Here is a 72,089-nt window from a genome sequence, read left to right as displayed (position 1 = left end):
ACGTGAACAGTGCATTTAGACCAGCACAGAAAATTAGTAATAAATGCAAAAGTTACAGTCTGCAAAACTAGGAATGACAAGTTACTATCTTTCAAAGGATCACCACAAACAAACTTGAATTTTTTTTTCAAGTTTCTAAATTCAAGGTTCCTACTGCTACAAAATTATTTCTTTCACAACTGTTTTCTGAATAAATAATGAGGTTAATAAAAGGTTAAAGGACAGAGACTGCTGGAAGCTGAAGTCCTCATTTTATCCTCCAGCAGCGAGGTCCTCTGGGCTGGCCTGCAAACAGGCTTCCCTCCATCAGCTGTGGTGGAGAGCCTGGCCAGAGCTTCTCCTGCAGGTGGGGACAACAGTGGTCACAATTATTACTTCTGGGCACATTATCAGCCTTCTTGGACCCAACAGGGAGAGGTGAGTCAGCTCCTTTATTTATTCAGTTTTGTCTACTGCTCATGGGAGTGTTGCCTGTGAAGGCTGAGGCTGGACCCCACTCTGCACTTCATTCCTTAATTCTCCCAGAGCTGTTGGGGCTGCACCTCATCCCCTTCACCCACATGATTTCCTCACTCCATCCAAGTCACCCTTAAAAACATGTGCATTTTGCTGTGGAGAGCTGGGGTCAGTGACACCCCCACTGCAGGAGAGTTTGATGACAATTATTTGGTTACCTGAGCCATTGGCAGCACTGCAGGGAGGATCGATGGACATTAGGGCATGCAATGCATAACATTTTATAACCACTATTACCTTAGTGACCAACTGAAACTATTAACAATGGTCATCTGAACTACCCTGTATATAAAACAATAGCCTTGCTAGTGCTCTAATTAATCACAGTAATGTTTCTCTCAATGAGTAGCTGATGCATTTCTCTGTTGAAAAATATTTAAAAATATACGTTGTTATCTACTTTCACCTTCTTTTTTTTCCCTGCAGAGTATGTAAAGATTAGATTTTCCACGTTGATTTAACATGTGGAAGTTAAGCTAGGGCATCAATAGTTAACCTGATATTACCCTCTGCTGAAGAGACACAGTATCAATGTAGGGGTTTAACTACCACACCACTGAAAACACATATTCCTGCAGTTTTAGACTAGGCGTAAGAATGCTGTGTATATGTTTTCCTCATTATTTGGATGTGCTGTTTGAATGTTGTGATCAGTGATTCAGAGCACATGATTCATCAGGAAGACATTTGCTAGGCAGACATGTGAGGAGCTGTCTGCCTCTTCAATCTCACTGACAGGGCAAAAATGCTGATTTATAGTAAATCATTAAAATCTGCTTATTATTGCACTGCTTGTTCCTCTTCTCCACTTCAAGCCAGCATCTTGATCTGCATCATGTCTCTTACAATTTTATACTACAGCAAGCAGTTATTTAAACAAGAGAGAAATGATCCTTAGTCTTTATTAGTGCATATGAAAGGATATTTTGTTTAAAGAAGACTAATTAAGAAAGCAGACTCTATTTTCTTGCTCAGTTTAGGGAAAAATAAAGATTTGAAACATGTAAGTGCAAAGAATTATTGCAATAAAACATTATTTTAAAATGATTATTGAATAGGTTGGGTTTTTTTTGAAAAAATAATCGTAAAGCAGCAGCTCAAACACCACCAAAAATATTTGGAAGAAAGGAGATGTTGGATGATTATTCAGCTCGTGAGAGATCTCAGGGAAGACACAGCTAAATGCTATGTGATTATTGATGGAAAGGGAAAAAACCCTCGAAACTAGAACCAGGTTCCAGTTGGGTACAATGACAATGGGAAAATTAAAATAATTTTCAAGAAGGGGGGGAAGTTTTGTTTACTTTGAAAGAGGTGGTTTTGTGAAATAATACAATATGTAAATATGTTGTCTGATAGAAAAACAAAGAAACAATACAAAAAGGTCTATATTATGTATGTGTTACTTACAGTAAAAATTTTAATTTGATGCCTGGGGACAGAAATTCTTGCCACTGAATTACAAAGAAGTGAATAAACTGACTCAAAATTAATCCATACAGATCTGTCCCCTTAATAATACTAATTCCAGAGAACAAAGCAGTGCATAATGCATTTTAAATTAACTTGGAAAATGCATAATTTATATTTGTTTTATTTCTTAATATTTGAACACAGGTACATTTTAGAATGCTAAGGACAGGAAAGAAGAGGGCAGATTTTGTCCATATACGCTCAATTTGAAAAAAAAATATATATAACCAGATAATATGTTTCAAGCTCTCTTAGAAAAGGACTTCAGCTGTGAAATATTACGGAGAAAGGATAAACACAGTTAGGAAAGAGAAAATGATTTTAACATGCTGTGAAATGAATATGTTTGGTTAAAATATAAAAAGGGTTCTAATTCCTAATAAAACATTCTGAAATAGATAATTACATATTAGTTTGGATCAAAAATAATGTCCTTACTCATGAGAAGCAATTGAGAGATACACGGCGGGGTGCCCTGTCGGGCATGGCAGGCAGCAGGAACAGGGATGGGAGAGGGCAGGGGAAGGCACTCCATGGAACAGCACAGCCTGCACGGGAAACACAGCACTCCAGCCTGCTCCTTTGTCAGTGCTCCTCACCTGCACATGTAACAGGGTCACCTGTCCTTTACAGACCTGCATCATTGACCATAGGGGTGTGCAGCTGGGAACCCAGGCACCCTGTGCCTGACCCAGGAGAGCCGTGCCTGGAGACAGACGTGCCCTGAGCCTTCCTCTGCTGGAGCAGCTCAAAGTTGGCTTCACCCCCTCCAGCCCAAAAGGTGAACCTTCACGCACCTGGGCACCACCTCACCCTGGGGAAGAGGAAACAATTTCATTTATTGGTATATCAGTGTCCTTCAGGCCGTGCCTTTTGGAGAAACCCATTGGCACTTCAGTGCCCCACCAAACGGCTGTGCTGCTGGGCTTAGGAGTTTGTTCTTCAGTTTGAATGAAAGAGAAAGGAAGAAACAAAAGGTTTTCTGTTACAAGCATAGGTGCAGATGGTATTGTAATGCAAGGACAGAGTATCTGGATTTAGAGGTCCTTAGTCTGGAAAATTAGTCCTCACTGTTTTCCTCTCTCCTCTTCCAGTGTAACTTTGGATCTAATAAACTGAAAGGGTGTTTGGAGTGCCAAAAGGCAATGGGGTAGCTGTGTGCCTTTTGCCTGTGTGTATGCAGAGATGGGGCATATCTCCCTGGCGGGCAGTGGTGTGCCAGTCTGGGCTTCTCCTGAAAAGAAAGACCAGCTGTAATAGAGACCAGAAATTTTGCAAGCCTTTCCATTCCTGTATCATCCTGATGCTAAGTGAGAATGGAAACCTGAGTGAGAATTGAAAGAATTGGACCTGCCTGGCTATATATACTTAGGGGAATGTTGGCTGACCCAGATTTTAAAAAAGTGGTGGTACATGTGCAGCTGGTTATCTGTAAGTATTTTGAATAATTTTACTGGTGTGGATTTCAGTTATTAATACTGCTGATTGTTAACTCACCCTAAGTGAATATTGTAGGAGTACACAAAGGGTAAAGAGCATCTTTTACGGAGATTTTTCTAAATAAACTTTATGATGTTCAAAGGAGGTGAAATTTCCGTGAGACCAGACTTGCTTACAACACAGAAATTTAGCCCCCAGTTGCTAAGTTATAAATCTTTCTGCCAGATTGGGTAGAACATCACATTACCTTGAACTAAATTTGTAAAGAATGACCATTGTCCTCACGGCTGTAAGAGAAAAATGTAGAGCTTGTCCCAAACCATGGGTTTTAATAGGCTGTTCACTTGAAACTAAAAAGTGGGGAGATAAAGCCCAGCCAACACAAATTTATCCAAACTGATTACTTCCATAGTGACAATTTGTTAAAGCATGACTTTACTAGAAAACTAAATTGATTACATTTTGCACACTTTTAGTGTTTTAACTACCTGGAAAAAAATATCCACTTATGTTTATAGAACAACATTCCCAGTTAATTCCTTCCTTGGTGCTATGGTTGCGAGTTATTTTCAATAACTCAATTTACAGACTAGCCTTATCGTGGACTAATGCAAATTAATGCTTTGAGTCATAAGTGTTTCCCTTGGAAACAGTAATTTCAAGTTAATGTCTCTTGATGTGAAATGGAGTGCAGTGTCACAAGCTCTCTCTCACCAACCTACAAATTAACTTCTGTTCCCTCTGTACCAGAAGTATGGGTGGCTTCCTCCTCTGCTTCCCATAAAAAGTTATATCAGTACACGTGTGTGTGTGTGTGTGTGTGTGTGTTTGTGTGTGTGTGCCAGGTCTCTCTTTAATGTGGTGGCTATCCTGGATTTTCAACTGGTGCACCAAAACTCTGTGAAAAGGCCACACACAGCCATTGGAAATAAAACAAAAACAAAGTTTTAGAATTTACAGCATGCTAGTACAATGATGACTCATGAAAGATAAATGTTGATCCCCAAAGCAGCCCTGTTTGGGCTGGTGGGTTTGTACACAGGGTTTGGTAAGAAAAAAATTGCAAGGAGCAACCCTGAAAAGAGGATAATAGAATTAAAGTAAGAAAGAAAACAAAGAAAGAAAACAGAGGGGAAAAAATGTTTCTTCATTATATTAATGGCTTTTTTTGTGACATATTTTAAATTACTCAACAGTTGAAAAATTCTCCAATCCAGCATGACTTTGTCCTCTGCACATATATTTGATTTTGTATTTTCAGTCCAATCGTTTTAACAGTGTGCAGAGCTCCAGCCTTAGAGCCAGAATTGCACAGAGAGAAATCCCAGCACTTCTCTCTGTCCTTCCAGCCTTCTGCACATGTTGGACCATGGGTGCTTTACTTCATAGCTGGGGAAGACTCAGACCAGGGTAAAGTCTGAACTATTAACAGTGAATTCAGTCACCATGGAGTCAAAGTACACTAATCCTCTTGGCTGGGCTACTGATGGTGTCTGACTCTTTTATTACTGAAGGCAAATGTGGCCCCAACTGTTGGTTGTTTCTCCTTGCAAAAACCCCATTTTTTCTTTGCCTTCTTATTAGTCCTGAAGTCAAACCTCTGATTTTATTTGCATATACCTTCTGGAATTTATTTAAAAATAAATATTAAACCCAACCCCCCCAAATAACAATTATTTTCCTTTGCATAAGGTAACCAGGTTATACAAAGGAAGCTTTGTAAACAGAGAAATTACAAAAATCTGATCTTAAATATAGAACATTTTCTATGTTTGCATGATCCTGTACTTTTGTTAGGAGATACCCAGAGTGATGGGGAGTTATGTGGTGCTGCCTCACAGCACCAAACCCTGCCCAGGCTGTGGTTCTTTAATGCACAGAGGAAGGAAAGCTGAAATTCACAGGTAGGATATGTTCAGTGATAAGGGAAAAAATCTGAATTGCATGCAGCTCTTGCTCCTGAGAGGAGCAGTTCTGCATCCTTGGAAACACCTTCCCTCATCTTGAGTACCAGCTGGAGAATGGAAGTAGAAATGCCCATCAGTAGCCAAAGGCAGATGTGGCACTTCAGAGAAAGGGGAATCCAGGGCAGTAATCAGATCTGAGAAAGAGAACAAGGCAGAATCCTAGAAAATGAAAGGGAAGGAAGAAGACATGAGACCACAATAAAAGGAATGAAGAACAGAGGGCAGAGCATTCATAAACTGAGATGAGCGTATAAGATGGTAAAAACTAGGCAGGAAAAGAAGCAGCATGACTGAGTTTTAGGAGCTAAGGTCATGATGTATGTAGGAGGAGGAAAGGAATCCAGACTTTGGGGGAGAAAAAAGGAAATAAAGACAATCTGGGAGATGTAAGTAGCAGAAACAAAGAAAACAAAGAAGAAACAGCAGCAGGAATGGAGAGTACAAATTCCTTTGGGAGGAGGCAAAAGTGAGAATAGCTGTGTGCTCTGGACAGAAAGGGACTGCTTGGGAAACCACTGGCAAAACCCAACAAAGTTCCTATTTATTAATGCGGATTGTTTATTGATTTTATTTTTTTCCCTAAGGTTTGAAGCAAATTATGGGACTTAGAACACTGAACAAAGATGCACAAAAGGGTTTAGTTTCAGTTGTGCAGGTGAGCTTTAATTTCCAGAGTGCCTTGAAATAGCACATACCAAATAAAAGAGCAGAAAGTATAATAGCCTGTTTACAAGATCAAGGCCCAGAAGCAAATCAAATGAAAGGTTAATAAGATCAGAGTTCATAAATTAAGTTTTAAATTCTCTTTTTCTTAAAGAGAAAGATTTAGATGAAAGATCATGCAATCTATTTTAATTGTAGAAATAATTAGACATATGGAAGACGAGAGGGGATAATATGTAATCATTGAAAGGACCGGGTCCTCTTGACCAAGGAAACGCCCTTCCAAAGTCAAAGACATTGCATATTCATTTTTCTTTAGCTGAAGAAGGCTCCCATTGTCCATGCTCATTCAAGTCCTCCAACTTTAAATGGTTTTACTTCATCAAAGAAGAAAACATATATTTTTTTTTTTAAAAAATTATTTTCTTGTTGTCATATTCTGGCCTTAAAGTAAAGGACTCAGATATGAGCAAAAAAGGCACTGGGGAAGACTCCCTTTAGTACTTTGATTTAGAGACTTGAAAACAACTGAAAATATTTATTTTTATTTTTTTATTTCCAACATAAATAGTGTCATGCTTAGAAATATATTTGCAATCAAATTTATGAAGTTCACAGGTATCACTTTAATCAGAAGCATCACTTCTATTTTTTGGAGGATTTTTTTTCCTTGCATTTGGTTTCCTAAGAGTGTGTGAAAAAGGATTTTGCAAATTCAGCACTTAAGAGAATTGATAATCAGACAGTATTGCATTTAAATCATAATGCATTACATTGCAACACCTTGCTTTTCTTAAAACTCATGACAATTCCCTCAGGACCAGCCCTCTTTAGAGAAAATAAGAGATTTCATCACTAACAATCCCAAAAGAATTCTTGCACTTTGGAGTGCTGTTTTTTTGTTTTCTTTAAAAAAAAAAAAAAGAAACAGCACACAAGAATATGGCTGCTGATGTGATAATTGAGACTCAGCTGGCAAAAATGTTTTTCTTTTCACAATTATCCTCTTGGATTTCATTCTGCAGGAGGTTGAAACAGAAGTCTTGGCAAAATTTCTGATTTGAGTGGGAGAGGAGAAGCAAAGTGGCTGCTGTTGGAGGGGTTGTGCTGGACCAGCGTAGGGCAGAGCAACCTATGCAGGTCACCAACACCCTGCACCAGGAGAAGGAGCCATGGCAATTCTAGAAGCAGGCTGAAGGGGAATATTGATGGGGAAAGTCACCTCCTTCCTCCTTTGTTGATGAAACAGCTTGTCCCAGGGATTTTATTTGCAAACAGAACACACATGGGTAAATGTTATTGTGCATGTGCGAATATCACAGGATTGCTCCAGCTCCTGTAATGTGATATCATACATCAGAGTCAAGAGGGATTAACAGCTCTGTCAAATGTCATCAGTGGAAACTCTGTATGTACAGTCAGCTCCTGTGGAAACACTTCTGAGCAGCTGAAGTTTAATTCAAAGAATTTTCAAAAACATCTCCAATTGTCATAAATAGGAGATTCCCCAGAGAAGCAGATGTTAGCTCTACCAAGAGCAGTAAAGCATCTTGAGAAAAAAAATATCATAAATATGGGCAAACTTTACTCATAGAGGATTTGCTAGAGAAAGATCAAAAAATTTACAGTGGATGTCATTTGCTGTTTTAAAATACTATCATGTGTGTCATTAAAAAAAAAAGAACATTCTCTTAAATGTCTCTTATTTAGTTTTGAAATGAAAAATATCAAATACTTAAACTTTATTATGTGTAAAATTGTTTTTAGATCATGATGTAAATGTTACACACAAGAATCCAAACTTGAAAAAGCAAGGAAAAGCAACTTGCTGCAGAAGGATCCAAGCCACCAAAGCCAAACAGATGTTTTTAAGCTAATCTGATGGCAAGGGCCACATGCCGTCATCTGTAACTGACCCCTTATGGAAGGAGGCCAGGATTACTTGGGGTTGTAAGTTCTGGTCTGGCTTTTGAGAACCACATGGAAATCCTTGAAATGCTGTATGAAAAAGGCAGCTGCAGTTTCCATCGAAGTTCTGGTTTGAGCTGCTCAGGATCATGAGCTGAATGGGCCGTGGTGGCTGTGGCCCCATGAGCCTCCTGCCCAGCCCTCCAGCCCTTGGATTTCCTCTCCATGTTACACAGGAGCAGGACACAGGACAGAAAGCATTTGGGTGCAGCCAAGGAGGAGCCCTGATGTTCTCTGCTGTGCTGGCCCTCACTCTGCTGCTGGCTGGGGAAGGCTCCGTGGTGTTCCCCCAGTGCTGCCACATCCCCGACCATGGGAAAATCCACCACGTTTCCATGCAAACTTCAGCTCCTCCTGCAGCTTCATCCAGAAGAGGTTTACAACCCACACTGCACTCAATATACACCAGGTCCTTTGGAAAGGAAAAGGGTTTTCTTTAAAATAATGGTCATGCCTCAACGTCAAGCACTGGGGTAATCCTAGTGAAAGTTGTGTAAAAGTAGTGTATTTTCTTACCAGATTTCTTCCTTCAAAATAAACCAAGTTTCTGTGCTACGGCATTAAAAAAACCAAACAACCTGTGACCAGTTCTGTATTCTTCTGGTCTCTTTTTCCTGCTGTAATTCTTGGAAGTGACTGAGGTGGGTAACATTCGTGCAGGAGTTATGTGCCTATTGAACTCTAAATGTTAGTTATAGCATCATTAAATCAAAGGAACATCTCACCATCTAAACAGGTCTCTCTGTAAATGGGGCTTTGAGCAAGCTGGTCCAGGGGAAGGTGTCCCTGCCCATGGCAGGGGAGCTGGAACAATATTAACTTTAAAGTCCCTTCCAAACCAAATCGGTCTGTGATTCTAGAGTTAAACTCAGTGAGATTTATCAGGACCTCAGATTCTTAGCTATAAAGGGAAAAAGTATTCCCTAATTTGGAATAAACTTTTAATAATAGATCTGTTGCTGTTCAGCAGTGTGAGAGGTGCCCCAAACTGCAAGGAGCTTGGGCCAGCTGCTCAGGCCCTAAGGTTGGCCTACACTGAGCCAAAATATGAAGCAATGTCTATCAAAGTCTGTAATTGACTCATCTGCAAGGGCTTTTTTCTAATATCCTGTACTTCATTGGAGTTTAAAAAGTCAAGCTCTGTGTTCTTATTAGGTTCAAAGAGCTTAATTACTGTACAAGGAATTAAAATGGTATTGAAGTTTTAGCTTTCTGAAGATTAATTAATACAATACATAATTAAACTTTAGGTGTATTTTTAAGGGAAGACATGCTTAGGTTACATGAATTTAACCTTCAGCACTGACCTTGTGGTCCCATGAACAGAGGACAGCAAAGCCCCATTGGAGAAATTGGGAAAGCAATGGCCAGAGGACAGCAGTGACAGTGCACAGGGGAGAGACACCGGCTCAGTTCCCAGTAATTTTAAATTTAATTATGGGAAAAGCTTTCTTTAGATTCTAGTTCATATACCGGCCCTTATTAGGTTGAAAAACCATCAGAGGCAACCTGTGCAGTCTTACCTGTGATCCTGAGCCCTTCAGCACTTCCTGTGCCAGGTTCTGCCACTGCTGGTGGTGAGGAGTTTTGGGCTCCATTCACTGAGTGGTCTGACAGTAAAATCCACGTAGGAGCTGGGTGCTGCAGGCCCTGCAACTCGAATTGGGCTGTCTGGGGGTCTAAGCAGTCAAAATGCCCCATTTGCCCCCTCATCTTCACGCACTGGGGCCTGGGACATTTGAATACCATTCTGGGAGCTGGGCATAAATGTGTTTTCTGTAGGAGGCAGGTATCCATGGTCAGAATGGTGCTCAAAAGTGTTTGTTCAGCCAGGGAAGACAGGCTCTCTAAATTGTCTTTGTTTCACAGCATAATGCAATATTTCAACTTTTAATGAAAACACAGGTTAATGTTATTTTAAATGCGTTCAGGATAAAGGCAGCATACGAAACAATGTCAAAAGGATAAAAAAAATATTCATAAACTCCAGCTTTCTCTCAGAAATATTGTACTGGATTTATTTAAGAAAGAAAGACCCAATATTTTCTGTTTGGAGGATTTCAATGAATAAATGTTATTCCTATTTATTATTTACTACTTTCAAAATTTAATGAATAGTCCTGCTGATAATTTCTTTATTTCTATATTTATAGAATTACAGAATTTCATACATACTGAACTGTGTTATTATCTACACATGTTTCGCCTTTCTGTAAATACAGAAATTTGGTGTTTGCTAGTAGAACTATTCATTACAATTTGAAAGTGGATAAATAATGAATAGTAATGCCATTTCTTCATTAAAATTCTACAAAAGGGAAATACATACTCGTTATTCCTTTCATGAATTCGGCCCATTGAAGGTTCATAAATAATTGTGCTTCACAATTGTGCCTAATTAGCAGTGAACTTAATCCAGTGCATCCAAAAGCCTGAAGCAAAGGGAGGGATTTTTTTTGTCGTTGTTTTATTTCTCACTCTTAGTGGCAACTGCCTGATTTTTGAATGCACCTTTGCTGATAAGGCAAAACGATGCATCTTCAAAGATCACTGTTACATATACTTTTTGTTTTGCCCCAGATTTCCTCTTTTAAGTACGGGGTTCATAAACACTGTCCCTGTCGAACTTGAGGTTAGCTCAACAGGAGATCAGCAATTAGCAATACAGTGGCTAATAAATGAATCTCAAAAAATACTTCTCTACATCTAAGTTCTCCTAGAGTGCTTTTGTTCCCTAACATGAGCTTCCCTGCAGAGCTGTGCTTCTGCAGGAATGTCTCGCTATGAAAGAGTTACTCCTGGAGCGAGCTCAAGCCGCTGCCTCTGCTGTGGAAACACCCTCAAGGAAGGGTTGTGAAACGGCACAAGGCTGGGTCTTCCCTAACAGGGGAGACTGGGAGCCTTTCAGCACATGGGCAGAGTGACAGCTCTCCCTTTCCCTGCACTGGCTTCAAAGTCAATATACAAAATAAACTGATGGCATTGTTACAGGTATTTCCCAACAAAGTGCCCTGAAGAACTGCTAGGGAATGATTTATATTGAGCCGTCTCTTTTCTCTGTATAAACTATTTTACTGTGGAGCTAGACATGCTAAGTGTCCCATACTTTTCAGCTTTCACTATCTCCAGTTTCTGTGATGTTTATCACATGCCGATAGAGCGGCTCACATTGAGGTTCTTCGACAGGCTTGATAAAAATCCTAAATATATTCGTTGTTTTCTTCTCCCCCAACTACTCAGTCATCAGTAGTGCTGTTGGCTTTGTTCTTTGTATGTTTTCAAAGGAGCTGAATCTCATACTCCAACTGATTTGATGTTATCTGAATCTTAAACCATCGCCAGCTATGAAACATCTAAGTCTGTTATGAATAGTCGTTTAAACAACCAGTACTTCTTTATGAGACAGCAGCAGGTTATTTGATTATATTACAATCACATGTCTTGCAGTTGAACTTTACTGTTGCCAATGAAAAGCAGAGAAGAAGAAGGAAAGGGAAATGAATCTCTGCTTTTCTTAGTTTCCTTTGTATCTCATACGACTCATACAGTGGGGATACCAGACAATGTCTTTATTGAATTTATGCCATCAAACTATTTAACACAAAACCAGATATATTTTTAACTGACCTTGTCTTAGAAAAAAAAGACAGATCCCAACAGATTTCTTAAGTGAAAGCCCCTGATATCACAGTGTCAATAAAATAAACATCTCTTTTTGTTTTCCTCCCTATTCTTTACAAAAGCCAAAGGAAGGTCTAACGACAAATTCTTTGAGAGAACAAGTTTAACTAAAATAGCACCATAGTCCGGTCTTAGAATCATCTCAGCTCCTTCCAAATATAGGAAATAGAAAAATAAATGCTGTTCTGTCATCATATTTCACTCCTGAGAAATTCATATCCTCCAACAAACAAAACTATGAATTAAAATGATCTTTCAATACAACTGCTGGAGAAAGTTACCTAGGGAAGAGTCAGAGATTAGATATATGGACTGGTTTTTGTTCCTAGTTCTGCCACCAGACATACAGAATGACACTGGACAAGCCAGGGATTTTTTAGGTACCTGTTCTCCCATAACAAAATCCATAGCCATGAGTTAAATCCTGATGACTTATAAAATGCATCCAGAGAGTTAGGCACAGAGAATAATAAGTGAAAAGCTTTCTAATATAACATAAATCTAAAAAATGTACTCACCCTTGGGCATAATAAAATGGGCATAATAGTATTCTCCTACCTCACTGAGTGCTCTCAGCATACATTTCCAAATGCATAGATTCCTAAAGACTGCAGAAATAGTTTTGGAGACCCTCCTATCCTGTCACCCCAAACAGACCCAGACATTGCCTGTTCCTGGCACAAGGTGTGGGTGGGGGCACAGGCCATGGAAAGCACTGATAGTTTATTGTTCTTACTGTTTGAACAGGTTTTTACCTGGGATTTTTCATCTGTCCATAATAATGAAGGAATCAAACCTTATGAACTAGTTGGGATGAGAAGGTTTGTATTTCCTCATGATTTTCCCTTGTCTCTCACACTGCTGTTTTCTGTAAGTCTGGGAATTACCTCGAGGACCTCAGAAACCAGAATTCAGCAATTCTGATTCCATGTTTGTCTTTCTGTCAGGCCTCTGAGCAAAAAACATTGACTAAATGCTTGTCCATGTCTAAATTCTCACAGCAAGAATGTGTAACTCTTCCCTTACTTGTCCTTTGTGCCCACAGGCACACAGAGCAACGCAGTGAGAGACCTGCAGAAGTGATTTCCCATCTGAGCATGCTGTGACCTGGATGCACATGTAGGGATGTTGTTACAATTTCTGCAACCTAGGTGCAGAGGTTTTGAAATATGCCCCCAGTGACCAGTCATTAGTGAAACTGAAATGAGGACAGCATCATGTAAGAGGCTTCCTGAATGCCTTGAAATATACTCAGCATATTTTAAATGGCTGTAATTCTACAGTACTTTTAATATAACCCTTTAAACATGAGGAAACACAAAGGGAAGGTTAATTGGAATGGCTAATTAAACATAGTGAAGTTAAAGAACTGGAACACTGGGATTTTGTTTTGATATTTAGCAACATCTCATAACCCTAAGGACATTGATTTAGCCTAAGGTCTGGTATCTTTATAAATTGCAACATAGCCTGGAGACCCAAAGGAGAGACAAAAGGGTTGAGTGCTTGTAACAACAGAGTCCCAAAGGAGCCCTAATAACAATTATAACCAACATGATTATTTGCATTAGTTAAAAAATAAATCCATCTCTCAGGTTTTAGTCATTTTGTACTGATCAACTAGGAAATGAAAACAGTGAGTGAAAATCTGCCACAAAAGCACTCCCAATCCCAGGATCCAGAGGACAGGAATTCATATCTCATTACTCTCTTTTGTGGATCTGTAGCCACAACATACATTTTGCCACAGATAATCCCATAACAATTCAAACTGTTTTCCAAATCTGTCAATGAATACTAACAAAATAGTGCTTTTCTAGACTTTTCTAGTCTTCTGCACCAGTCTTAGCATAACATATAGCTAAGAAAACAAATAAAATATCCAGGTTATAGCTGGCAAAAGGAAATACAAAAAAGGTGATTTGATATCCAAACCTGCTCCTCACCATCGAAAAGTACCAGTTCCTTGTACTCTGCTGTGCTGATAAACCTGAGGCAAATCCCATAGAGCAGAAACTGCCAAACAGCCCTGACATGAGAAAGCATGGAGCAACACCAGTAAGATCCTAAACCTTACATTTTTTCCAGTTTTGGGACCAGGGTCTCCTTTGCACACTGATACAGGAACCTGTACAGGTGTGACAGAAACCTGCATAGCTGACGTCACAGGCTCATAGAGCATTGAGGGTTGGAAGGGACCTCAAGGATCATTGAGTCCTAATCCTGCTCTGCCATGGGCAGGGACACCTCTCACCAGACCAGGCTGTCGAGGCCTCATCCAACCTGGCCTTGAGCACTGCCAGGCTTGGAGCATCCACAACCTCCCTGGGAAACATGACAGTATGTCTCACACTATTAAACTGGAAGTGCAAACAAAAGCTGCTGAAACTCTAATGCCTTTGCTCAGTGAGTTCCATTCCATGAGAGCTGACCTTACCAAACAAAATAAACCTTTGCTTTAACCAAGGTATCCAGATGGTCTTTGAGACACAGCTACAGGCTGCTAAATACTGAGAACAAATCAATGGAGGTGTTTGGGGGTTGGTGGTGGTTTGTTTGTTTTTGGTTTCAGTTTTTTTTGCTAAGGGTTTTCTTCCACACAATTACCACAGGGACATGAAGAGCTGGATGTTTTCTTTAAGCATTTTCCTTTCTTAGCTGACGGAGACGTTCTCACAGCAGTGCACAGTTGGCTCAGAGTTGTTTACCTTCCCCAGTTTGGATATGACCATTCAGCTGCTGCGGTCTCGTAGCGGCGCATGGATTACAACGTCTGCTGGAAAACATGATGTCCCAGCCTTAGCAATGGTGCCAAGGGAATTGAGAGCACTCCTAAGGATTAAAGCGAGATCCCAGCCGTACGTACATTACCTGAGCAGTTGGCATGAGGAGGAGTCAGTGTCTATGTTACTATTAGTCACATGGCTGATGCGAAAGTGCATAATCTTTTTAGGAATGCTGACTTCTATTAATTTAAGGATATCATGATCAAATTACTAGAATATTAATGGCATAGATGCATAGAAGATTAATGAACTATATGGGTGTGTTGTTTTAGTTTAGAAGCTGGACTGAAGGAAAGCAAGCAGAAATACAGTGTGCCTTTATAAAACCCCCAGTAACCAAGCCCCAAGCAATTACCCGACATGTGCCACATCCATGCCCTAAAAACAGGATGTATATATTTTGTCCAGACTGAGGAGTGATGACTAGGTTAGAGTTAATTGTTTGGACAGGACAAAAAGGTCTGAAGAAATGAGGTAATTTCTAAACTAGCAAGGCAAGTGGTGGGGAAGGGCATATTTAAGCAAATTTTATGGTGATGAACTGCCTTAAAGCCAAGTTCCTGTTATGATTGCCTACTTCTATAAACAGCAGCTCTGTGGTGCCATTACACCACACCAGGGACTGTGCACCTGTCTGCCAAGTAGAGCCAGGGACTCCTCCTTGCCCATCAGCATTGCCAGGATCACCCAGTGACTGATCTTTTGCTCCTCACTCTGCGTGGATTTGGGGTGTTCCAGGAATTACACTTGTAATCCTGCTGTCTCCACAAAGGCCTTCAGCCTCAGGCAGAAGTAGCCCAAGGGCAGGTTGGGCTACTAGTCCAGCTGCAGGTTAAGTACTTGCCTCAGATGTTCTTACATCTCGGGAACAGACAGTGCCAGATTGTGGCCACACATGTGTTTTTATTGTTCGAACACTGGTGCTGGACCCCTCCCAGCAGCCCCCTGAGCCAGCACATGCCTTCCCCTCCCTCCCCAGCCCCGGGTGTGGCACTGCTGCTCTCAGAGAACACAAGGAAATCCACATGGGGTTTTGGGAACTTGGAGAATTCTTGGATTTGGGTCATATCTGTGAGGCTTGACACCATCTCTCCAAAGACTACCTACATTTAGATACATAATTCTGATTTCATGAATATAGAGGCAACATTAAATGACTGTGTAAAGCTCCGATCCAACTCTGAAACAATTTGCAGAAAAAGGTGTTTAGGCACCAAATAAATCTACAAAGCCACTGCTTTCATTAATATCTACAGAATGCTCGAGAGCAGAAAAGGCCTTTATGCACTATATGAAATATTTAACTGAAAACATATTGCCAATAATCAAATATTATGCTCAGAGAAACCTAAATGCAGTCTAAGAATTTGGAACTTACTGCTGAGACAGCAAATAGTTTGTTCTTTATTTCCAAAGGTCTTGCAAAGTTTTGTCATTGCTTTGCAAAAATATCTGAGAGAAATGTGAATCCTCCCTGAAAAATCCAGCAGCAAAGGACCACTTCCCAGCTGTCTTTGTTGCCCATTTAGAAAAATAGAAAATGGTTTCACAATGATTGCTTTCACTTTAATTCCCCCCCTCAATTTCATCAGGAGGAGATTCTGCTCCTAAAAGGGTGGTGTAAGCCCAGAACTACTCTGCTGACTTCACAGAGGCGTAAATGAGAACAGAACAGAGACAATTGCTTTTAAATGGATTAATCAGAGCAAGTTAAATAAAAAGCAGAAAATTCTGTCCCCGTTTTATATTCAGGTCAGAATTTGGGGATTTGTTCTCCTCATTTGCCAGTGTTTCAGAACTAGGAAATAATATCTGAGAATTCTTTTTTCTTTCTTGACAAAGAGCGCTAGTCAAAAATTGGGAACCAGATGGCTGCTTATATATTTCTTTTTTTTTTTATTTACTGCAATACTAAAGCCACCATAAAAAAGCAAAGTTGAACAGACAGAGCTAATAATATAATCATTCAAAACACCTGCAAACAGTGCAGATGGGCAATTTCTGTCTGCAAAATCATCAGTGAAAGACCGCCTTCCCATATGGGCAAATCTAGCTGCCTTAGAGCTTCCTAAGCTCTGTCCCTTACCTTAAGAAAACCTGCATTGAGCATATGCAGTCTTTTTATAGCAGAGCAGAAGTGTCTGTATCTGCCTGTTTATTTTAGTTAAATATAACTTACAGCACTTATAGCCCTCTATCAGTGCATTCCATTTGCCCATTGAATGTCCCAAAAGGGCAGAAACCCTGAAGTAGTAAAGCAAACAGCTTTTATTCAGGCAGAACGTTTACAATTGTTAATGTATATTAATGAACCCCAAACACACAAGTTCTATTCCTTCCTGTAAGCAGTTACAGGACCAAGGTTGATGTTGCTGGGGTGTGTGAGCACATATGTCTGTCTTATGTGTGGGTATGGGTTTAATACTGGGTTACGAAATTATTTCCCCCCTTATTAAAAAATAACCCCCCCTTCTGGGATCCTTTTGGCATTCTCCAATGTTAACATAGGCTGGGAGAAGGGAAGGGATGAGACCTGGGGTGTTCTGGAGCTGGTGCTGCCACTGATCAGTCCACAGGATGGACTGATTCTGGGCTTTTCAGTCTTTCTCACTCCCCAGCTCCTCGTCACCAGCTCAAACCTGGCAGGTGGGAGCTCCCCAATCTGATGGGAACCCAAACCCTTGTGGAACGACCGGCAAACAGCCCCTGTGGCCTTGAGCTCCTCGTGTCACCCTGGCACACTCACTGAGGTGAAACACTCACCTCTGATGTGGTATTTTTGAGCATCACTAAGAAAACTCACCACCTAAACATCAGTGTTTTACATGAAAGTCTTATCCATAAATTTGATTCTCCTTCAGGATACATGATGTTGGAAAAAAGAGTGCAATTAAACACTGAAAATGAAAGTAGAGCAAAGCAAGGATGTTCCAAGCCAAGGAAATCATCTGCAGTACTACTTTATTCAATGAATTCACTCTCTGTTGTGTCTTTGCTCTCATAACACATAAAGAAACCACGGACCTAACACTTTTCCTTTTTTTTTTTTTTTTTAAAATACTAGCTGTAGACAAAAATAGAAGGCTTAACTACATTTTTACTCTGCTGTTCTTGTTAGGTGTGGGCACCCACACAAACTGCTAAATAAAAAATGTTTCTTGTTCCAGAATATATAAACTCACTTTGAAATTCCCTGTTGTTCCTTACAAAATTTGGTTTTAATATATTTATTCTGCCCAGAGTGATCTCAAAAGCAAGTCTAGATGAAACACAAATGGTCAGGAAATCATAACATGATTTTTGTGGTTTTGGTTTTTTTTTAACCTTTTAAAAACCCACCTTAAAATGACAGCACTGGTGAGTGTCCACAGCCAGGACATCATGGAAGGGGGGTGAATGCAGTTCTCACTGAGGCAGTGACCTTCTCCAGGCGGTTTTCTGCATTCAGGGTCCATGCATGAGGTCTCTCTGGAAGGAGCTCATTGCTGTGACAGGGCCCTAAATTTCATTTTCTTCAAATATGTGCACAACTTTGAAATTTGCTTTGTATAAATACTTCCTGGCAGTGAAATGCAACTTCTCAAATAGCCAGTGAAAGAACACAAAAGGAGCAGAAACCAGGCTACAAGGAATGCAAACATTCACAGAAGATATTGTACATTATGTACCTAGTTCTGGTGAACATCATCATTAGGCCATTTCACTGGGATGCACAGCATTAGCAGCTCATGTTGGTGTTTTAACAAAACTATTAAAAAGGGAATATGTCGTAGGAAGGGAAGCAGAGGGGAACACAGGTGAAGAGAGACCTCGTATCTACATTACAGATGAATATAATCCTCCAGGAAAGCCAAATCTGCTCTCCTAGCAAGAGCTTGGGAGACTACAGCTTTTACAATGCCAGCTCATGTAGGAGGAAAAAGAAAGATGCAAAATCTTTGCCAGGGCTTCCTATAGTGCAGTAGTTCCATTATTATTATTAAGTATCTTCCTTTCAAAGTTTTCTGGATTTCTTAAATGTAACAATAATTTTAATAATTACAAACCCAAGAATACTACTTCTATGGCCAACTGTGTTCCCTGTTTTCCTCCAAGCTAAAGCTCTGCTTTCATGTAACACATAAAAGAGCAATATTGCTCTGATGAACTAAGACACATGAAATATCTAATTAACATTAAAATATTGTCTCTTGTCATTAGCTTCATTTGCACTTTAAGTGTCAGTTCTTGAGAGGGGGGTTCAGAAGCAATGACCTGGCCCTTGAATGAAAAAAAAAAAAAATCAAGGAAGCAAGGCAGAAAGGAGAAAGAAATGCAGTGTAGGATACCATGTTCCACACACAGAGCTGCTTTCCTGGGCACTCGGGCTCAAAGCAGGATTCTCCATAAATAAGAGACACTCTTTTCCCTCTTCTTTTTGTTTTCCCAGTAGTCAACCTCCTCCAGACTTCTACAGAGGAATGACTTCTGGCCATGAGATGGGCAGAGGGGCAGGGGCTGATGGGGTGACACCCATCTTTTCCCTTTCCCTGTGTCCCCACTTGCCCAGCATCAGCTGATGTGGCTCAGTCAGCCTGGCCAGGGCTTTTCTGCTCTGGCTGGGAGCTGGTCCTGAGACATGCACTCACCTTTTGAGAGTGCCTTGGCCAGGCCACGGACAGAGTGGCACCTTTGGGGGGAAGACATCCTGGGAATCTGCCCTCGGGTCACAAAAACTAAACCCTCCCACTGGCAAGTAAGGCAGCTTGACGACTCTAATTAATTTATTCAAACAGATAACCTTTTGTGATCGTCCTGATGGGAGCAGGAAGGCAGAGAAAGATCATTACTTTCATTTTAAACTGACCAGTTTGTTAATCAGGTTTTGATTATTTATGTTGCTAGGAGGTTTGTGCCAAATGAGAACTGTGTTTGTTTATTTATTTATTTATTTATTTGCTTGTGTGCTTGTTTTGTACCTGGCACTGAAACATGACAGATCCCTTCTCAGCATTCCTTCATCACAACATCAGGGCACAAGCCCCACAAAACAGCATGGAAGTGGATGTGGACACTTTCCAGCCCAGCTCGAGGTCAGGTGGAGCTGCACGTTCCAGGCTGGATTTTTTGGCTCTCCCGGACTGTGGGAAGTTTGTCTCATTAGAGGGGAGAGCTTAGCTGAGATACTTGGAGCAGACGCTCGCCTCCAGCCGCCAGCAATTAACGTGAGCTCAGACAGGGGTGTTTATCTCTGGTCCATGTCTGGTAACAACTTTTTAAATTAAAATCTCAAGGTCTTAAGCAAGCAGAGAATTTTTCCTGTGAAACGAAGGACAAATATAATTTCTACAATACAGCACCAATGCCATAAACAAAATAAGCTTTCCTCCCGTCATCCCCTTAGAAAGACCCACTAATTCGTTTGGAGTGTGATTACTTTTTTTCTTTGTTCTCAAGTTGGTTAGTGCAATCTATTAATAGCTCCACAAATTACTCCTATTTTGGTCTTCCCTCTTCTTGGGAAGGCAGGAGTTCTGAGAAAAAATACTGTTCTGTCCCCATTTCCTTGATCAGGAGAGTTCCATCTGCTGGGGCCAGGGTGAGCTGCCTTTTGGGGTGTGCAGCCTCCTGCACCAGCCAGGGACTGCCACCCTTTCCCTCCCAAAGCTGGAGGAGAGTGGTCCCTGCTGCTGCTCGGGACAAAGAAGAGCAGGAGAAAATCCACACGTTTCGCTGGAAACACTCTTCTCCCATAATCTGTAGTGTCTGTGTGTGCTCTCTCTTGTGCCTGGACACCACGATTAAATGCCAAAACATGTAAAACTAATTGTATCCAGGTAATTCCCTTAGTCAGCACACCTCGTGGTTGCATTGCTGTTATTCCTTGCCATTTGTAGGTCAGGATCTAATGGATGAGCTTTACAGGCCTGCATATTTCTTTTTGGAGTTCATTAAAGCCTGAAGCAATTGCACCTTAACATTTCCATGCAATTGCAAATTTGACCTCTGGCAACGGGCCTTGCGAATCGATTCATTTCCAAACCAGTTATGATTTGTCGGCACTGGAAAGTTTTGGTGGGGGGAGTGCCCACCTCTGAGCCAGCTGCAAGAGACAGCCCCAGAGCAGGGCTTTGCCTGAGCCACAAGGACAAATGGAAACCGGGAGACAGTTCTGACACTTATTAAATACAGTTAATTATTTAAGAGACATCAAGTTTTTCACATGTTAAAAATTGATGGCAAAACAACCGAACGCACCCTATGTTTGGTTAACACCTAAAATTTGACTTTGACCCTCTGGTGCCAAAGCAAAGAAATTCACAGTTAAAGCTTCATGTCTGGGCAATACACTGTGTCTAACTCACACTGTTTTTACAAAGGGTCTGTGCACAATTTTAAGTGCCATATGTCCAGGGTAAGGAAAATAAACAGCAACAAAAATATAATTTTTTTTTTTTTTTTTTAATAATACAGGGATTAAAATCTTTTAGAACATAATCTACAGTAATGACTCTGTCTGATTACAGGTCTCCATTTTCCCTGGAGGTTCAGTTAATACTCTTTCAAACTATTGTAACATGAGCTAAAGGTTGAGATTTGTTTCTTTTTTTTTTTCTTTTAATACATTGGGATATATTAGGTTTGTGGAACACAGACTCCTAAATCAATGCTGGTGCACATCTAAGGTCCAAGTGGTATATTTAACATATTCCTTTGGTTAAAAATAATTAAAATTAGGTATCTTTACATTTTTAAACTGAAAAGTTCACTTCTCTTGATGTCCTGATTGCAAGTGTCTATAAGTGCAAACATGTAAACTGAACAGGAAATTGCATTTATTTTTCGGCATAGCATAGCTGAAAATCTGCCTCAACCACAGAGCAGAACCAGACTGGGAACAATTACAAGAGTAGGCCATGAGTTTGGAAAGACCCTTGATCTTAAAATTCTTTTTTATCACTGCTGCAAATATGTGAAGATTCAGCTTTCAGCCACAGGGATCTGCTCTATTTTTACATGACGGACTAAAGGTGTCTTTACTACAAGCTGACATTCTGTGCGTAGGTGCTTACTAAAGGTGGTTGTCTCAGGAAACTTCAGCTGGCACAGTACCAGAGAGGCTATCCAAAACACAGGCATAATCTGATTAAGATTTTATTATTTAAAACTAATGCTTTAACACCCTCCAGAAAGCAGCTAGCTGCACATGCATCATTCACCCTTCTGCCAGTGTCCCCCAAGAAGTACTTTACTGCTCACTGTTCAAAATAAACAATGACTGTGAAATACATTCCTCACATGTATTTCTCACTGCCCTGCCTTCAGTTTCTCAGGCTTCAAAGTATAATCCCACAAACAGCTTCCAAAAATTTGAGATGTGTTGAGCAACAGCAGATAAAAAATTAATAAATTTATATACCTATTTCTAAAACATTCACTATATCTGCATTTTGTCTACCAAACAAGCTCCCCAAATGAAACATTTGCCCTCTTTATGCTTGTTCCAGGAGAATAAATCCAGTTTCACATGACTGAGTAAAATAGTTAATCAAGAGAAACTTCCTTTAATGTGTGGCCATGACAGCATTACAATTTAGTTGAAAATGATAAAAGCAAGCCTTGGTCCAGGTCTGTGAAACCACAGTGAGATCTGTCCTCCCTGATCCACAGAAAAATTATCAGCACTGTGGCTTTTGTTAAGACTTTTCATGCAAGATGTCATTTTTCAGGAATGTACGGTAGTTATCTTGTAGTGAATGCAAACAAAGTTATGAAGTCTACAAATTAAAGTAAAGATGAATATCCTGTTCTTAGGCTAATATAATATACATCATTCTATATTTCCATATCAAAATTTCATCTATTTTAATATAAAATAATTATACCAGATAGGATTTCCATCTCAGACCGTGACAAATGTCTTATCTCTACATGAGGCAGCACCTCTGGTGGTCCTCACCACCCTTCCTAGAGCAAAAGGAAATGAACCCTGCCAGCTGCTGGGACCTGGGCCCTTCAGTGGCTTTCAAATTACTGCATGGAAGCTCATGGGTGCAAGAAAATTGCTTAGATGAGATTCTCTCAATATCCAGCCTGGCTAGTTTTCACTCTCCTCATGTCCCCACAGTTTTTCTGTGACAGTCCTGAATGGGGACCTGCTGAGGAGATGCTCCTAACTTGCTCCTCATTCAGAGGAGCAAAGGGAAACTCTCTTTGAGTTTGCATTGAGCTCTTTTGAGTCTGCACTGTCAGCTGGGCCTGTCTCCTCCAAAAGCTTCTGGGGTGGCAATGAATCACTGGCATGGCACAGAGGTAAGGCTCCTCACCACAAAAAACTGTAGCTGTGCTAGCACAAAAGAAGTGTTGCCCTTTCTGTGAACATGTTGTTCTGCCACTTCTGGGAGCTCCTGGCTGCGGACCAGTGGAGACTTGGGTGCATACACGGAGTGTGATGCAGTGCCATGAAATCCTGGCACTGCATCCCTGAAGCCCTGGAAGCCTCACAGCAATCTCAGCAGGGCAATCCATTTTGGCGAGCTTCCTGGATGCTGCACTGACGCTGCAGATATTGCGATGCCTCACTTGAAGAGCCTGCTCATTGGGAGCTATCCTGGGATACTCACAAAATGCTCCCAGGGCTTGCAGAGGTGTGTTTTGCACAAACAAAATCACCATGTTTTGCAAAATCTCAGCTTTGGACATTTTACAGCAAGAAAACTCAATTATGAAGTAACACCAGCAATGTGAGGACGACAGCGGCATCCAAATTCCTGCTGTCCTTTTGCTACTCTCATCATTTTGTATCAGGTTTGCGTGGCAAGGGGGCAGTTCTGTGATGCCTTCTGTGTGAGACTGCCAGAAGCTTCTCCTGTGTCCCATGGAGCCAATGCCAGCAGCTCTGAGAGGGACCACGGCTGGCCAAGGCTGAGCCCATCAGTGATGGTGGTAGTGCAGCAGCTAGAAAGAGGAGTGAGAATATGTGAGAGAAACAACACCGCAGACACCAAGTCAGTGAGGACAGAGCGGCAGGAGATGCTCCAGGTGCCAGAGCAGAGATTCCCCTGCTGCTCATGGTGCAGACCATGGTGAGGCAGCTGTGCCCCTGCAGCCAATGGAGATCCACAGGGGAGCAGAGATCCCCCTGAAGCATGTGGAGGACCCCACACTGGAACAGGGGATGCCCGAAGGAGGATGTGACCTCGTGGGAAGACCACCCTGGAGCAGCTCCTGGCAGGACCTGTGGTCCCACAGAGAGAGAACTACTCATGTTGGAGGAGTTCATGGAGTACTGTCTCCCATGGGAGGACCCCATGCTAGAGGAGGGGAAGAGTGTGAAGACTCCTCCTCCTGAGGAGGAAGGAGTGGCAGAGACAATGTGGGATAAACTTGACCACAGCCCCTCTCCCTGTCCACCTGGACTGTTGTGGAGGAGGAGATAAAGAAAATCTGGAGTAAAGTTAAGCCTGGGAAGAAGGGAGGCTTGGGGGAACATGCTTTTAAGGCTTGGCTTTATTTCTCATTATCCTACTCTGATGTGATTGTTAAAAAATTTATTTTTTTCCAAGTTGAGTCTGTTTTGCCCTTGACAGTAATGGGTGAGTGATTGCTCCCTCTCCTTATCTTGACCCATGAGCCTTTCTTTATATTTCCCTCCCCTGTTCAGCTGAGGAGTGACAGCCTGGCCTTGATGGGCACCTGGTCTGTCCCCCCAAGGGTCAGCCCATCACACATTTGTAAAATGGATATATCTGTTATCACCCACATCAAAGGCAACATGTGGGGCAGCAGAGGGATTTAGAGACACTTAATAACTGCAAAGTGGTGACAATACAGAGATGGTGTTAGGAAATAGCAAAGTATTACTTTGGCAGGTGAATAATTTGCGCCCCAAAGCCATTGTGAGCAGGAAGTGACCTGTTGTGTCAGTTTAGCTACCTCTGTCCACTGGGCTCTAAATGTCACACAAATAAATAAAGAAATGACAGGTAGAGTATTTTTAAATTTCAGAAAATCCTGCCTCATTTTCCCATGGAAATGAATTGCACTTGCACAACTTGAGCAAAGGCAACGCTCCCTTTTACCTGCCCACTAACCAGTTGGTTCTAATGAGGGCATTAAGAGGCTACATGCAGAACAGCAACTAATTCATCTTCAGTCACTCTTTTGAGTTTTTCTAGTACTCAATCTCTTCCTCTGCAGGGTGAACCCTCAAGTGCTCAGCACTGGAAGTGCTCTTCCCAAACGCAGCACAAATGCGACGCTGTCTGCAGGATGTGGCTGTGACATCGGTCCCCCAAGAGAAAGCACCAAGTCATGAAAAGAAGTCAAGTCAGTGCTCCTGTCTCTGAAGGAAATAACTAACTCGCTGTCATGTCACTAGCAAAATCTGAAGGGACTATGATTTGAGGAGTGGATTTCTGAGTACCCTGCTTTGCCACACAGTATTTCTGTCTTTCTTTTTTATTAACAACAACTAAATGAACCTCAAAAATTATCTGGACTGAATGACAACAAAACAAACTAAAATTAGTAACAGCATACTCGTTGCCTAGGGCAGTGCTGAACTGATGGCTGATGTGATGGTGACAGACAAATCCTTATTCCCATTCTAAATTCTGTCTACTAAATAAATAAGTAATGCCATCAATAGCATTTCCAGCAATTGCATCCACCTCCTGCAACTTTTACACTATTATTGTATTGCTTGACTAACTCTGCAGCATAGCTGGGTACCTGGTCTGACTCAGAAGGAGCTCTGCAGCCAATAAACTCATGACGAAAGAGATTGGATAAGTTAGTGTGAGGTATTTGATGGATAATATCCTATATTAGTCCTTAGTAGAAATCCAGTACTTGTCATGTCTTTTATTCTTCTACGCCAACCTTCTGCTGTGAGGAAATATTTTCTAGATATTCCTGATGTATTTCCTTGTTTCTCTCCTGGTTTTCTTCATATCAACCCTGATAACAGAAAGAAAAAAATAGTATCTGAATAGCAACCCATCTCGACAGAGTGACAAGCAACAAAACAAACATAACAGGTCACACCAGAAGTAGCTAGAAGATCTGGGAAAAAAATATATCTGGATCTAGGCAAAGTTACCTGTTCCTTTCAAAGGTTTTAGGCAGATAAGCGGAGTTATCCTATTTTGGTTTTTTTGATTTCTCAGTGACTGAAGCCATATTTTTCCTTTTGTGTTCATTAGAAATCACTTTTATAAGAACAGGATTGAATCTGAAGTGTTTGAACACAACATGCTTCTTCCAGTAACATGAAAAATGCCACTTGCCTGCCCTACTGCAGAGGGGCTTCAATACAACCTCTGAATCATCTTCTACTGCCCTAGAATACAGACCACTATGTATTACATGACTGGATGTAAGAATTTCATCATTTTAGGAACTTTTTGAGTATTATCCATTTAACTTCCCCTCTGATACCTCTGCTTTTCTCTGGTTTCAGATTCATTGGTACCAGCATTGTTCATCCTGGGGATTGCTCACTGAATAACAGGAGAGCTGAGAGCCAGTCTCACAGCCTGATTGTGCTCCCTCTTGCTCACCATCCATCAGGATGCAATGGTGGGATCCATCCCCAGATAAAGATACCTCTAAGGTTCCCCTCATATAATTAGGCTACAGAACAGTTCCACTGGGGCATTTGATGAGTACAGACTCCCTCTCTGAGCTCCTTTCTTCAGCTGGTACTTCCTGGTGAGGTTTTCTGAAACCCCACAGCTGGGGTTTGAGGCTCTAAGGTATTGCAGCTCTTTTCCCAGACACTGAGCTAGGCATGCTATCTGTGAAAAAGAGAGAGTAAAAATGAAGAGATTCAAATCCTACAGGAAGTGATTTAAGTCCAGCACATGCTTTGTAGCACATTTAGAAATAAGGAGTCTGATTTCCATGCAGATATGTAACGTCCCTTAGGCAATTCCTCATAAAATCGTGCTATATTATGGACAGAACAACGTTCCCTATGATGGAATGCACAGAGCTCTCACCTTCTAGAAACTGACTGTCCTGGTGAGACTCGAAAATGGCAAATTGGCTTTGTTTACCTTTGTCCAGGGCTACCCTCCAGTGCAGCCATCCAACGAGGCTGGGTGGCAGATACCTCTGTGGTGTATGTTCATAACATTTACAGCATCAGAGAGAACTCATCAGTTCTATGTAGACTTATTCCTCCAGCTATCAAGATTTTCAGGAAGGGCAAGCCCCAAGGTCTTCAGCTCATGGGGCCTTGCTCAGGACTATTGAAAGGAATCTGGCTGGTGTCCAGAATTTTTTGCACAAGGTTTTGCAGCTTTGCAAATTCAGTTTACAGCATAACAAAACCCTCACTGGGAAAACTCACCAGGCTGCAAGGAGTCTTCATGGTGCTAGACAATTTAGTGGTAGCATTAACCTCGCCATAAAAACATGAAGATCTTCATCTAGACACGCTTTTAGTAGTTATAAAGATGTACAGCCCTTTCACAGTGGATAGAAATGTTGGGTTTGGGTCACAAAAGTCCTCAGCTGGATTAGAGTCCAAGGTGGTGCTGAAGATATATATATACATATATATATATGTACACACACACACAATCCTCTTCTGCATCACTTTGTGTGAGTGTTCTGAATCATTTGTTATGCAACGGCCCTGAAGGAAATCCATGAGGGCTAAACAGCTGATAATAATGAAATCGAGAAACCACAAAAGCATATACGGTCTAGGAGGTAAGGAAGAGAGGAGTCAATGGGTGATTCACTGAATCTATTTATTTTGAGATTACATGAAAACTCCACTTAAAAACTGTGCTATAGAAGATATCTCAATTGCACTTGCTTATACCCTTAACTTTGAGATACAAGAATTCTTTGAGATACAGAGTTCAGTTCCCAGTTGCACACAGAGATGGTGCTTTCTGCTTTTACTGGTATATCCATTGCATTCTTGTGCAATATGAGCTTATCTATTTATATGCACCTGTTTGGTCCAGGAAAAATAAGTTTTGGGTTGTGTTTGCTTAATTTAAAGGGAAGTTAAAGGACTCTAAAAACAATGAAATCAACAAAAATGAGATTAAGGTGGAGACCGGTTAGAAATTAATCTTCCAAAAGACACATAAAGATGTCTGTACGTTTCATTTAAGAATATTATTTTTTCCAGACAATGATATATTAAATAACAGAGATTTTGTAAACCTTCATGCTATTAAACTGCTTAATACTAAGAAGTCAAACCGATAAGGCGCTTTTACTGGGCCTTCACTCCATCTCACCAACATAGCCAGATGGATTAAGGTGAAGGAATAAAATCATGCTATGAGGATACCATTAGTGTGACTCATACCTGAGTCTCCCCAGAAATGAAGAGTTTGGAGGAGACAATTGTCCTTGAAGCACTGTCTTGGCACTTCCCCAGGAACGGCTCTGGTGGAAGAAAGCCATGAGTGAGAAATACCAAAAGTTGTAGTGACATTGGGATGCTCCTCCATGCATGGTCCTTGCTTGTGCATCTCAGGGGTTGCAGGTGTCCAGACTGCTCTCTCTGAACCAAAAAACCTTTATTCTTTTCCTAGTAGAAAAAATTGGTTGAACCTACCCCTTTCCTCATTCCCCTTTTGGAAAGGGAAAGAACTTTCCCACTGAACTTTTCGAGCCCTTATACCACTACTGAAAAATGGCAATCAGGGAGTTTTACACATGGCAACCAGAGGGGTGATGAGGCACAGGCGGTCATTTGTGCATTTCAGTAGTTTTGAGATAGCCTAATCAATGCTTATTGGCTTTGATTCTCCCTAGTAGCGAGCAGAGGTTACACAGGCAGACTATTGAAACAATCAAATATGGATTTAGGCATAGAATTTTGAAGATTTGTGACTTTATATTGACCAATAACAGAAATGAACTGCAATTATTTTGATATTTGAGATGGTTGTATTAGTACCAACAATATTTAAGGTGAACTTCAAAAGTTGTCTTTGTCTGCTGCTGAAATAAAAGGGTCTTTCCTGTCTTTGTGTTATATTTCATTACAATGTATGATTACCTGTCCAGAACAGATCTCTTAGAAGGGAGCAAGAGCTATTGTCAGATTAACTAGAGCCATATGTCTGCAGCATAAATCCATATAATGGAGGGAGTCACTTACATGGGAGGGTGGATGGATGCCCCAAAGAAGAAACAGAGAGTGAGAATAGCTGCCAAGCTGGAAATCCAGAAAGCTTTTTACCAGATGAAGTCTTACACTGTTTGATAACAGAGCATTGGAGTTTGCATTTAGGCAGAAGCAGGCTTGGTGTCATGCTTTTGGGTCTGGATCCTGCAGAGTGATGCAACAGTCCATGGCAATAGACTACTCTGTGGCAGCTTTAATCTGTAGGTTTTCACATGCTGTCAGGAAAGCTTGTGCATTGCACAGATTGTGTGTCAGGTCTGCACATCTCAGAGGGCTCTGATGGGAAATTGAGCATGACCAACATGCCCAGGAGAACCACTGGACAAAAATGGTGCCCGGGACAGCTGCAGTGCACATCTCAGAATCCTCTTTTTGGGGCAGAGTACTTACAATGAAACTCTGCAGATGGGCTTGCCCTGAGAACTCTTCAGCCTCTGAGGCACATCCTGGGTGCAGGCACTGCTCCTTGTCAAGGATCTGGCCCTGTCTATACCAGGCTAATTATTAAGTCGTCTCCTTCCCATTAACTTGTGAGGAAAATTACCCTTCTGAGTTTGAATGACAGAACAGCATTAAGAATATGCACCTTTTTTTTTTTCTTAAATCAACCAAACAGAAAATTCACAATGAGGATGATCTTGTAATTACACACATGTCAGAACAGAGAGCATGATAGTTTGCTCAGATTTCTTTGAACGTTTCTTTAGAAGAATTTGGGAGGAGAGAGGGAGGGAAATGTTCATTGTAAATCAACTTTGGCATGAAACTTTTGTAAAAAGGTGCCCAACATGCATTACATTCTTTGTTCTGTGTTTTTCCTACATACAATGGCTTGACAACCTGCTATTCTATGATTGATGCACTTATTTCTTCTAAAGTATCACTAACCAAGCATATCATTTTTATACAGTAAGTGTGTATTCAATTTCCTACAGTTTGACTGCTAAACAGGCTCAATGGTAAAACAAATATATACTGCTGCAGTGCACTGTTCAGGGGGACCAATGGAAAACTTTGGAATATTTTTCATTCGTGTTTCCTTTGCTTTTAGTGGCAATGAAATCACAGCAGGGGCACATGCTAACTATCCATATTTTTATGAAAGTTGTACTGTCATTGGGTAAAGTCTCCAACTACTGCAGACTTTGTACAATGTTAATAGGAATATTATGATTCATATATTCCTGCACAATAAAGCAGAATGACATATCAGGTTTGCAGGCTCTCCTGACAAGGTATAAGGTATTTATCTGGGTTTGTACACCACAGGCTTATCAGCCGAGTATCTGAACGACTATTGACATCATTATCATTCATGTATTCATAAAATGTTTAGGGGTCTCCTGGTTACATTCTACGAAGTATGGAGTTGCTCCTTCTTCGTGTGAAAGAAAATATAAACTGAAAAAAAAAGAATTCAAACTCCTGTAGGCTTAGCATTGGATCCCTGGCACTCCAGGACCGGGCAGGAGGATAGTGGATCTATGAGAATTCATGTATGTTTATGATGTACGAGGCATTTCAGCTGACATTGAATCAGGTCAGTGGGTCCATTGGACAGGATGCAATGTCAATGGAACTGTTATGTATTATTGATGTCAGCCACAGAATAGATAAAAACATTAGCCAAATAGCTTCCATTGCCATTTCCTTTTTTTTTCCCTCAAATGACAAAAGGCACCGGCTCTCATTAAACACAAGAGGCCTCCAATGTTTCTGATTCTTAGTTTTGACTTGGAGCAAATTTAGGAAATTAGAATATACTGACAAAACAATATTTTTATATGAGAAGAACGGCTTAACTTCTTTCACTTATATTTTCATATGTGGAATAAGTTTTGCCTGCGGAAGAGAAATCTGCTCACTCTAGGTCCAGTTCTGCAAATTGTTAGGCATATGAGTCTTTTATTCACTACATTTTTGCTTATCTCCAGGTTATGAATTACTATACCAATGAATCTATAGGAATAATTCTTATGTACATTGAAAGTAATATGAAACTGCCTGGTCTGTGACACTGAAGCACACATTAACACGCCTTCACGCTGCCAAAGACGTGAAAAGACCGTCATGCGAATCACACCCAATGGACCACACAGATACTTAAAGTAAGAGGACATGTAAAAATTAAAAGCTTTCAACATGGATTATACCCATTTTACCCAACCTTTTACCTTCATATAAGGCATTGCTCCCTAGACATGTAAACTGCTTAGGCAGCTGCCACAACTAACCCATTCCTAAGTTAGCATCCTTAAACCCCACTAAAATCTGAGCTGTGTTTTAAACACCATGTTAAAAATAGGTATGTATGAATAAATATTTTCAAGATTTAACACCTTATGAGGAGGGAAATAAGTGCTGTGGGGTATGCTGCCCAAAGACTACAGACGGTTTCTTGGCATTCTAGATTATCCCAATCCCCTTTGTGACATTTTAAAACTTTAAGCAAGTAAGTAACACCATAAATTTCAACAGGGCTCTGTGTGCTGAGATACAAGCACTTAAAGGTTGCACATCTTCCAAGCACGACCCATACACTTGCATTTGCCAGTCAGCTCCATAAAGGGATAGGGAAAGGTATTTACCTAATTTACATGCTCGAAGTGGTTTTGTGCTTGTACCTTTGGTGGGCCCATCTGAGATTTACACCTTTGTTCCTGCATCCATGGAAGATAGCTTCATTCAAAGCAAAATACAAAATTTCATTTAAGTAAGGATTATGATCTCAAACAAATATGATGAAGTTAAAGGAAATGCATTCAAAAAATGATGTGTCTCTTTGCCTGTTCCTGTCTAATGAAGGGTTTGTTTGATCCTTTGCTATGGTAAAGATTTGTCCTATTGCTTGATTTCACCATGATGTTCAGAACACCCTGTGACAATTGGTAGCTTTTAGGCACAAAAACTCCCCAGGAATTCCAATGTTAGATATTTGAGCCCTTGTCAGTAAACTGGCCTCACCTCTGAAACTGCAGGGATTTACCAAGTAAGGAGTTTTAATAACAACACAACCTGCTTGAGACTTTGTTGATTTTCACAATATTCCTATGTAAAAAATAATATTTTTCTTACTCCCATCCCCTGCAACTTATCTTTGCTTCCTAGTTCTTTGTTTTGAAGTAGGAATGCTTACAGGGTCTTTGTAATTTGTGTACTGAAATTGTTGGCAAAGATAGGCTACCACTATACATAAGTGTTATCTTCAGAAGTGAAAGCAGAGTAATAATCTTTCTCTCCTCACTCCCAAAGAGATACCACTAATTAGGAATTCTTTGATCCCACCATCTCTGAGCAGAGACCGCTACAGGAAAGGTCATCAGGCCCCTGGCACAAGCATTCAACCTCTTACATGTAAGTGGAGCAGGTTTTACAAAATATAGTGTCATTTCTCTGAATAATTTATTTGAACAGTTGCTGTACCCATCTTGGGTACCCAGCGTCTACCATTTATTACATTTGTTGTCAATGCCACAATTCCCTCCTAGTTCCGAATCAGAAATAAACATCAACCAATAAACCTTCTTTAGATTCACTGGTGGTGCAATGTGCTTGCTCCAGTCCCATGGTCCAAGCTGGATTTAAAGGATGAAATAGCCACAGGAAAGTGCAAGAGGTGGTTTTTGGTTTTACCTCATGCTCCTAACAATGCAGAAGCCAAGCAAAACTACAACGGGTGATCCTTCTCAGTGTGTTTGAGACTGTCCCCTGGGTGGGTGAGAAAATGTCGTTTGCCTCTGTGTCCCCTCTGCAGAGGTTCCCCACAGCCCCAGCAGCATGAGCAGGGTGAGCTCACCCTGCAGGAGCCAGGCTCACCCCTCTGCCCCATAAGCTGACAACGCAGTGAATTTCACATGCACATTCCCCATGATATAACTCTCTTTAACAAAGACTGCACACTATATGTTCCCTTTCCCAAGTCTTTCCTTCCCTGCTAGCAAGTGGCTGTTGCAGTTAATCTAAGGAGATTCCTCCTAGGCTCTCTTTGCTCACAAACTCTCTTGTGCTGTAAAACAGATAACCGAATTTTTTTATGGCCAGGTTCTTAAAATATTTTTAAACTTGTCCTTCCCCCCTGCCCCAAGCCTTTTGATGTAAGGAGAAAATCTCACACAGTGCCTACCCTTATCTCCCCAAGAGAAAACAAAGAAAGTTAAAGGCAAATGTCTTCTGCCGAGACTGCCTTTTCTGTGCTGCTCTCCCCACTGTGTGCCAAATAATGGCATCTGTTCCTGCTGTTCTTTAGTTCCCCCATCCAGCGTGTTTTCAACTTCCTGTGAAAATTTGTGGTTCTTAAATCCAAAGGTCGTGTTTAACACTTAAGTTCAGTTTGGAAGGATTTGGATTTGTTTCTCATAATTTTTTTTTTTCCTTAGCTCTCTTTTGAGAGTAGACAAAAGGCTTTCACCCCCTCTTTGCATTCCATGTTTTACACACTCCAGCATACATCTCTGCAAGTTTGGGTTAATACTCTGAGAAATATCCATTCATGTATTGATAAGGATTAAAGGATTGCTCTTTCCATGCCTTCACACTTCTTCAGTGTGTTAGCAGCACAAGCTCCTCTCACATAGCCCTCATTGTATAAGTCTGCAGTATATAGGAATTCCCTCTGTCAGGTCTACAAAAAAATTCAAGCTGCATGTAAACAAAGCCACATTTCTAAGCAGAGGTTCTTAGAGTGAATAGCCAAAATTCTACTCAGATGGTTTTGTGCAAGAGGAGCTGAACCCAGATCACCTAATTAATTTTTCTTATTCGTTCAAGTTGGACTCAAACTGGGATCTCAGACCTGAAATTTTCTCAGTGAGAAAACTAGCTTTCTGCATTTAACAGGAGGGAGGCTGAGCTGGTTTGATTATTGAGGTGTTGTAGGCCTCTGTTCATTCAGTATTTCCCTAAAATATAATTTTTTAAAGTCCATATTTGTCAGCTGAACAGATTCACTGAGACACTCTGAGGCATAATTTTAGAGAGGCAGGCAGGGAATCAAAGGCAAATATAAAACTTTCTACATGGACAGAAGGAAAAAAAAAGGATCCTCATAATTTCCTTTCTAAAATTAAGAAAAATGATCTGTGCACATTACTGATCATTTATTTCTGTGCCAAGGAACTGGCTACTCTACTCTCTGGCAAGAGCCAGAGAACAGGATTTGGGGTTCACACCACCTGTGTCCACCACACCTTCAGCCTATCGTTTCTGCCTGAAAATTTTTCTGGCAAATGCCACTTTAGAGATAAAGGGAAAAAATATTCTGAGATGGGTAGGGATTTAATGATGTCATTTTAAAAATGTTTTGTATGTTTCATTTCTGTTCATTTGAGAAAGGGAATAAACCTCAGTTGTCTGGTGCTCTGTGCTGGCTCCCAAGATTTTCTCTGCCCTTGATTCACAGGAGTAGGCAGAAGCCTTCATGTCCTTTAGTCTGCACACCCTGTGGATCTGGCATGGTCTCTCTCATTTGGTCCCAGAATCAGATGCTATTTCTGGTCTGAAGACATTTGTTCTCAATTGCCTACACAGTTCAATAGGATTTTAAGGTACATTTGTTAGGGATTATAAAGCACCTAAAGATGTATCAAGTGGAAGGGTCAATACAAGATCAGGCTGTATTGTGTTACAGTGTGTTGCATTATGTGGTACGTCTCAATTCACTGTTGGAAACCAGATGTGGCAGACAAGCCCAGCCTCTTTTTTGAACATTTGTAGATATCTTTGAATTATGTCATCAGTGTTTAAAGATTTCCACAAAGATTTCAAGAAGTAGATTTTCTCAAGTCTTCCAATCACTATCAAAACCTCAGATTCTGGTGGGTAATTGAAACACTCTATCCCAATCCAAAAAATAATAAGTGTAAAAAGAACGCTTTCATCTTTCATTCGTAATATATACGGAGCATGGTATGAATTTGCTACCTGTAAGGTGTATTGAATTTTTAATCATCTATATATTTATGGTAAAGAGTAACACATTACTTCTAGCACACAAAAGCTTATGGCATACGATTATCCTTAATTAATGGGTAAGTGCAAAGCTTTATTATTCAATGAAACTGATTTATTATCTTAATTCTCCGATGTTCTGCTTCATGTTTCCATTGAAACCATTGTTTGCACCATGGTAACCAGTAACCACCATATGTACGTGATCCCTTTTATGACCTATACGTAATTAGATTTTACTATTTTCTTAAAGCTGAAGTGCTGCCTGTGCAAGTGGCTTGGCTCCCCAGCCCTATAAAGGAGGGACAGGTTGCTCTCCGCTTTGTTTCTGCAATAGCCAGGTTGTATTTTAGTGTGTCATTATAACCCTGGGTCTATTTTTTCCCCGGCGGTCCTGCACACGTCCCCGTTGCTCCTCTCGCAGCGCCTGCCTCCCTGTCCCTGTCTCCTGAGCCTGGCACAGCTAGTTAGCTGAAAGGACGTGAGAGGAGCTGAAAGCCAGTGGGTGTCGGAGCTGCCTGGTGGAGAGATCCCCAGCTAATTGCTAGTCCTAACAGGCACAATTAGCCGCTACAAGCCCTTTGAGATGGCCCTGGGCTTCTCTCAGGTAACAGCCATCACTAGATAAAGGCTGAAATACGCTGCATTTAGAGAGACACTTGCAGACAGGGATGTCACAGGCTGCCAATTATGCTCTGCCTGTACACAGTCACTTCCAAGAACCAGACAAGACACATACACCTGAAGTTAAAGGGACAAGATGTGTACTATTTTGAACTACACAAGTGTGGGGCACGTGAAGATATAACCCTTCTCAAATTAGGTCGTGTCATCTTTTCAATTATCAGTTCTTGATCAAGTTCTGCAGTGTTTTGAACATTTACTGCAAGCAGGAAGTCCTGGAAAGCTCAGTGGGAGAGGGCTGCTTATATTTTTTCTGTATGTGATGTTTAAGCAAAGTTTCACCATCACCACACATATGAAAATGGCTTGACAGGCCTCTCTTAACCAAACAGTGATGCTCTGCCCTGTTGGGACTGCAATCCATCTATTCCTCACAGAGGAGGAGAGGCAGATTAGCATATGTAAGGATTACTTTTGAAATTAGTGAGTGCCCCCCACTTATCCATTAAAAAAAATTACCTTCTCTGAGTATCTCTGACAGTACATTCTTCCTCTCAAACTATGAACTTCTGTACAAAAAAAAAAAAAAAAGCAGCCTAGAAAGCCTGAAAAAACAACACATCAGGTTTTGAGAATGATCAGAAGAAAACGGGCAGTTCCAGGTATCTATCACAACAGAGGACTCCAGCAACAGCATCCTACAGAAAATCATTATAGATCAGTGCATAAAAATTCAAATGTTTTACAGTTGGAGACTATAAGAATTTCAAGATCTAAATCTAAGTTGTGGTCATTGGTATTAAAAAACAATTTCCAAGACACATAATGAGCACAAATTCTGGCCCCTGAGTCAACCTTAGTCAGTTAGTCACCTCCTACTCGTGCACCCATTTTAAAAGAGATTGAGATAAACTTTGTATACAAAACTTTCTCTGAAGAAGCTTCTTATTCTGTTGCTCTGAGAACTGACATGATTCTACTTCTTACCTTCAGGTCATGTATCTCCTGCCCCTGCCCTTCTGATAGAACATCAGATCTCCATCGTGATGATATTAACAGCCCAATCTCATGGTATTCATCAAAATCTGTCAAACTACCTGTAACAAAACAAACTAAATATTAAGAGATTTCTATTTATTTCTTATTTAATATCTCAAACATTTCATATTTATTCCTTTTTCTTTTTAATAGCTTCTTAAAAATCATCTTCCAAATCATATCACATCTAATAGAGCAGGTTAATATTCAGAAGTCAGCTTCCACAGTTCCAACTGATACCACATAGGAATGGCTCTTTCTGTTTAGGAAGCTTGACCAAAATTGAAGATATTAAATATAAATTTCCATTTTTTAAGACTCACTTTAAATTTTTGCAGGAGCTTTTTGATCTTAATATGGAAAGTATGCAAAGACTCTAATTACTAATTATGGAGTAGTTAAATTCTGTTAAAAGATAAAAATTACTTGACACAGTTTCTTTCACCTCCCCAGAATTAACAATGAAGCTCCAAATGAAGGCTCATAGGTTTTGTTGAGACCTTGGTGTTCTTACCTACATGGGATGAAAAGGAGATTAGTGAACGGATCAACAAAATATGTTACCTGCTCTTAGGCTTTTCTGATAATGACCTACTGATTGATAATTCCAGTGGCAGATTGTTTGACCAGATTCCAGGTAAAAGAACCCAGGGAACCTGTGTCATTTCCATTGTTCATTTTAGATTCCAGAGGCATTTTATTACTTTGTTTGTTACAAACAAATTTGTTTTACTTATAAAAAAGGAGTGGACATCCTTGAAATATATGCAAAATCAACATGCTAATATTTGATTGCAAACCAAGGAACGATCAAAAAACTAAAAGGAAAGAATGAGTGCTCTATTATTAAAATAGCAAAATAAATAGATATACATTTTTTCCTTTTTACAGATACATTTGCAACCAAATTAGCAACAAGATCTCCTCCAGTAGAAATAAAAAAGGCTTGCACTTACCTATTAATTAAGAATAATGGAATGCCATAAGCTTTTGTGTGCTAGTGGTACTGTAATTTGTTACTCTTCACTGCAATAAATATATAGCTGATTAAAAATGCAGTGTGGCTTACATACATTAAATTCATACTGCCGTGTGTATTGATTCCCTTTGCTCATCCTGGTAGTCCACTGCATTCAGGGCAGGTAGGCTTTGACCCTCTCAAGTAAAGAAGAAAAGCCTCTGGCAAGGCAGAGAGGTTGAGGAGAAGAAATCTCACGGGCTGAGCTCCTCAGTTGTCCAGATCCCATTCACCCAGGAACTCCTGCTGCCTTTCTGCACCATGGAGGGACAACAAACCAGACCCAGCTGGTCTCCCCTGGGACAGAGTTTCCCACCTCACTCTCAAGCCATCAGCTTTGGAGGTTTTAGGGACCAAGCAGGGCTCACAGAAAGCAGATCCTCCTTCCCATCTCAGAGGTTTGGTCCATTGCTCTGGTGTCCCATCTCCAGCTGTGAGCTCTCAGAGGGAATTACCACCTCCAGCTCCCCTCCTTCCCTGCTTCCCATCCTCAAAAGTCAGGGACAAACAGATACAATGGAATATATCTGGTAATTTGTACAGCAGAGGAGAAGCAAATATACCAAGGATAATGTCCTGGCAAAAATGAGTTAAATTTCCCAAGCAAATTAAAAGACATGGAACTTATGAGCTCCTCTGAAAAAAAAAAGAAAGAAAAAATTATTAATTATGAGAATCAGGTGACTTCTTATTCCTATGAGAAACAGGATTATTGTACACACCACTGTGTGTGCTCCTCAAACATTCTTCTACCTGTGGCTTCACACAGCATTGCAGTATTGGGGTCTTTTTACAAATTGACTAATTAGGCCCAAATCACTCCAGGTGTTGTTACATCAAATATCCCAATTGTCCTTTTCATGGTGACCACACTTGAGCTCAGAAATTATTATTTACATGTGCAATTTAAAACAGATGCATTTTAAATATACCCATATATATATATATATATATATGTGGCAACGATCTAAAGAATTATGCCATTGGAACAAATTAAACCCATCCAATATGAAGCTATTTCAGACTATATAGAAATTGAATTTTTATTTTAAAAGGTCTAAGTCTTCACCTGTGTGGCAGAGAACCCTCTATACATTGTTTTGCTATAAATGGTTATTTACAGGGCTTTTTTGCCTGCAAAACCAAATATTTAGAATACCACCTGTGAGAAACTGAACTTGTCACCCTTGCTGTAGTCTCTTTCATCTAATTTGGGTCAATTATGACTCTGTATGTGTTAACACTACCTACTTAATTGCTAATAATCTTAGCAGATAAGAAGGAGAAGTGAAAAGTTGGTTCTCCTGAGAGAAATCAGAATTTGCTCCCCGAGGGAAATGTAGAAGTGAAAAAGCTAAAAAAATGAACCAGAAAAAAAAAAAGATGGCTGGAGAAGTAAACAAAAGATGAGTATGCAATATTGTCCCACAGAATGATAAGAAATGTAATGATCACATGCTCCAGGAATAAGGAATGCTGATGCCCAATTTAGTCCTCTATGCTTGGGCAGTTCTGCTGTGGGGTGAGTGGATTGCCTGGATCATGGTCAGCCAGTGGGTCTGACTCTCTGTACATGATCAATGTGGCTGCTCTGACAATCAAAGAATCCTCTACTGTCACCTCCAGAGCACTGTGACATCCAGCCAAGGAACAACCCAATGTCACAGCATTGAACAGAGAATATTCACCCTATGACTGCGTAACTAACTTTGGCACAGTAACTGCTAAATGTAGAAATACTGGGGGGGAGGGGAAATACCCCAAACAAACCTGGCATTCAGATGAAGCTATTTTTAGATTAACCATCTTCCCTTATAAAACTGGTCATGTATCTTTACGAGTCCAAATGCCGGCTTTATGTATTAGCCTTCAACATACAGTGTCTGACACCAGTGATGGGGCTTCTGCCCATGACAAACTCTAAGAGCAGTGATACCAACTCATTCACTAACAATATTTTCTGCACTTGGACTTGACAGGTGTAACATTGACCACTCTGGGTATGGTGTGGTTTGTGACACCTGATAGGATCTGAAACCAGAATGGTATGGCTGTGGGCCATAAAATAAGATATCAGAAAATAGAGAGCCAAGGAGATAAATTCTGTGAGTCCACCTGATCAATCCAGCTGAGCAGAGTGCTGGTTTCCTGAACCCCAGGAAGCAGGCATGTAAAATATCTGTTCCTTGATGGGCCTGGCAGATGTGATGCCAGAAATAATTCCACTCTGATTTATTTTTTTGTAGCTTTATCTAGTTCCCTATATTAAACCTACAATCCTAAAATAATTTTAGGGCCATTTATTTTTATGTCTACCAACAGTAGAGTTACCCAAATGTTAAAAGCCTATGCTCATAGGCCTATAAAAGCACTGTTGATTAGATTGCAGTATTTCAGTTTTTAGTTATCAATGCTGACACTTTGGGAAAAAATTGAGTACAATATACTTCTGTACACATTGCAGTGTTTTTAACCATTTAGTCAGTACCACGTACATCAAATAGACACCACAATAAAACAGAAATACATTAAACATACATCTGGAAGCACTTTGTAACTGACTTCTGCTTATGAAAATGACTGTACATAATTTCATCATTCACTTTAATTCAGTCACATGCTGCAGTCAGAGGAGTCAGATAGCACACTGCAATAAGATTCAAGCATAGATTTCTCCTTGCGCTAAATTCCATGCTTTATCTCTCAGCCCACACTTGCCATCAGTTGTGAGTCCATAACTTGGCACCAGAACCTGCAGCAGTGGTGCTGGGCACAGCAGAGGCCTGGTGGGAGGTCACAGTACTCATCTTCCAGGGTGTCCTTGCCCTGTACAGCCCAGACCACATCTCCTGGCAATTCCAGCAGCACTACGTTACCCTCAGGCAGCTTGACCAGAAGCTGTAAGAGGAAACCAGACCTTGCCTTCCACAACCAGTAAACAGCAGGATGTTTGCATAAGCTTCCTGTTCTTCTCCTTTTATCCCTCACTGCTTGGTTTGAATCATTACCTTACATGCACTCCAGGATGTATGGCTATTTTCATACTGGATGTTTTTCAGTTTCAGCCACACAAGGAATATTTACAGCAATAACAGAGGTGACAGCAGGACATTGCCAAGAAGCCCCTGCCTTCCTGCAGTGACCAATGGGGAGCTTGCTCTGAAAGGATGCGCATCTAAAAACCACAGATACCTTCCCTTATCTACTGGTATTCCTCTACAAATACCAACCAAACCCCAGCACTGGGCCCTGGCACTGAGGGGTTTTCAAGCTGTAATGTTTGGCCACTCTTGCGACATTTTAACTACCTGTCAATTATTCATCAGAGCATGGCTGAAAGGCTTAGCACAACAGGTATATTATAGCTAAAAAAAAAATAGATAGAACTTAACCTACACCCATCTACATTGTCAAAACCAACAACAAAACCCAAGCAAAATGTCTCTGGTTTCCATGACAGTGAAACTTCCAGGGACACCATTGGTTATGAAGTTTTATAGGTTGGTGGCCGTGGCTCAGTGACATTTCCAACCTTTTCTTTAACTTGTTCAATTATAAAATCAACCTCATTTAGACTGATTTATAAGCACAAACCCACAAACACTTGCTTGTTTAAAGTGTGAAGAGACATCTTTTGACTAAGCTAGAGATTTAGTTAAGATTCAGTACAATAGAAAATGTTTCCAAATTGTCTACTACTCAATGATCTGAAAATACTTTATAAATATTACATTATCTAAGTTTCGGTGCAACAATATTTCATACAACAATCCAAGCAACTAAATAGAGGTATCTCTTTTCTAAGTTGAGGAATCTAAAGCACAGAAATATTAAACAAGTGTTAAATTACAAGATTTCTGTCCCAGTACTACAAGCAAACACAGAATTTTTTTTTTTTCTCTTTTAGTCCAAGTCTGTTTTAACTTTCAGCTTTTCTGACTTACTTCTTCCCTTTGCTCTTCAGAACAAGACAGAATATTTAGAACCTTCATGTGAGAATCCACTGCATTAACTACAGCCTGGTGAGCTGTTGAACATAAGATCATTGTCCCTTACAGACTGACTAGCTGGCTGGTCCAGCTGGCCGGAATGAAATCTCTTTCTTGATCATTGTGTTTATAGAATATATTTTGCTTTGGCACTTCTGCTACCTGCTCTTGTTTTCCATTGCTCCATAGCTGTGGAAGTGCCTGCCCACTTCAGTCTACACTTACCCTGACAGTGCAAAAGCATTCTCTTTTCATGAAATAGATTTCAAAACCTTCTTTCCTTAGTGAAATTTGTTAATTTGCATTTTCATGCTTTAAGATGAAGCCAGACAGACCACAGGGAAGCTGTGTAATGGGAAGGGTCTCATAGGGGTCTGACTGGGACAAAATCATCTACCCCACCATCCATGAGCCCAAGTAAAAGTTTTTTGCCTCATCACTGAAGATGCCTCAGGATGGCACAAACAGCAAATCCTCTTTAGTTTGGGGTGGTGACTGAATGTAGACAGGCTGATGAGCTCAGCAAGTGTGGAGTAATAGCCCAGAGGACAAGTACATCCTTTACTCCACTCTCCTGCAGAGCACCTACCCATTGCTGCCCAGCACTAGGGAAGCAAAGCCCCATTACCTGCTCTCGGAGAGAAACAGGACAGCCTCCTTTTCCTCTTCTCCCAAGTTCTAGGCCATGTGTTTCCAAAGGAAAATAATTGCAGTAAGGCTCGATGCAAATCAGCTGAGGGAGCCGCCTCCCTCTCCACAGCTGCAGCAGGAGTGCAGCAGCAGCAGCAGCAGCAGGAGGAGGAAGACCCTGGTTCAGTAAAACCACAGATTAAGAGTGATTAACCTTTACTCGGGTTTGCAGTGATCAGCAAGGCTGTAGCCAAGGGGCGACGTCCTTCCACCATCCCACGGCTCCCAAGGTGGGACTTGCTGCTGTTCTGGATGCCAACGCAGCAAACTCACAAGTTCATTTTCAGTGCGGCTCTGAGGTTTACCAGGCAATGCTGGTCAAAGCGCTGTTATTGTTTGCCAATAGGAAAGAAAAAAAGTTCTTTTTTCTTCTCTTTAAATGCAGCTGTATTTTACTGCAAAGGAGGGGGAACTGAAAATAATTTTCTGCATCAGTATTATCAATTATCCAAAGCCCATTTGTACCATTATGACGTTAATGTTCTCCCAATAGAAATATAATTCTCATTATTTTTATTGGGTTTTATTTTTATATTGCTATTAAATGCATATCACCAGATTTTCTGTTTTCTTAAACTGTGTGGGCCAAATATCCAGCCCAGTATGAAATCCTGACTTTGAAACTGTGCCCCTGGGCTCAAGCATGGATGCAACATGCACAATGGTGATGCTGAAATTGCTTAGGCATGGGATCATTTATAGAAATAAAGCTATGCAAACAAACTTAGTGCTCTTGAATTTTACCGTAACCACCAAAGCATACTTGGTAGAAATCATATTTCCAAGCAATCCTCTTTCTTGACCCAAAAGGACTAGTATTAGGGAGCAGGAAATGATGCCCTTCAGCACAATTCATTAAAACATACTAAGCTCTTAACAGAAAAATTCTGACAGAACAGGAACTGTTTGAGAATATGGCTTATTTGATATTTTTCTATAGATGTTTTAGAATCAAGACACATTTAATCCCAGTTCCCTCTTCTCCAAAGGTAGAAAGGGAGGGGGTAAAATTACGTATTCCAACAAGGGACAATTTACTTTCAAGATTCTGTTGTAAGAGGTAGCAATTCTAGTCTTTTCATGCATATTTAGTAAGTAGGGACATCCTCTCTTTCACAACGCAGTTTGTATTTGTTATAGTTAATACTAAGACGGCATTCTTTTTGTATATTAAATCAAATGCCTAGACATAACCAAAATAAACAACACGTTTTCTTTTACAGGCATTCACACGTCTCAAGGAATAAATGCAAAGCAGGCATCAGATGAGCATGAAAAGTTCTCCAATGTGCTTGGCTTGCTCTAGGAGTATACTCACTAAAGAAATCCAGAAACAACGTGTTTGAATGCAAAACTTCTCTGCCTTCAACTCTCTTATCCATAATATTTCTGAAAGAATAATTTACCAGGTAAATCCCTCTCTGAACATTCCCTCTGGTGCATTTTGTGTTCCTGACCAAGACATGCTGCCCCTGCAAGTTGTCCTGAGGAGCTGCTTTGGTCAGCGTGAATAATGAAGCTCCTGGGCTGAGTCGGGGCTGAGCAGGGTGGATAAGCCCTCTCCCCGGACCTACACGATGGTCCTTAAGCAGGCTCCCAGTGTAATTTTAAACTTCACTTCATCATAATGATAGGCTACAAATGAGCCTCCTATGAACATAATAAGCACAGTGAAAAAGACAAACTACTGTAAAAAGCACTATGGCAAATACCAACTGGAACCAGGACAAAACCCAGTTAGGACATGTATTCATCTGCCCCCTGAAACTGCCCTCTAGCATGTCCATGGGCCTGGCAGAGAGACTCACACCAGCAGGCACCAAAGGGGGGGGGTATAAAAACTCCTGAGTTACCTCATTCCTCATTTTCAGTTTTACTTATGACCCAGTGCTCTCCCAATGTATGGATTTACATATAGTAAAAGCTGATATATCAACTCTTTTGTTTCCTTTTTTTTGCCTCACAATTCCAGCTCAGAGACTTCTGTTTGCCTTAATGAATTTTGTTTGCACAGTTGACTGGCATCAGGTTAAGCAGGTATTGAAATGTGATATAACAACCTAATCAACCGTTAACAGGTATAGAAGAAGCCCTGACAAGGAACAGTCTGAAACCTGCTCATGATGAGATTCTTTCTGATAAGGGAAAAAAGAGAAGTGTAGGACCAATTTATGCATAAATTGGTCACATTTTCACACCTAGCCCCCAATTTTCTAAAAAGGGTTTAACATTATATTTATATTGATAAGCTTAACAATGTTGAACCACGACTATGGGATGATCTGTTACAATTCACATCCAAAGCGACCAGAAGGAATAATTGGAAACCCTCCAGCATTTCAAGAAATAGAAGCAGCCTTGAAAAAGATGAAAACTGCCATACAAGGTCTGGCTTTTGCTGAAATTACAACATAAATTCCGAATGAAGGATGGCCAAGAATAATTCAACAATTACAAATTCCCCTCTAAAGACACAGGGAATGCTACAAGATCAGAGAAATTGAGTCATCCCAAATGTCTTCAAATGAAAAAAAAACCCCAACATAGTAATGACTACAGGCTGACTGAGACACTTGATAGACTGTATCACTGATTGATTGCACAGAGGTTTTAGCTGAATAACCGGTTTTTATGCTATGAATATCAATAGTTGGCTACATAAATAAAAAGGATGCTTGCCAAAAAATTATGGAAATCCTGATACTCATCATCAGTGTGTGAGTTAACCTTAAGGTATATTAGACTGTCTTTAATAGCCTACAATCATTCTGACATCTTCTCCAAGGCAGGAGCACCCATAAAAGCCAAACTGATTTCCTGCACAAGCCAGGCCAACCTGTCAGGTTCAAGTATCTCAAACAAGCAAAACCTAAATATCCACCCTTTATCTGATGAGATTGTGATTCCTCCTAGGAACAATCTTTTCCAGAATCAACTCGCTCTACAGGGAGGAGGGAGCTCTCCTTGGAGCAGTGCCTCAAGCTGCACATAGACCTAGGTGAATTCATATAGAGGCTCTTAAAAATGTATACCAAATGAAGATAGATAACAATACCACCTATAAATCAAGGCTGAAAGGCACAGAGATCCTTTCTTTTTCTCCTCCTCCAAAATTTAGCACAAAAGTACAGATGTCAGTGAATGCTGGTGCTGGTTACAGCAGCCCGGGTTTTGTGGTCTCACCATCAGCCTTTCCTTTCCCATCCCCAAATGCTGGGAGGACATCCCATGCTGCTGGCTGACCTCTTCAGGGATCTCTCCTACTAGTCCATCCCTTCGTCATCTCTTCCTTATTCCCTCCCTTCCACAGGAGTGGTTTGACCCAGGCAAGGTCACAGGTGAGGTGACAACCATGCCTGTACATGAGGTTTCTTACTCCACAACAGGCCTAGAGTAATAAAATAAACTTCAGTTGAGTGAGGTCAATCTTTTTTTCCCCAACTTGTTGTTAAACTGGAAGAGAAGGAAAGTAATCCTTACAGGATAAAGGTGCTGTATTTATTTTAAACAATTTTTTCATTTAGAATAAAAATAAATTTAAGAAAAAATTAAAAATTAGAAGGAAAATTCAGAACAAAGTCAAGCAAAATAAAACAACATTATCTGTTTTGAAAATGTCTGGATGAAATGCTAAATGAAGGCAGTGAAATGACATAGTTGGAAAACGCAGGGGTGAAACAGCAAGAAATTTTCTGGATTTTTTTAACCTTTCTTTATGTGAACAATCTAGCACAGCCAAGATGAATTTAAAAATATTTTGGTATTGCTGATTCTCTTTTTTTCACACACAAACATATAAAAAAGGATTCAAATGAAAATTTTTGCTCTGTTGTTCATGTAAATCAACACATCCAGCTGATCTGGAGAGGTCATAAACACCCTCAACCAACCATGGATGACAAATCTGAAATTAGAGCCCATCTTTGGAGATAGGCTGAGGATAATGCTGAGCCTCATCCTGAAGTCAGACTCTGAGGTATCTGCTGTGATATTGCACAGCCCCCTAAATCAGAAACCCTAAGCCATGACCAAAGCTGTGTAGTTTCTTAGGTGTTCCTGGCAACTGGACTGTAGTGCTCACCAGGATGAGCTGGTTCACATGAACAATATCTGCCATCGCTGTTTCCTCTCCCCCACCTCCCCATGAGATGAAGAAGTTGAAGCATTTTTCTCCCATGGTCCTTCCTAGTCCTGGAAGTCCCCCAGATCCCTAGTGGGCTACTGGGGCTTTGTGCAGTATCCAAGAATTAGATATATTTTAAAAGACAGTCAATACTCCGGCCTCATTTTAGATGTTGACTTTTTTCCTTCTTTTGGGTTGGGTGGAGGTTCCTATTTCTGTAAGAGTTTGGTTTATAACTGAAAAAATCTGCCTACTTAGTGCCCAACTAGACAACTTTCCCATCAAAGACAGGGTTAGGGTGTATATATATATATATATACATGTAGCTGGGTGCCTAAGAGCTTACTATTGCATAAACCAGTGTAATTTAAAGCTATGATGCCAGCACCTTATTTCTAAGGGATTTCAGGAGTGTGAATGTGTGCTAGAGAGTGGGTCAGAAAGAGAGAGTCAATAATTCATAGTATACTTCTACAGGATACTCCTTAGAGGATCTCTAAAGTGCATCACTGACATTTATTAACAGATCCTTAGAAGACTCTCCTTGAAAGGCACAGAGACAGTATTATTGTGCCATTTTATAGAGAGAAAACCTGAGGTAGGAATTCAAAGATATGTACTATCTCACCGAGACATTAAATGAACAAGCCAAGATGGAATCCAAGCATTTTTCCCTCCCAAGGTAAAATTGTACCGGAGTGCACTTCTGTGCAAGATTTCACTTATGACCAGCAGGAACCAGCAGCAAAGGTGTAGCTCAGGTCACGTGCAGTGGGTGCAGTCACACACCTGAGTGTGACCAAGGTTATCTCCACAGAAAACACCATTACCACAAAGCAGAGATCAGGGTCTACATGAAATTAATCAGACATTTTTATTTTGTAGGTTTGGCACAGGATGGGTAACATCTTCCTTCAGCAGAAAAATAAACAAGAGAACATCCTGGGTGACCAGTCCAAGAAAAGCCTGAAAAGGTTGCTGAGCTTGATGCCACGGATTTTCAGGGTTGCAGTTCTGGGCTTTGGAGGTGGTGCTGCCCCATTCATCCTTGGTGATGGTGATAAATCCCAGAAGCAATTCATCTTCCCCTAGAAAAACCACTGCATTATATTTATACTTTTCCTTTGTAATTCTTTTTCTTTCCATGGACATAGAGAAGGAACTGTCTACCTTGAGTCAGAGCAGCATATATTTTAAATTATTAAAAATCCTTGCAATCAAGAAACAGAAAGGGAGAAAAGAAGGAAAGTAGGAAGAAGCCTGTGCAGTACAGTAAGAAGGATGGCTGGCAGTATATGGACATTCCTCTCAAAGGAATGTTAGAACACACACTTTGGCATCTAAAATCTTCCACAACTCTTAGCCACTGATACCCTATAAAGCTGACAAGTGGCCACTGCCACCAAAGCTGTGCCATCTCCCACCCCACTTCCCTCCAGACAAGCAAATTGCCCATCACCAGCCTGGCAGGAGAGACGTGCAGGTGGACCACAGCAGCCACCCAGCTGGAAATGATGTTGTTACCCAGGACTCAGGACACAATTAAACCACAATATTTAAGCACTGCTGCTCACCTTTGAAGAGAAAGAGCCACAATCCTGCCGTGCCTGGACACGGAGTTAGTCCCATGCGGCAATGTGGCACTGAAAATCAAAGTTTGATTAAGCTTTTTTAGTATTTTCATTATTAAATAAAGCATATAGTGGCTTCAGATATAGCCAGACTTGGTCCCAGCAGTTTCTGCCTGATGATGGTGGGCAGCAAGGAGTTTTTTACACTCACAAAACACTTGTTGGATCTTTGAATAATCCAAGACTATGTAGTAGGGCAAGACATTCCTGCAGTTCATCTTCACAAAACATGATGTCACTTATGTACAGACTCTTAATCCTATTCCTCCTCCAATTTTCCTTTCAAATATGTGTTTTGTACGGAGTTATCCATCAGACAGCACATTGTCAATGAGATGTGTCATTGCTGTGTGTGTACTCCGATAAAATGAACCTAATGCATATGTAAATCTGCCTTCTCAGGAAAAGTGTGCTGAAACACATTTGACTTGAAATCTCAATGCAGAAAGATTTCAGAAGGGTAGAAATGAAAACTCCCCAATTGCAAGAGTGAAGCTGCAGCCCTTGAGATCCAGAGCCGCAGTCCAAGGAGGGACCCACGACAGCGGGGAAGCACTGCCAGAACCATGCACTGCCAGAACCATGCACTGCCAGAACCATGCACTACGCTGGCCCCAGCTCCTGGGAGCCCTGCCCCTCATCCAGAGGCTGCAGGGAAGGAGCAGGTCCTTGTCCCAGCGCACTGTGGGTGCCAGGAGTGCCCGGGGCAGCAGCCAGGTAACCTTGTAGAGCACTGGGCAGCCGCGCTAATGGAATCACACAGCGCTCGCTGCTCTCAGGGTATTGCTGCAGCCTCGGCAAAGTGAGCGCAGAGACCTCCACGAAAAACAACTAAATAAATCCTCAGCCTGCTAACACGGACCTACCTAATTGTTGGGGTGCTTTTCATATTTATTTATTTATTTATTTATTTATTTTTAAAGGCAGCTCTTTGGAATGGGCTCTTGAAAGTAACCATTTAAAATAATTTGTGCTAGAAACAATTTAAGGAAAGGATTTAAAGATATCGTCAGGTAAATTGCTTTGTTGACAACAGATATTAAGTGCAGTCTATCCTGGCTGCAATTAGGCACCATTTCCCCTGTTTTATGATCATAACATGTTTTCTTTATTATTAAGGAGTTTACAAAGCACTGCAATGTTAATAGGTACCTGCTGAAAAGAGTAAAAATAGGCATTAAGGACATTAACGGAAAGTTCATCAGAAACTGCAAAAATGGATACATCTTACAACTAACTAACTCTTACTCAATATATATAACTGATTTAAAAACAAGCCAGTAAAGTTATTAGTGATGCACAAGGACATAAGTATATGGATCTTGCCATCCATATTTGCAGAATTTGCAGGAAGAAATATAAGGATCCATAAGGTGGAAGGAAATTTCCTTGTTATACCAACATGCACCTAATGTTCTAAAAACCAGTTTTTCTTAGTTTTGAACCCAAACTCCAAGTTTATATATGCCATATCTTGACTGTTACAGACTACATACACACAGAAAGGTTTTCTGCTTTGTAACAGCACCAGTGGATAGCTCTGTGGAAACCTGCTGCCTTTGAGAGCAGGGGGGAGTGTGCTTTCCAGAAGAAAAGTAAAAACCAAAGCTGTTCTTGTAAAGTATTTTTATGAGAGAATGACTGTCTCTTTGGTTGGAAAGTAGAAAATATAAACAAAAGACCTTTGTGATCTGAAAATATGGTAGTTTTTAAACTGCACCTTTTAAAAGAATATCTCAAACCCTGAAAACTTGCTGCTGGATTTTGCTGTTTAAAGTAACAAGGTGCATCCTTCTTTACAGCAAGTAATATACTGAATCACTCATGCCACACATCTCTCAGAGGATGTTGTGCCTGAGTTCAGTGAAAGGCTTTGTTTTGGTTTCTAAGTGCTTTCTTGTTTATTTGAAATGGCAGTATTTACATCTCATAGCTTATTAACTCTAATCACCCAGTTCAGTAATTAAAAAAAGGCAGAGTTGTCTACTGACATTGATCACAATACAAAAAGCTGTAGTACAAAGAGTCTAATGAAATATTTTTGTAAATTGTAAAAGAGGATAATTATGAGAACAGGAAAAAACACCCTAACTGCACAACTTCTTTTAACGGCATCAATATGACATCGCTCAACTGAGGTAGTGAAGCAAAGCTGGGAGATTGTGAAGTTTGATAGGACAATGACAAATATATTTATGCTTTTGCAGCTTTCAGGTGATTTTGAGGGGTGATACCTGAGATTTAAAAAAAAAAAAAAAAGTAGAATTTAATTCTCACTTTTTTATATAAAGAGTTGGGAAAGAAAAGGCAAATGAGCCACTTGCTGAAAATGGAGCAGGTGACGCTGAAATCCACCTGCAGGTAAAGGTGACTTTTCTTCATTCAAAGAAACTTCTCATTTTATTGATAACCATCTGTTGAACATTTAATTTTATGAGATTATTTTCAAAGCAGAAAGTCTCTATATTATGACTTTTCCTCTACAAGTAGTATTGTTGATGTTTCAAAGACACTATATTTGATAACTAACACTTAATGCTTACTGCCCTTTGCAAAGTATTCTGGACAGAAGGTTAGAAACTGACATTTCCAGTTGAAAATAATGCATTGTCAAACAAGAAAACTGCAGGCTATAATTTTTAACACATGTATCTATTATTTTAAACATGAAGCATTGCATCAATTTGACATTAATTTATATAATAGGGACAGAAAAGGATAATGCAATTTTCAGGGGCTATCTACATTTAATTAACTAGCACCAGTCGCCTGTAACAAAAGAAAACTCTGCTGCAAAAAATAAAGCCTGTTTGTATACCTTCTATCATGCATTATTGAAGCACACAATGTCATTACATGAAATAATAAGTGCTTAAATAGAGACAGCAACTAATAAATGCAGACACAAAACTTTCATAAAAGTTTGTAAATACAGTATTGTATGGAAATTCTGATGCATATTAGCTCTCATATGCACTGTAAAATGTTTTATTATGAAAAAAAGTGGGTAAGATACTTATCTTTTAAATTGGAGTTTAATATTTTATTAGTGCCAGGCACACAATTCTCATCAAATGGCAGGAAACTCTTTTTTGTACAGATATAAATGTCTAGAGTTTAATATTTCAAAGATAAGTACCTACTACTGCATCTATCACACTGCAGCTTAATGGAATTTACTTTTTCTTAAATATTTATACTGTATGTGTGTTTGGTTGTCAAATGATTGTATAACTACTGAGAAAGAGCTGATAAGTTGGGCAACAATCTTGCAAATTATTATTTTTCAAATTTGAAATGTTTAAAATCTTGAATACAGTAAAGAATACAGGATTTGAGAATTTTAAAACATGCAATTTTCTTGGAAAAATAGTATTCTGTAATTGAAAACCAAACAAAAAAAGTTCTTCCAAGTGAACCCTCCATGGCAGAAATCGTCTGACCCAAACAATTACATTTGAAGAAAAACAGGATGACATTAGCAAGAAATATTTCCTGAGAATCCAAAATACACACTAGTGAGCAAATTAAACTGAGACCAGTCTTTGATATTTCCAGTGTAATGTACAGAGAGCATCATTCAGGTTCTGCAATACCGCAAACTATTTCATCAGTTCTGAGAAATGCTTTCTGATCCATGCTGATACAATTACCTAGCCTTTATTGGCAATTTAGACCTGCTTTTAGGGACATTTTAGAGCAAATGATGTTTTCTTGATATTTTAAAAAAGCAGCACTATTTGCTATACCTTTGGGATAAGGTAGAAATGGAGTTAGAGGCTCATTAAATATCTGATTGGTACAATGTGGTTTTTGCTACTGTGGACTAAACTACCAAAAATGAAGATATGTTCCTGGAGGTTCTGCTCCCCCTTACAATCAAATGGTATTTTTATTTGGAATATTTCTATAAAATATCAGCTGGCATTTGCTACTACTGTACCACTTAGAAGAGCCTTAAAATCTGCCTAATAATTGAAAGATATTGAAACCTGCCTAATAAATTTTTAATATGAGCATGTGTGAAGGGCGCACCATATCTTTCTTTGTTCCTATAAAAACCTGATGTCCAGACTATGACCAAGTGAGCCTGAATTCCTTTTGATGTTTCTGTAAGTAAAAAAAAAGTGAAGCAGTTACAGAGATGAAAAAAGTAAAATGAGATACTCTTAAATGTTCTTTACAGAGGGATCTAACTGAAATGACATCTGAAACTAGACATCAGTCTCCTGAATGACACAAAGCCCAAAAGCTCCTATCAGTTTGTCTTGCAACTGGTATAGCTTTAACTTAGAGTCTTAAAGACAGCTGCAGTAGCCTTAAATTTTAGACTTTAATTCAAACCCTGCTTTCATTAGCAGTGGCAAAGCTGTTAAATTAGGTCCTCTTGTCCTCATTGCTTTCAATAGCAGATACAGTCAAAAGTGGACTCAAAAGTTGTATCAGTTAATGTTTCTGTGATATTTTCAACTGTTTGCAATTCCTCCCTGCTTTCAGAAAATTCACGAGTGTTTCTGAGTTCTCTATATTACACAGCTATTTTTATGCCATATTGGTCTGAGTAAATAAGACGCAGGAAAGTGTGATAAATCAGGAACATACCATTGTAATACATAAAAGCTGATAATTTAAAACCCTTTTAGATAGAAGTGAGATGCCTCGTGAGAATACTGGTGTGGTAAATAAAATCTGCTAATTTAAATCTTCTAAAATAATGCTTCCTGCTGTTAGCATCCAACACACAACATAGTGAGAGAGTTATTAAGCAGCCCTGCGGAGGGTGGGATCACATCCCTGTCAGCATCACAGGGATAAAACTTTTGTACTGCACGTTCCTCCAAGGAGAGGAGCAAACTGACAATGCTGACGTAGCTGTGTTAGCAGTTTGGGATAAATTAACACACAAACAATTTGATCCAGAAGTCATAGGTATTTGTAGACCCAGGAATGTTACAGATGCGTGACTCAAATCAGTTTGGAGCAAGGTGAGTTGCGCTGTGGATTAGTTTTAAACCAAAGCATGTTTTGTTGTTTCAGACAGGCAGCGAAATTATCTGACATTTGCCTATTCTGATTCAGACACTCAGCCACCAGATTAAGAAAGGTTTTAAAGTCCCAGTTCCAGAAACCAGTGAGACATCTCATTGCCAGAACACCTTTTTTCACCCCTTCACTGCCCAGTGAAGTTTTTCTAGATGTGAAACAACAAGCAGCTGGAAAGCCTAATGCAGTTTGCATCACTGAGGGGGAAAAAGGAAAAAAGATAAAAAACAAACTAACAAACATAACCCCTCCTACCAGAAGTGCAACCCTGCTCCATTTCTGGGGAGGTCCAGGGGGTGGCTCAGCCCAGGACGTGCTCCCCTGCCCTGTGCAGTGAGAAGCAAAAAAGGCCCTCCAACCTCCCCTCCTCCCCAAAACGCAAAGCTGAATCAACAGTTGCACATCCTGCCTTTGGCCCTATCCTTTCCCTTAAGAAAATGTCTGTTGCCATCACAGCTGTAAACAACCAGCACCCAACATTTTGCTCTTCCACAGCCTCTGCCTGTACCCCCCTACTCTGCCTGCGGGGTGTGATAAGGGCTCCATGGACATGCCCTGCTAATTTCACTGGCACAGGGTTCATATTCTGAAGCCACAGACTGGCTACTGTGTGAGAGAAATTTGGGTAGAATTAAAGCCTTCTTCTCAAGGGCCTGGAGTTCATTGCTGCCTCACAGCTCACTGTTTACCCTTGTAAAAACAGAGTCCAATGTATGGGTACTGCCCTGGCTGCCCGATCAAGCATAGAGATATCCATAATGAAGCAAGTGTGCAAGGTTTACAAACGTGTTAGGTGAGAACTAGAGGTTTGTTTTTGTTGTTTTTTATTTTGTTTATTTTTTAAAATACTTTAAAACTGAAATAAAAAGCATGGGCTGCCAAGAACAGACAAATGTAACCTACTGGGTATGAGCTTGGCACCAGTCTCATCCAACAGCTTGGAGGTCTCCAAGATCCAGGACCTTCCTTCTACCTGAAAAGCTTGGTACGAGGTATTACTTTTCAAGTCTGAATTTTTACAATTAGCAAGTATTTTCTCCTTAAAAAAAGAAACAATAATAACAACCAATGGACTTCTCAGATACCCTTTACCCATGCTACTAGGAGCACAATTACACATGCTGGTTTTAAAAATGCCAGCAGATATCTGGGAAAAACAGGGGTGGCTCGCCATTCTGGTTATCCTGCAGAGAGAGCTCAGAATTTGGTAGCAAATGACAGACTATTCTGGGGAGAAACTGATCCTACAACTGCACATGACTAAAAAGACCCAAATCTGCAGAGTCTTGAGAGGAGAGAGGTAGAGAACCAGACCCTGGTGCAGCAGGTCCTGGGGCTGACAGGGGGGATTGCAATGACTCCCAGCACAGCAAGTCACCAGGACCTGCTGCAGAGTTATAGTCACCACTGAGCTGGAGGAAGTTTTCCAGAGGCCACATGGAAAGAGCAATGAGCTGGAAAGCCCAGTACAAGATGCTCAGTGTTCCTGTCACCAGAGAGACCTGGTTTTTCCCCAATGCTTTTAAGCAAAGGACATTCAGAGATGTGACCAAGATCACAGGGAGTAACAGTGCCTGCCCTGAAGAGCACAGATATTATCTCATGTGCTGGGCTACAGAAGGGACAGCAGGACTTGGCAGCCCTGTCTGTGAGTGCCAGGGCACTCCTTCCTCTGAGGACATAAATATTGTCACTGGATCTGAGGATCACACAGTCCCATCAGCATCTCTGCAGGTCAGGGCATTGTTGCTCTAGCTAAGCAGCCAGCCTGCCTCTCTGAGCAGATATTTGCCCACTGCCACAGCAAAGCTTGACACAATTTGGAGACAAAACCAACAGAATAATTGTTTCAATGCCATACGACAACTGTATTAACATGAGCAAATTATTTTGGTAGGGATTCAATTTCATAAATGTGGCTTCAAATGCTGTTCCATAAAAACTATAATGTTTTTTTTCTTTCTCACCAAAACGAATAAAAACTTTATGATAGGTTCAGCACAGTACTTTAAGTATTTGTTTTGTTAATTTCTTAAAACAAATTGGATTCCCAGTAAATACAAAACTTGGACAGCTGCATTAAACAAGCAGTGGGGAAGCAATCTCATAATGATTATCATGCAGAAGCACACTACAGAAGAATTCCCAGAATTTCATCCAAACTGTTATTTGCTCTATTATAAACCTTCTATAAAACCCAATATAAAAATTCCTGAAGGGAGAGAAAGCATTTCTAAATATTTGCAAATACCCTCCAATGATTATAGAAATTTGTGGAGGATGAGATGTTAACGGATGACAACCGAGTTTGGAGATATGGTCTTTCTCCCTGTGTTACTGCACTGAGAGGGAATCAGAGCACTTGTAACCATTTTCCCTCCAGCTGAAAGTTTGTGAATCCAGACAACCTAGATTTTGACCCTGAACCCTTCAGGGCAGGCTTGCCCCAGGTTCCCACAGGAGCTGACCCCACACACAGCAGATCTGGGGGTCTCTATCCCAAGGTGGGTCTCATTCACTCAATGAGCCTCTGGGGCTTCAGCCATCAACAGGAACTGGGGTGGAAAGTACTATTCTTGTCGTTTCAAGGAATCTGAGCAGGTGGGACTAATGAATCTGAATAAAAGCCTCAGCTGGCTGGGATTTTGCATAAGGGTATTTGTGCATTTCTCTGTCTGAATTTCTTTATCTATGGCTGGAGGGCAGGAGGAGGCAGGGCTGGCTGACACTCACCTGATGCTCTCACCATGTGTACAGGAGCTGATGCACAGACCTGCACTGCCACAACAGCACCACATCTGTTCACCTGTTGTCTCTTACCTTTTGCACAGAATTTGTCTTTCAGAAACAAAATAGCTGTGCACAGCAATTTTCATAATGCTTCACGGGGACTCGTAAGCTTTCTGCAGTGATGTATGAACCCACTCCCCTTGGTGCTGCCAGGAGGGGGGCCAGTGAGGAAACACCCCATACAACCCATTGGGTTAGAACATACTCAACTCTAATTATCATTTATCTAACCTTGAAAAAAAATCCTGTTGTAAAGCAGAATATTATTGAAAAAAATTAAAAATAAAATCTGTCATCCCATGGGGCAGCCCTTTGAGGATTTAAGAACGAAGGCAAGCTCCCAGGAAGCAGGGGTTTGGGATCTTTCCAAACAAAAGGGATTCGGCCAAAAAAATTGAGATCTCTCTTCTGTGAGTAACTAATTAGACTTTGACAAGTCTTACAGCCATTATCATCCCTCCGCAGGCCTCTGCAGGACATGCTGGCATGTGGAACATTATTTTGGTGAGTTCCACAGTCCCTGGGAAGGAAGGGAAGCATCCGTTTGTGTGCCTTGAGCAGTGCAAAGCCAGTGCTAATGAAGCCACCTCCCAGAAGAGCTGCTTGGCATGGGTGCAACACCACAGTGACATTTTCTTTGGCCAGAGATTCCAACTGGGATAGCACAATGATTTTTGCACCTTGTTGCTTTAAGTTTTTGCTCTCACTCTTCTGGTTACACCAGTCCTATTTTGCCCTGACCCTGGGACTGAAGACAACCAATTCATCTCTCTGTGTCACTTTTGCTGTCCCCCATGGTCACTTCCAAATGGAGCCCTATAAGCTCTTGGGAAAGAAGCAGTGTCCAGCTGTCACAGACCCTCACCTGTGCAGGGGCTGAACAGGGACTCCTCAAGCTGTCCATGGCCTCACAATCCCAGTACTTCTGTCAACCTTGGAGCATCCAGCTGACACTGGAAGATGCAATTTTCAATCCACTCACTGATTTAATGCAGATGATCTTCTGAGGAGGTTGTTTGTAGAGCTCGTACCCTTCCCTTGAGGATTTAGGAGCAAAACCCACCACATGGATATGATATTTGATCACAGACAGCAGCAGAAGTAACTGTCCATAGGATGTGGAGTCCTGTAAGAACCCTACTATGCTCATGTGCAGACCCTATAGAACATAATCCTAAACTTGTGTATATTCATATGTAGAAGAGAAAAAAATAAATCTCATTTCTATCAGCATAGTAAAATGTGTTCTACTTTACACAGAGAATGCCACACCTACTGATGAGTTTCCACATTTCTCAACCTAGGAAAGCAGAGCAGATATTTCTGTGGGGAAAAATCAGCCCACTAAAGGGGATATCTTGTACTCCACTGTCTGCTGCCAGGGATGAAGAAGAAGGGCAAGGCCTGCTCAATGACCACAGGGTAAATCCAGGGCAAGCAATAAATCCAACATTCAGTTGCAAGCAGTATATTAATTTACCCACAGGTTAGAAGTGTCTACTGCTGTTTCATTAAATAATAATTCCTGTAAATTTGGGAGCATAACTGTAATCAACCCTAAAGGCATGGTGTTCCTATTGTCACTGTCCCTAAACCACCATACTTATTTCCACATGGTACAAGGTATTTTTAATATTCTCACACAACCTTGCTTTCTTACAAATTCATATCAAAAGTTCAGGAGACTGTGCTCTCTCCCAGATGTGGGTTTGTGCCCACAAACCTACAACAAGGCAGAAGATCCCTGTGGTGCTCCAAGCAGAGTCATGTGCTGGGGCTGCTCTCCTCCACAGCTTCAGGAGATCAGCTGCAAGCTGGGAAAACACACATTTTTGGAAAGACTAAAGCCCCTGAAGAGTGTTACCAGGAATAGAGGCACTTAAAAAACACCTGGCAGTTCTGCAGTTCTTTTAATGTTGGGCCTCATTCATGGTCGGGCTTTATGTTCAAGCTGATGAAACTTTCTTTATTTTAGCAAAGTTACACTACAATAAAATGAAAATACCAGACATATTAATCCAATCCATAACTTGGTACTTCTTGAAGAGTAATAAAATTTACCCTGACACTGCTTTTTTTTTTTACTGTAAGAATGCCTTAAAATACCAGTGTGTATTTTTCACCCCTGGATCCCTAAGTACCACCTGGCTGCTATATTTCTATTTTTAAGACAGTAAATGCTGCTGAACCAAACTGTCCGTACTGTTCTGTAACCCACTGTACTGACTCAATTGTCAAGACTAACCAAATGAATAAACAAATAATAATGACTTTGACTTTAGTGACACCTGCTCATATTTATTATTTCAAATGATATTTGATGTGTTACTTTATAACTATGGATTTATACATTTTATTAAAAAAATGCAAAAATTTAAAAGGAAATTCAGCAGAGATGGTGCATTTTTCCCCTGAGAAACATGTCTCCAGCCTTGGTAGTGGTAAAGGGAAAATGGTGTGAAGAAGCATAAGAAATGAAAATGAAATGGGGAAATTTAATTTGATTCCTTCTCTCAATGCCTTCCCTCTCCCAATGCAGTGTACTTACTGTTTGGGGATATATTAGCCGTCAGTGAAAACTGGTCTTGTATTGGAAATGGAAACAAAGGAAACTTACCACTAATGTTAAGTTACAATGATTTAAATCTCTAAAATATACTGAAATTGCAAAAAAAATTATTTTGCATGATTTATCAGAATTATGTGTCTGGCAGCTGAAAGACTAAAATAGATGAATACTCCATGAGGCACCGGTTTTCTGAGGAAGTGCAGTGCAGGATTGCTGTGCTGGTGTCTCCATCTAGAATGCTTTCTTTCTGTGGACTCATAGGCACCTAGTATTTTAAATTCCTTGCACTGCACCAGGGTTATGGTACTATGTTACAAAGTTATTCAGAAACCTGATTGGCCATGTTCCTGCAATACATTTTCCTAACCCCAAGATAAAGATCCATGCATCTCTTTACCCTTTAAACAAAAAAGCTATTGTAATAGCATGTAGTGTGATGCATGGCATGAATACCAAAACATGTACATGCACTGCTAAACTGTTTAAGTATGGAAGAAGTAGTGTCTAATAGCATCAGGAAATTGAAATTTAAAAATTTTTCTCACTCACTTATTTGATGAGAACTGGGCTGCTGACAGGTGAAGCAGAAAGTCATTTTTCAAGTTAAATGCCAAGTGGTTATATAGCATAATATTCAGTCAAAATTAACCACCTCACTGCTGCATTGACATACAGCATATTTAATGGCAACAGTTTCTGCAAAGAAAACTATAGACCCTGGGGAGTTCTAAGAAATGGAAAGAAAATCTTAATAATACTTCAGTTGCTTGCTAGAAACAAAGAGCGATAGTGTGCCCTAATTCATGGCAGAGAGAACAAAACATAACTATTTGTCAAAATTAGAAATATAATTTTTTTAGTCTCTTCCAGGTGCAGATTGCATGTTTTAAGTCAACAGATGTGCCTACCTAATTTAGGAGCCAGTTTGGACCCACAACATGATTCAGGGACAGAAGAAAAGCTTTTTGGTGCATTTCAAAAAGTTCTTTGCAGAATGTCAGTCTCAGAGTCATCATCCTGCACAATGACATCTTTAAGCTTTTGGGACTCTCACCATCATTTCTGAGGACTTCACACAGATCAGCTTCCAGGCATGTATCCAAAGTGCAAACCTTTCTCCAGTGAGAGATTTTTTTCCATCTTTGACATTTAATCTACATTTAATCTGGATTAAATTTTTTAAGTACAAATTAAGAGTAAATTATATTCTGCATTCTGAATGCCTTTTGAAGTTGTGGTAGTTGAGTGGATAACACAGCTAGCCCTCAACGTGGGAACAGACAGTCTGATTGCACTCTGAACTGGGGGGTATTTTTCATGTCTTTGTTTTTCAAAACATAGTAACTATTCCTTGCATGCAAAAATCTTCTTACTGGGATAGGCTACAAGGAGCTTCTCTTTATGCCAAAAAAAACCCTGACCCACACAAAGGAAATTTTATTGCTCAAATAATCAAAGCACTTAAAAATTAAATTCAGAGAGAAAGGAAGCATAAGTGGACAGTAAATAGAATTTTTAAATGAGAATAAACCCCTATGAGTAATAGAAAAACAGGGGAAATGGCAGGCAGTGGCACAGTAAAAAAAGGTATTATCCTCTTCTGCTAGCCTTTTCTCATAATAATTTACACTATGGGTGGTAAAGTTAAAAAGGAGCAGAGCAGAAGAGAACACCAGGGAAATGAGATTTGGTGGGATTTCCAGTTTTACAGCATTTAAATTGTATTTGGATTTTCTTCCCCAATATGCAGAGGGGCCAGGCAGGGACCCCAGCATGTCCACCCAGCATCACCACCAATTTGGAAGGAAGCTGGAGGGTGACCCCCTTGGACAGACCCCCCCATGATGATTCCTGGAGAGCTGGTCAGTGGGATCCGTGGGAAGGGATGGGGAGAGCACACAGGGTTTGGGTGTTGTAAGAAACACCTTCCTTCTAACAGAGGAATAACCAGGCTCATGGCAGCTGGGCTGCCAGGAGGCCCAGGGAGCAATGGGAATATCTTGAGGATAAGCAAAGCAGGAAAAATCAGAGATCTAACCCAAAGAAAGTCCTCTAAAACAAAGGCAGAGCCAAACTCTTAAGGCCAAAGATCTGCCTGTCCCTTCTCATCAGTAAAGTCAGGCTTCATAAATGAGTATATTGTGACAGGAAATTATTGAAGAGAAAAGCGTAGATGGCTTTTTGTATATATCAAAATTCTTTCTTTCGCCTTGACAGGATCAAGCAAATAATTCCTCAAAAGTCACAGAGCTATTCAACAGGTGAACAGCTGCCAAGACAATTTGAAAACTCCACATTATGGTCCATCATGTAACTCATGTTTGCTCAGTAAATATTATTCTCTTGGGACATCTCATGCAGAGAAACAGATGCCAGTTGATGACCCAACCTTTTCCTGGTCTTTCACTATTGTTTATGTGAAAGAAATACAGGTAGATATTTATAAATAGAAATTCCTCAAATCTCACCAAAGTGATGTTTCCTTATGTTCTGCTCCTCTTCTGTAATATATCTGAGGTTTTGCTGGTTGAACCCCAGGGAGGGGAGGTGGGGGGAAGAAAGATTGTAGTTAACATATACGAAACTATCTTGAGGATTTATGGTGTATGAGAAAAGTAAAAACCACAGATTTGTATAATTTTTACTAGAAAAAGATGTATTGAGCTGGCAGCAGCACTAAGATGAAGGGAAATCATGAAATTCTTCATAGTATTATATGAAAATTGTCAAAGTGTTGGGATGCCCTAATCATCCATGAGCCAGCTGAAAATAAAGTGTATTTATACTGGAATTTTTCAGCATCTTTGGACAGTAGCTTAGCTTTCTTGTAAGCTGTAATATTCCACAAAATACTGTTTATTTGATCTTGTCATAGAATACAGTAATAAAAGAACTGTAAATGTATCTTATTTATCAGCATGTCTGCACGTTTGGGTTATCACAGGAGACATGGGTTGTTTTTCCTTGAAGGAACTGAAATGCCTGGTGGTTACTTTAGATGAAAACAGAAACAACAAAAAGCACTACAGAGATATTTCTTTTGGTTGTTGAATGTGATGTTTCTTTCCAATTATATCTTATACACAGTTATTAGAATATGGTTTAAGGGGTTTTGTGACAAAAAGAGAATACATCTGAAATGCACACCATTATTAGCAATACCCAGTAATGTTCTGCTGCATGTTAGAATTTATGTAATAAAAATGTTAAACAGCCAGTGATTGGATTTGTTTACAGGATCTAAAGAGGGGAATTGGGAAGAACCCATGAATAACTTGCCTTGGAGGAGTCCTTTCTAACTGGGTGCAGATGGATTGGACCTGGAAGAAGAGACTGATGCAAAGTGACTGTAAAACATTATTCACTTACATTATTACTTGGAGTATACTGACTATCACGAGGAGGTTTCTTCATGGTCAATCAGTCGTGCCCTGGTATTAAAATACTTTTAACATGACTCATGAAACCTGCTCTTGCAGAAAATGTGGAAAAAAAGGAAAGAAAGCATGGGAAAAAAAACCCCCAAACCTCCCACAATAATCCCTCCCCAGATAGCCAGCATGGAGCCAAATTACCCACCAGAAGGCAGTGGCTGCAGGACCCCACAATGAACACCAGGCAGGAGTGCTCCCAGCCCTGGCCACCCTGGCCCCATGTGTCCCAGGGCTTACTCTGGTGCACCAAGCAGAAACCCTTCCCTGGAAGTCAGTTTTGCTGGAGGCACCTCCCATTTTGAAGGCATCTCCCTCAGGAAGACGAACTAGGAGTGCCCACTGCTCCCTCTTTCAGTCCTCCCTCTGACCATCTATTCTCCTTCCCTGGTATTTTACCCATCAGATAGATCTAATTATGGTCCTAAAACTTAAAGGCACCACCTGGATATTAGTGATCCTGACTTGTATAGTTATTTTCCCTGCTATATTTGTAAGCACGAGCCCTCAGGATTTTCATGTCATTGCTATTTCAGTTAAGCAGCTCAAAGTAATTTCCCTGGAACTGATATTAAATTCTATGGCATGAATACCTCCGTGTGCGGATATAAGGATTTGTATACATATTAAGAATTTTTGCAGAACAATTAGCACTTATTAAAATCAATTATCTCTTATAATTGAATGAGAAAACTCTAGAGATTAAATAACGGGGGAGAAAAAGTCTAAAATGGTGAAAACCAGAGGAAAGTGCGTTATTTAATGGCAATGCCTTGCTCCAGAGGAAATAATGACCAAGTTTATCCTCCCAGAAAGAAGGGATCAAACTCTTGGGTGTGCAACAGAACTTAGTAGTAAGTTCTAAAAATCATATTCATTCAGCAATATTTAATGCCTTAATTTACTTCCAATGTACTTTTAGACAGTGAAATCTGTATTTTAAGATTTGACAAGAACCAAAAATGAACAGAATTTTCTAGTGGCAGAAGTGTAAAAACTGGCAAGATGAATTAGCACAATTACAGAGTGTATGGTATGTCTCAAAATAAATTTGCAATTACAATTTTATTAATTCAGCATATGCATCTGGTTTGTGTTACCTGACTAGAGATAGAGAGGTTGATGTTAATATCTAATAATTTACTTATTTATTCTTTGAAATGTTTTTGTCTGTTAAGATAGTTATTTCCCAGTGCTAATTATATCATTATCTATAAATAATTTAAATCAAAGCAAGCTTAACAGTACATAAATGTTATACAGCTAGGCCTTCAGTAAAGCTTTATTTTTTCTAAGGCTAAAGATATGGAAGTAGTAAGTTACTCTCAAGAATTCACAAATGTCAATGCCAAAGCTGAATATACAATTTTACCTGTGTCCCTCATGCTGTCATACATCAGTGATGTACCAGTATATTGATTTATAGGATTATTACTGCCGGTTTAATAGGTTGCTTTAAAGATATAAAGTACTTTTATATCAATCACTTCTTCAAAAATAAGACTTTCTGAGCTGGAGGTCTCGTGCTGACCTTTCAAAAGAGTGAGGATTACCCACAAGGAGCTTGGTCAAGAAAACTCCATGCTATTGTTTTCTTCTTCTTTTCTTTTTTTTTTTAAACTATATCCTAAATAAGCAAATCACCAGCAAAAAATCTACTGATTAGCTTCTCTCCTCCTTCCTCCACCGTGAAAATATACTGATTAGCTCCACCACACATCCCACTCCAAATAATGCTGCTGCCAGTTTTGATATAAGACTTGCACTTCATTAACATGCAAGACATGTTCTTGGCTTTTTTAAAATTATCATACCTGGGTTATGAAAAATAACTTTTAAAATAATATGCAAAATAAGCTTTTTAACATAAAATTTTCACACCTGCATTCATGAAAATATAAAGTATAAAAGAACCAAAATTAAAAAAAAAATCAAAACAAGCGAAGAATAAAAAAAAAAAAAAAAAAAGACAAAAGAGAAAAGAAAACCGCACAACCCCTCAAAACCCAAGCAAATGCTACGGCAAAAATGGGCTTTTCTTCTCCCTGGAAAGTACTTCCATGTTGTTCTGGCTTATGCTTAAATGAAAAGAACAGGTCAGGGATAACACAAAGTAATTTAAAGGACTTACACTGCAATACATGGGATTGCCCACAGCTACACCTTGCAATCACCCAGTTCGTATTTTAGGTCCTGACATAAGAGTTCATAGTATTTTACAATTCTATGTTCCATGTCAGTGGCTGACTGTGGAGTTGAATATCAGTCCTATTTAAATCTGCAAGAAAATAGCTGCAGGTGACATAACCTTTCATGTAGTACCACTGTGTACATATACAAATAATTGAGGCTCTTGACCCTGTCTACGCACATACAACTGTAAGTACAAACTTGACATTTTGATACTGCTTGTAGCCTTTCCCGTTGTTATTTTCTGTTTCAATAATCCATTGCAGGTAGAAAAATGAAAGAAGGAAGCATGAATGATTAATGCTGTCAAGGTAAAATAATGTATTTAGAAAAATCTATAAATCTGTTATTTGTGGCATTTTAAAACTCAACACGACACTCTTCGGTGCCATTCAGCCTCTTTTACAGCAGATAAATGTAAACGTTTTGCAGAAACAATGGCAGCACAACCCTTTGAACACTGGTTTTGGCACCAAAAGTTAAAGGGATCGGCTGTAAACTTCTGTGTATAAATGAATATTAAACAGAGATGAATATTCATACAGTATTATTAATATTTAATGTATATGTATGATGAAAAGTGAATGTGAATAAACTGCTGCTCCTATACAAGCTTCTTGCCTTTATCTTCCTGACTGTGTCCAGGCATGGATTATGGCCTTATCTCTGGTACTTTTTCCAGTTTGCAATTGTAAAGTGAGTGTTTGGAACAGACTATATTTATATTTCTGAAATATTTAGTGCACCTACCTTGCTGTCAGACAGGACAGCCTCCTTAGCCATTAGATATATTTTAGATATATATGTTCATATAAATATAAAAATATTTTGGTCTATATTTAGTAGTTGACATTAAACATTGAATCAACAATGGGACAGCTGAAGACCTGATGACTGATTTTAGATAGTTTGAATTTTCTTTGGACTATTTTTATCTTTAAAAAAAAAGTGATGGAAGAATAAGTACCACATTTGCCCTCCTTTCTGGGACCAACCTTGCATACAGCCTGGTGCTTTTTTCAGCAAGAATAAAGGTCCATCTCTCCTGAAGCCACTGCAGTCCAGGAGCTGGGCGTGCTCACAATCCCAAGTTACAGTTCCCTGTGGATATCCCAAACATGAGATAAATTATCAATACCACTTGAAATTGAAAGAGATCTTTGCAGAACAGTGCAGATGTTAAATTATATCAGCCCCCCACCAATCTGCACTTTTGCTGTTTTCTTTCACCTCTGAAATGACAGCCAGGCAATCAAGGCAAACGTTAGAGTATAAACAAAATATTCTCTTCTAAAGTAGTGAGGGGCCTTTCATGCTAACAAGATGTTTTCTCACTATGAAGACAAGAGCGTACAACAAAGCCACAGCTATCTGCTAAAATGTCTTGGAGATGTTACATTTGTTAGGTGCTCCAGCAAGTCATTTAAAATTAAAGTTAATTAAATTAATGTGATATTAGCTGAATTGTTTCACTTGATAAATCTGGAAAGCCCAAACTGCGCAGCTCAGGTTTCAGGAGACAAGTGTATTAGCAATGCATGCAAATGATCAGAGTTTGCAGATTCAAAAAATAATTAAAGCAGATCTATATAGCTTGCAGCAAATTTCACCTGAAGTCACAGCAGCTGAAGGGCTTTAAAATGATGCTTATTGCTAGATATTCATGCTGCCCTTGAAGTGTAATTTCAGTTTTAAGAGAAAAGTGTCCATACTTCCCGTTACATTCTGACCCATTTTGCATACATTATTTTAATCCCCACTGTGCTCCTTTGCAGTCAATTAGGACTGTTAGACCCCACCCATACAAAGCCCTTCCCACCTACTATTTGTCACTTTGTAAGATAAGCAGCTTTGAAATTGTTTCCCTACTTAAATGTCTGAAGAAATTATCATCCTTAATTCACGAAGAAATTGGAATGTTACCTAAGTCATGCCAGGTGACAACTGAAAGAAACAAATAGCTTTGAAAATCAAAATAAAATTATTTTACATGCAAAATAAATACATATTGCTGCTGGAAGAAATTAATTTCCTATATAGGAAAAGCTTATATCATGAACTTTTAAATTTCTCTTTCAGAAAAAAAGACTTACTTTTATTTCTGTGATTTTCTCTGCCTTCAGTTTGAAGAGCTGTGTTGCACAGGACAGGTTGCTCCCCATACTGCTGTTACTGTGTGCAGCTGCTATTTAACTTCTCAGGCCAGAAAGTGAAACTCAGAATAATAACTGTCACATATAAGGATAAAAAGCAACATAGGCAAAATTTTTGAATTAAGTTTGCAGTCATAGTTGATTGGAATGCACCTGAACTACAGAAACTTGCTTAAAGATGCTCACTTCATGCAGCCAATGGGGTTTAATAACTTAAAATTAACTAAACTCTTGTAGTATAAAATATAATGGCTCTGTCAGAATCGAAGAGCAGAATGCTAATTTAGGATTTTAAATAATAATTCTGAATAAATGGAAATGTCATTAAAAGGTAGTGGAGTTTTTTTAATTTTAAGTTCATAAAGGGACACCTTGAATTAATACAAGCCATTAAAAATACTCCTAGAGCGAGCAAAGACTTACAAATGTCAAAACCCTGAGTGAGCCAGAAAGAATTTAGCTCACACTTGAAATATTCTGGGTCATAGACATGAACGTGTTCATATTGAAAATACTGTAAAACTCATATGTATGTTTTGCAAATCATAGAGTTCACAGGGAAGCATCCATATTTCTGTGGGCAGTATTTTCTGACAGGCCCCTCCTGGAAATCCACCTCTTGGCACATCAGTGCTTGCCATCATTTCCAGCCATTGGCCACCCTCTGTTCTCTGCACTCGCACTTTCAATATCTACATGAAACTCGTAAGGAGCTCATTCCCTTCCTCACCAGCATCAGTGAACACAGGAACGAGCCCAAGTTTTGGCCAAACCTTTTCCAGTAGTGAGCAGCATGGGTGGCTAGTCCCAAGGGAACATGCTCTGGGAAATGCAGTGTCCCCTGCCAGCTCCTGCAGGTCATGGGAAGCCAGTCCTAAGGGTTCTGAATAAAACATATGACTGAGTTTGTTACAGCTGTAGACAAACTCTTTTCCTAATATTCAGACTAAAATAAAAAGGAAATAAAATGCCAAAAGTGCCAGCTCAGCAGGGCTGAGCAGTTCCAGCAGCAGAGGTTACCTCACAGCCCTGCTGGCTGGGTTCTGATTAAAGTTCCTGCTCTGAATTGGGTGACACAGTAAGACACTCTGAAAACGGGACTCCTGCTTTGGCAGCAGCACCCAGGACAGCCTTACTTGTGTTCTAGCAAGTCTGGGTTAGAGTTTCAGTCAATATCAAGACTTAAAAACTGAAAAAACTAGACAGAAGTTCAAGATAAATGGATGGTAGAAGCAAGACAGACCACTCAAAACACTGATTTTGCACTGCATTTTCTTTCTTTGGAAGTGTAAAACATTGTCATACCACAGTGATGCTCCCACCAAATATCTGCTGTTGCTTGACCAGAGCCTTTTCACCAGTGCAGCTCTATCGGCCTCTCCCTAATGCACCACCAGGGCTGGGAAAGTGGCCATGAATTATAAACCAGAAGAGGTTATCTTTTAATTGCATAAAGAAGCAAAAAATTCCATTTCATACAGAAATACACACACCTTACATGCAAAATAACTCACTCCCCAAGTGGGAAAACTTCTGAAGCTAATTTCTTGTGACTTTGCATGTCATAATGAGACTTCCTGGCCTAATGAAGTGTGAGCTCCTGCCTGTGCTGTTGGGAGACCTCTCTCACATGTGGATGCTCTGAAGCTGGTCCCTCAGTGGGAACATTCATTTGGATTTCCCTCTCTTACCACCCGCTTGCCTTCACATGGCCTTTGGGAACTTGCTGCTTCTGAGACTTCCCCTCCCCTGTCAGAGATGGAATTGTCATCACAAGCATCGGCATCATCTGGATCAAGGTTTACATTCAGCTACTGGAGCCCAGGACGGCCACAGGTACCTTGCATAAAACATTGCTCAGAATCAAGCTATTATATCCACTCTATTCCAGTTCTGGCTCTTCCCACAGAACCCCTCTCAGGTCTTCACAGTCCCTGTTCTCACAGTTCAGGCTGTGGGAACACTGACCTGACAATATGCAAATACTTTTTACAATGTTAGCATATGTCAGCATAAATGCTCATGTACACCACAGATTGCTCTCCCCACAATCAGCTTCTCTGGCAAGAGCTAATGAACCTCCACAGGTTATGTGGTGACAGAGGCTTTTGGAGCAAAAACCTGGAGGACATGAAGAGGACCTCCTGCAATACTGAAGTTTTCCTCTTAAAGCTGAAAGGAAGGGCTTCTTTACTAACTGAGAGGAAAACCTCAGCTTGTGCCACATCCACATCTGAATCCCATTTGTTCCAAAGAAGGAATAGTATTCAGGATTTATGTACAGTAGTGCATTTCAAGTGAAAGTTCAAGCCCACTGTACTGCACAGCATGCATGGATTCTGCTGGACTGAAAGACAGCAGGAAACAAATGCACCCATCTGGCCACATAAATCAATCACTGAAAACTGAAGATACACCCACAGAAGGGAAAAAATGATTAATAGATCTGTGATGTGTAAATTTTTATTTAACTCTAAAATCAGACTAGAAATTGCTTTTTGAAGAACACCATGTCAAGGACATAAGGACTTTGCAATAGTGAGAATCTTCTAAACCTGTCAGAAGAGACAGGATAGATTAAAAGCACACGGTGAATCTGGAAGAAGCAGTGGGAAGGGAGGCCTTGGCCATGGTTTTGCCATTTTCACCTGCACGCAGTGGATGTGCCAGCTGGCGCTGGACATCATGGCATGAGGGAGAACAGCCCTGCCTGTGAGACACTCCAGCAGTTTGGTTGAGTGATTCCTGGGGACTAAGCCTCATATTGCTTTTGCTCTATATCCAGTTCTCTCAGTCGGTTCAAATCTTCACCACTGTGTTGACGCTGTTGCAGAAGCTGAAGCACCAGAGGCTCTGCTGGCAGCTGAGGATACAGATGTGGGGTGTATCCAGTGCAGGCAGGAAAGCCCCCAAAGATAGGAGAGAGAACAGAGCTCAACATCTCAGTTCAGCACTTTTCTCCCCCTGATCTCACGCTGTTTTTCTGGCAAAGGGTCATATCTTGAGTACATCCTGCTGAAAGAATACGTCTAAGTTGATGGCTTGGAGGAGACACTTCTGGATCTGGCCATAATCTCCCTGTCCACACTGTCTGACTCGGGAGGTTTCTGCCCCTTAGGTCTACTGACTCGTCTTAAAAAAAATGTTATACTAGATCTATTCCCAGGCACATTTTGTCATTAAAAATGCAGTGTTTTGGCTGACTTTGGCTCACAGCTCAAGTATTAGCTCCTCAGAAACCACCTACCTCAGAGACAAGCTGGGCACTCATTAGTCACTTGCTAAACGTAGCCCTGTGAAACAGCAATACACAGCTTTTTGGGGTGTAAATCTAAAACTTTGGACAACATTCTTGTCTCACAAATGGACTTTTTCCTGCCAATATGCTGACACCTTCTCAAGCATCTTCATGTGTCATTTGGGAAGGAACACAACCACACACCAGAACACGGATGTGACTGAATTCTTTTACGTCATTAACAAGTTTTGTCATTCCATGGGAGTGGTAATTGCCTCCACAACATTTAGGGACCAGAAACGGCCATCTTAATCTGAACCAGCCTGTCTTGGCAATGGGAAGGCCTTGAAAACACAGTCTTTTCAAATTGGCTGACACAAAGCTCACCCCTATCTCTATCAGCATTGCAATAAATAAATGATTACAGTCAAACTACTGCCACTATTGTTATTAGCAGCCTGCAAGTGAAAGTTGAATCAGAAGAACACCGAAGAATGAAAAAAACTTTTAATGCTCATCTCTATTTCAAGTCAGACTAATTCCACTGGAGAACATGTGAGGTACTCACCAGCACAACATCTTCAACCTTGGTTCCTGTCACTGTGGGCACCCAATTTGCAATCACCACCACATTTTTTATTTGTTTTTTTTGTCTTCCTTTATTCACTGACTTCTGCAAACCTTTGGGAGGAGAAATGAAGACTACTATAGCAGCTTTTAAATTGACTCTTATATTAAGAATGTTATGTTTTTTATATCTGCTCTGAAAGGGTAATATGAAACTTATGAAATATTTACTAAGTGTGATGCATAAACAACAAATCACCTCTTTTCCATTAAATATTTTTTGTGAAAGATATTTTTAATAAAATACTGCAGCTTGCAATTTAATTACAATGAGTAATTAAAACTTAGAGGATAATCATTTTTGGCAAAAAGTCAGTTTTTGTTAAAATTTTAAGATAGAAAAAAGATGCATATTACGACCATAATACTGTTAGTAATTAAGATAAATGCATCAATTATTAAAGATGCAAACATGTCAAGCAAGCATAACTAATTATTTGAGCATGTTAACAGTTGTTTAATGTTAACAAGCAGTGAATTATTAAAGACCCCATGTGTCACATTTTGGACTGCATAAAATATAATGTTCTGGAAGGGTTTATGATTTTCAGGTTTTGCTTAGATCTTTCCAGTCAGATAAGCAATAAATTTAAGATAACTCGCATTTAAACTGTATTTCTAAAATAATTAGCTGTAATTGTGTAATGAAACGTTGTATTTCTCACTTTATGAAGACTTCCAAATTCAGTTAACATGACCAAAATGTATCAATAGGTGCTCTATGCTGTAAATACGTGATTTCTGTACATGAGTGTGCAATTTCTTCATTAAAAAGAGATATGGTATTTGAGAAGCTTAAACTGTCAGAGCAACAACTATACTGAGATGAAAGAGTGCATTTTATGTGAACTAATGCTCGTATTGGTACCTGGCTTTGTATTTCAGTGGCTGAATACCCTCCAAAGGAAGTATCCACTTCCTTCCAAAGGAAAGATCCCCTTCAGCCAGCTCCTGGTAGCTGTGCTAAGGCAGCTGCTCTCCCATCTCCAAATACCTGTTAGTGGTACCACAACATCTGACACAAGAACAAAACCCATCAGAATGGTTTAGAGTTGAACAAACCATCACTCTAAATACTGAGACTCAGTTTGTCCTGGTTGTGGATTTGGTGGCTGGAGTTTCTTTTTTGGCAAAGACAAAATTAGGCTTATTTCCCTGGACTTCCTTCTGGTAGACTGAAGATTAAAATCTTTTTGTCTAAGCATTAGCTGTTAAAACTTGAATTCTGGTGAGTCCCAAAGGATTTATTGCAAATCAGAGAGGAGCCAACACATGGTCAATGACTGAAATTTTGGATATTTACTGCAATAGCTTTGCAGTGCTACCTAATTGCATTTACAGACAGACAGACAGACAGCTGTCTCTCCAGCTCAGGCATCTTGGGGCAGATGTGCCCAGAGCCCAGCATACCCCTGAGCCAAGGCTGAGCCCCAAAGGTGGCAGCCCCATGGCTTGGCCCTGCTCACACGCTCCACGGCTGCTTCAGTCTCAGAGGTTTCTCCCCTTGCACTGCCATAGCAATCTGGAGTAACTCCGACTCTGTTAGTAACAGCAGCTGCTGATCCCGATTATTTCAACAGCACCGGGGAGAAACCACATCAGCCTTTAACGTGGCACACGAAGGGGAAGGTGACCTGTGTGCCTTGCTGAACTGCAGTCAGGGTGGCTGCTCATGGTCTTGGGAGACCCAACCTTTGCTGCCAACAAAACATGGCACCGGGTGGCCCTCTTGTCAAAACAGGTGACCAGCATCACCTTGGAGATTACTGGTTTCAATTCCTGTCAGGGGGAAGAGAGGCCCAGAAGCACCAAGGAAGCATTTGTTTGTTTTTAGCAACAAATTAATCTGAATTAACGTTTTCAAAGCTCTTTGACATCTTTAGATGAAAGTGGATACACACATAGATTAGGCAGTTAATTGGGTGGCCGGAGGGTATGCAAACAGTGCAGACCCACACAACATTTAGCTCTTTGCACTGATGTTTAAAATCTCTCCTGCCCTACAATTAGGCAGACATTTCATCAACCCAAGGGGAGGACAGGTCTCACCTCCAAAAACTTTGTTGCGAAATTCCCCTATAGCGCTGAAGAAGAGCTCACACCCAGCCAAGCTGTCAGGCCATCCTTCAGCACGGTGCCCATCCCAGGGGTCTGATGTGCAGGGCACAGAGCACAGTGAAGTTTCTTTATCATGGTCTGTTTTCTAATGAAACTAACCTGATGTATTCCCCTCTTGCAAGAATATTTTAAAGGTGACTGCCGTAAAATGTAATTGGAGTTTTTAAACCCAACTCATTGCAAAAGCACAGAGGTCAAAGCTGGAAAGATGCTGATAACAAAACTCCAGGA

The 72,089-nt window shown here is 40.2% G+C and overlaps 2 long non-coding RNA genes across 2 annotated transcripts; both read right to left on the bottom strand.

Moving 5' to 3' along the window:
• Positions 1 to 46,923: 46,923 nt before the first annotated feature.
• On the bottom strand, positions 46,924 to 53,530 carry LOC121664341. Its single transcript, XR_006015959.1, has 2 exons — positions 47,643 to 53,530; positions 46,924 to 47,156 (listed from the first exon to the last, which is right to left on the bottom strand). It is a non-coding gene; the product is annotated as an uncharacterized LOC121664341 (long non-coding RNA).
• An 11,192-nt stretch (positions 53,531 to 64,722) lies between these two features.
• Positions 64,723 to 70,743, bottom strand: LOC121664034. The gene is made up of 4 exons (XR_006015853.1): positions 70,609 to 70,743; positions 69,682 to 69,794; positions 65,816 to 65,950; positions 64,723 to 64,823 (listed from the first exon to the last, which is right to left on the bottom strand). It is a non-coding gene; the product is annotated as an uncharacterized LOC121664034 (long non-coding RNA).
• Between the last annotated feature and the right edge of the window lie 1,346 nt (positions 70,744 to 72,089).

The sequence above is a fragment of the Corvus kubaryi genome, unplaced genomic scaffold (genome assembly GCF_017639235.1).
Source record: "Corvus kubaryi isolate FWS band 111438036 unplaced genomic scaffold, C.kubaryi_AGA036_p1.0 37300, whole genome shotgun sequence".
NCBI lineage: Eukaryota > Metazoa > Chordata > Aves > Passeriformes > Corvidae > Corvus > Corvus kubaryi.
This window is presented reverse-complemented; position numbering and strand designations above follow the sequence as displayed.